Source organism: Ahaetulla prasina, chromosome 13, assembly GCF_028640845.1.
Source record: "Ahaetulla prasina isolate Xishuangbanna chromosome 13, ASM2864084v1, whole genome shotgun sequence".
NCBI lineage: Eukaryota > Metazoa > Chordata > Lepidosauria > Squamata > Colubridae > Ahaetulla > Ahaetulla prasina.
The window spans coordinates 5,794,500-5,866,588 of NC_080551.1; positions in this window are offsets into that span (position 1 = coordinate 5,794,500).

Consider the following 72,089-nt stretch of genomic DNA (forward strand, 5'->3'; position numbering starts at 1 on the left):
TTCATGCCTAAGGCAGGATTAGAACTCACAATCTCCTGGTGATTGGCCCAAAGTCACCCAGCCAGCTTTCATGCCTAAAGTGGGACTAGAACTCCCTGTCTCTTGGTGATTGGCCCAACGTCATGCAACTAGCTTTTATGTCTAAGGCAGGACTAGAACTCACAATCTGCTCATGATTGGCCCAAGGGGACTCAGCTGGCTTTCATGCCTAAAGTGGGACTAGAACCCCTTGTCTTTTCGTGATTGGCCCAACGTCACCCAGCTAGCTTTCACGTCTAAGGCAGGACTAGAACTCACAGTCTCCTGGTTTCGAGTTTGGTGCCTTAACTAGTTAAAATTGGCTCTCTAATGGAACTGATTTGAAATTTGTATCATTTTCTTTTCTGGACTGTAAACAGAAACTGCTAATCTACATTACTCTGGTTTGAGCGCTACAGATGGAGCCTTTAGACTTTTATCCATAGCCTTTGCCTAGAATTCTTTGGGTGCACATAGGTGCATCGCATGTACCATTGATGGCAAAGATTAATGTACCTTGCATTGATACAATATAAAGTTCAGAGCGAATGAAAGAAAGAGTCTACAGAACGACTTTGATAAATTATAGAGTAGCAATTTTCTGACCCAAGCAACAGAGGGCAAAAGACAACATGCCTGATAGATAGAGAAAACTTCAACATCCATATTGTATTAGAGAGGGAAAGTACGTCAGATATTGTGATCTCTCCCACTCTACTCAGGCTGAATCTCAAACGCAACTGGGGAAATAGAACAGACAATATTAGTCCATTGTATAGGAGAGGAAGACTATGAGATAAGTGTTGCAACCTAGACTCTTCACAGTTTGATTCTTCTACTCAATCAAATAGTCAACCAACCTAGGGTGAATGGAACTATTATTTAGTTTAGATTAACAGAGTTGGAAGGGACCTTGTAGGTCATCTAGGCCAACCCCCCTGCCCAAGCAGGAGACCCTACACCATTTCTGACAAATGGCAGTCAAGTCTCTTCTTGAAAGCCTGCAGTGATGAAGCTTCCACAACTTCTGAAGGCAACTTCTGTTCCATTGGTGATTGTTCTCACTGTCAGAAAACTTCTCCTTATTTCCAGATTGAATCTCTCCTTGTTCAGTTTCCATCCATTATTCCTTGTCTGGCCTTTAGGTGCTTTGGAAAACAGCTTGACCTCCCTCCTCTCTGTTGCAGCCCCTCAAATATTGGGAGATACTATCATGTCTCCCCTGGTGCTTCTCTTCACTAGACTAGCCAGGCCCAGTTCCTGCAACTGTTCTTTGTATGTTTTAACCCCCAGTCCCCTCATCATCCAGGTTGCTCTTCTCTGCACTTTTTCTAGAGTCTCAACATCATTTTTATAGTGTGGTGACCAAAACCGGATGCAGTACTCTAGGTATATTTAAAATATGAATGAAGACATTAAAATGACAAAAAACAAAGAGGGCAAAGATGGCAGGAGAGAGACAAGTCTTTCTAATATTGCCACCAAGAAGGAATCTTTCAGGTTTAGAGACTATTCTGGAACTGAAGGAACTGTAGAGTGAATTGAGCTAGGCAAACCATCGCTGTCCACGCACTGCTCCAATTTCCAATCTCTATAAACAACAGAGAACAGAGGTCGAAAGTCTTTTAGTCCAATCCCCTGTTCAAGCAGGAGACCCTGTATCATCGAGGACAAATGGCTGCCCAGTCTCTCCTTGAAAATCTCCAGCGATGGAGCATCCCCCAACTTCCAGTGGAAAGTTGTTCCACTGGTTAATTTTCTCCTTAGTTCTCCTTATTTCTAGGTGGCTTCTGTCTAAGGTAGATTCCCTCTTCTTTACGACAGCCCTGGTGCTGAAAAAAAAACACAAACCTGTGGAATGAGAGTGACTGGTCCAGAACTATCCCATCAGCTCTTGCAGAGAAGGGGCCCCCACCCGAGGGGAGAAATCCAGCATGCTCTGACAGGTTCTGGAGAACTAGTAGTGGAAATTTTGAGCAGTTCGGAGAACCAGCAGAGAAAATTTTGAGTAGTTCAGAGAACTGGCAAATACCACCTCTGGCTGGCTCCAGAGGGGGCTGGGAATGGAGATTTTGCAATATCCTTCCTCTGGAGTGGGGTGGGAATGGAGATTTTGCAGTATCCTTTCCCTGGAGTGGGGTGGGAATGGAGATTTTGCAGTACCCTTCCCCTGGTGTGAGGTGAAAATGAAGATTTTGTAGTATTCTTCCCCTAGAGTGGGGTGGGAATGGAGATTTTGCAGTATCCTTTCCCTGGAGTGGGGCGGGAATGGAGATTTTGCAGTATCCTTCCCCTGGAGTGGAGTAGGAATGGAGATTTTGCAATATCCTTCCCCTGGAGTGGGGTGGGAATGGAGATTTTGCAGTATCCTTCCCCTGGAGTGGGGTGGGAATGGAGATTTTGCAATATCCTTTCCCTGGAGTGGGGCAGGAATGGAGATTTTGCAGTATCCTTCCCCTGGAATGGGGTGGGAATGGAGATTTTGCAGTATCCTTTCCCCTGGAGTGGGGTGGGAATGGAGATTTTGCAGTATCCTTCCCCTGGAGTGGGGTGGGAATGGAGATTTTGCAGTATCCTTCCCCTGGTGTGGGGTGGAAATGGAGATTTTGTAGTATCCTTCCCCTGGAGTGGGTTGGAATGGAGATTTTGCAGTATCCTTTCCCTGGAGTGGGGCGGGAATGTATTCTTCCCCTGGAGTGGGGCGGGAATGGAGATTTTGCAATATCCTTTCCCTGGAGTGGGGCAGGAATGGAGATTTTGCAGTATCCTTCCCCTGGAGTGGGGCGGGAATGGAGATTTTGCAGTATCCTTCCCCTGGAGTGGGGTGGGAATGGAGATTTTGCAGTATCCTTCCCCTGGAGTGGGGTGGGAATGGAGATTTTGCAGTATCCTTCCCCTGGTGTGGGGTGGAAATGGAGATTTTGTAGTATCCTTCCCCTGGAGTGGGTTGGAATGGAGATTTTGCAGTATCCTTTCCCTGGAGTGGGGCGGGAATGTATTCTTCCCCTGGAGTGGGGTGGGAATGGAGATTTTGCAGTATCCTTCCCCTGGAGTGGGGCGGGAATGGAGATTTTGCAGTATCCTTCCCCTGGAGTGGGGTGGGAATGGAGATTTTGCAATATCCTTCCCCTGCCGTGCCCACCAAGCCACGCCCACCAAGGCACACCACGCCCACAGAACCGGTAGTAAAAAAAAAAGGGATTTCACCACTGCCCCACCCCCATCCTAGCTTAACATTTTGACCCCCCCCTCCCCCACATCAGCCTGACTTTCACACAGTGAGCCTTAATAGAACCGCTGATAGCATCAGCAGTAGCCTGGGAACGGAGCAATTGGAAGCCCGCTGGGTGCTACACAGACCACCAAGGGCAAGCAAAACAACTCTGAGAATAAATTTGCAAACGTTCACAGCATGGAAAGGGCTTGGAAATACGCGAGACCGGCGAAAGAACAAACTCCAAGGCCTGATGCTCTCAGATGACAAGAGTGTTGTGCCCCCCCCCCGATCTCTAATATAGGCATTTCAAGCTTGTTTGATTTATTTCGCCCCCCCCCCTTCCCTAGTTTATGGTTTTGGGTTTGCTACAGAAGATAATAGCCAAAGCCAAGGGGAGGCGGTGATCTTGACAGATCAGGCACACTGCTGTAAGGCAGGGGGATTTATTAGGAGATCAGGCCCAGCCAAGGCAGGAAACTTATTAAGAGGAACAGAAAGACGGGAGCTGGAGCCTCCTCGCCCCCAAAGCGGAGACAGCAACAGAAGGCATCGAGCTGTTGCTACTGGACAGAGATACGGAGCTTGGCTCCCTTATGTTCTTATTATTAGGGCTCAGCATGACTAAAAAATATCACATCAAACAGAAGAAAATCCTTGCCAGCAAGGGGTAAGAGAGGAGGCTGGCCACCGTTGGAAGTGGAACTTATTGTTCTCCTATGTAGGGCAGCAGAGAACAGAAATCTAGGAGCAAAGGGCACCTTAAGCAGCTGACGCAGCCCTTCAGCACAACAACAGCATGGTGGGAAGGAGCAGAAGTATTGAACGCAGGCAAGATAAAGAGCGTAGCAGACAAGGCTGGGTGATGGGAAAACATTTTTTTTTAAAAATAAATTTTTATGAATTCTTCTTTTATTTTTTATTTTATTTATGATTCAAATTTTTATACCGCCCTATCTCCCGAAGGACTCAGGGCGGTTTACAGCCTTATAAAAACATAGAAAACATAAGAATAAATACAAGTTAAAACAACATTTTAAAAAACTTATTACATTAGGCCAAATTTAAAAATATCGTTAAAATAATACAAAACCCCATTTAAAACTAATTTTAAAACTAAACCCTAGGCCAGCCCCGCACAAATAAATAGATGTGTCTTAAGCTCGCGGCGGAAGGTTCGAAGGTCAGGAAGTTGGCGCAGTCCTGGGGGGAGCTCGTTCTAGAAGGTGGGGCTCCCCACAGAGAAAGCCCTTCCCCTGGGTGTCGCCAGTCAGCACTGCCTGGCGGACGGCACCCTAAGGAGTCCCTCTCTGTGGGAACGTATCGGTGGGAGGCAATCGGTGGCAGCAGGCGGTCCCGTAGATAACCTGGCCCTATGCCATGGAGCGCTTTAAAGATGGTAACCAAAACCTTGAAGCGCACCCGATAGGCCACAGGTAGCCAGTGCAGTCTGCACAGGAGAGGTGTCACATGGGAGCCACGAGGGTCTCCCTCTATTACCCGCGCAGCTGCATTCTGAACCAACTGAAGCCTCTGGATGCTCTTCAAGGGGAGCCCCATGTAGAGACCATTGCAGTAATCCAAGCGAGATGTGACGAGCGCATGAGAGACCGTGCATAGGGCACCCCGGTCTAGGAAGGGGCGCAACTGGCGAACCAGGCGAACCTGGTAAAAAGCTCTCCTGGAGACGGCCGTCAAATGATCTTCAAAAGACAGCCGTCCATCCAGGAGGACGCCCAAGTTGCGCACCCTTTCCATCGGGGCCAATAACTCGCCCCCAACAGTCAGCTGCAGCTGCAACTTACTGTACCGGGGTGCTGGCATCCACAACCTCTCCGTCTTGGAGGGATTGAGTTTGAGCCTGTTTCTCCCCATCCAGACCCATATGGCTTCCAGGCACCGGGACAGCACTTCGATAGCTTCATTGGGGTGGCCCGGGGTGGAAAAGTACAGCTGAGTATCATCAGCGTACAGATGATACCTCACCCCAAAGCCACTGATGATCTCACCCAGTGGCTTCATATAGATGTTGAACAGGAGGGGCGAGAGAATCAACCCCTGTGGCACCCCACAAGTGAGGTGCCTTGGGGATGACCTCTGCCCCTCTGTCAACACCATCTGCGACCGATCAGAGAGATAGGAGGAGAACCACTGATAGACGGTGCCTCCCACTCCCAATCCCTCCAACCGGTGCAGCAGGATACCATGGTTGATGGTATCAAAAGCCGCTGAGAGGTCTAATAGGACCAAGGCAGAGGAGCAACCCCTATCCCTGGCCCTCCAGAGATCATCAACCAACGCGACCAAAGCCGTCTCCGTGCTATAACTGGGCCGAAAGCTGGACTGGAACGGGTCCAGATAGACAGTTTCATCCAGGTACCGGGGTAATTGACATGCCACCACACTCTCTACAACCTTCGCCACAAAGTGAAGGTTGGAGACTGGACGATAATTTCCTAAAACAGCCGGATCCAGGGAAGGCTTCTTAAGGAGGGGTCTCACCACCGCCTCTTTCAAGGCGGCAGGGATGACCCCCTCCAACAAAGAAGCATTTATAATTCCCCGGATCCAGCCTCGTGTCACCTCCTGTGTGGCCAGCACCAACCAGGAGGGGCACGGATCCAGTAAACATGTGGTGGTAGATTCTTGGCGGATCTAATATGGCTCAATGCTTTGGTCCTCGCAAACGTTCCCTAACTGGGTGCAATTAACATGCCTGTTAAAAACAACCTTTAGAACCAGAGCCATCCCAAAGACAGTTTCATAGTGGACTGTGATTCAAAGGATGGTGTTTTTGGGAAGCTGAAAGCTGGAGAGGTTTTGGCCAAGTGGAAGGGGGAGAGAGGCAAGGGGAAGGAAAGGAAAGGCTAGGCAGAAGTGGGTTTCAGCAGGTTCTGACCAGTTCTGGAGAACCGGTAGCGGAAATTTTGAGTAGTTTGGAGAACTGGTAGTAAAAATTCTGACTGGCTCCACCCCCATCTATTCTCTGCCTCCCAAGTCCCAGCTGATCGGGAGGAAATGGGGATTTTGCAGTATCCTTCCCCTGCCACGCCCACCAAGCCACGCTCACAGAACCGGTAGTAAAAAAATTTGAAACCCACCACTGAGGGTGGGGGTCTGCAAAATTTTGAAAATTGACAAATTGGAATTAATGATAGACAGCGCTTTCCTTCGTTTAAAAAAAAAAGTTACAAGGGGTTGACCAGTTCCGTGTGTGTGTGTGTCTGTGCACGCGCATTACTTGGAACCGTGACATATGGGGTCCTGGGTGCTCTCTGAGCGTGCTTGTTTCCTTGCAGACGTTTCATTACCCTAACTAGGTAACATCATCAGTGCAATGCATAACTAGCACTTGTGCTGTTAACTAGTTAGGGTAATCAAACGACTTCAAGAAAACAAGCACGCTCAGAGAGCACCAAAGGCCTCTCACTTCATCCCCGAGCTACAAATGTTCTCCATTATTGGTACATGAATATATATATATATATATATATATATATATATGTAGGTCTTTGGTTATTCGGGTTTTCTCCTGCGTAAAATTGGAAGTGTCTTGGAAGCCAGAAGCCAGACCGCAGCTGCAACATTAGCCATTTCAAACCCCTCCAATCCATACATACAGCAGACCGACACCCACTATGAAGATGTAGCACGACCACAAACACGAAGCCAAACAACAGCAATGCAACTCACCAGCTCAAATCCCCCTGCAACTCACATTAATCTGAACACAACCAAGCCCCCACCCAAACAGGACACACCCCCAGCCAATCAGAGCACAAAAAAACCCCATCCAATCAGAGCACAGCCAAGCTCCCACCCAATCAGTTCAAACCCCCACTAGCAGTTAAAAAGGAAGAAACAGCTGCAATCACACATTGCTCCCAGAAGCACGAAGCTGAAGCCTGAAGATGATGACTGAGACTTCGTCGAAACGTCGCCAAGACACTTCCAATTTTACGTGGGAGAAAACCCGAATAACCAAAGACCTACATACAAACACCCGCAAAAACCTCGGAAAACAAACAAATATATATATATATATATATATGCACCAGTGGTGGGATTCAAATAATTTAACAACTGGTTCTCTGCCCTAATGACTGGCTGGGTGGGCGTGGCCATGGTGGGCGTGGTCAGGCAGCACTTGGCCTCCTGTGCCCCCTGGGAGTGAAAGCGGGTTGCGGGGAGGGGGGAGCTGCACCCTCCTGCCCTCCATTTTGGGCCTAGAAAGCCTCTCTGCACTTACCTGGGAGCCAAAATCGGGTGCGTGGGGACTCCTGGAAGGGGCAGGGTGGGAACTGGTGGAGCCAGTCAGCAATTTAACTCCTGGTTCAACCAAACTTGCCCAAAAGGGTTGAATCCCACCATTGATATGCACTTGTACATATACATTTTAGTACAACTTTATACTGCACTTGTAAGACCACACGTGGAGTCCTGCATCCAATTCTGGCTACCACAATATAAATAAGATACTGAGGCCCTAGAAAGACTGCAGAGAAGACGATGATAATAGGTCTGGAGGATAAACTATATGATGAACGATTGATAGCTACCATGTCCGACCTACCGAAGAGAAGGATGATAGCAGTGTTCCAGTACTTGAGGAAAGTCTTCCGATCTCAGAGAAGAGGTGGTTGACCTGTTCTCCAAAATACCCAACGGCAGGACAAAAAGCAATGGATGGAAGCTCCTCAAAGACAGATAGATACAGACTGGAACTATGGAGTAACTTGCTGACAGAACAATTAATAATTAAATGGATCAGCTCATCTCCAGAAGTTGTGAGTGCTCCATCACTGAAGGTTTTTAAGAAGAGCCTGGACAACCATTTGTTCAGAAGGTATAGAGCAGGGGTCTCCAACCTTGGCAACTTTAAGACTTCAACTCCCAGAGTCGAATTCTGGGAGTTGAAGTTCACAAGTCTTAAAGTTGCCAAGGTTGGAGACCCCTGGTATAGAGTCTCTTGCATGAACAGGGGGTTGGAGTAGAAGACCTCAAAGGTTACTTCCAACTCTGTTATTCTGTATTCTATATGTACATGTATTCATTTTTAAAGCAATATTAGTCTTTTTGAGAGTCTCTTTTCTAACACTTCCTATAATAGCCTTGGCTTTGTTTTTGTTTCATGTTGACCAACGAGCTGTTGCCTTTTGGGGAGGGGAGAAAGAACGGTTGAGGGAAATGTGCAATAAAATACACGTCAACAGGGAGGGGTTATGATACTTCCATAGCAGGCTTCTATTCATTTCTTACGCCAAGAGGACTCAGAATGATACTTTGTCAGAAGGATACTTTAATCAGCCCACCAAGAGACTCTTGGATTTCACAATCAAGGCCACCACTATTTTGTAAAGTAGTGTTGATACCACTTAGTCGTTCGGTTTCAAAGTATGAGTGGAAGGTCAATGCGTTTCATTGCTTTGTTTCATCTGAAGGACAGTACATCAGGATTTTGATTATATTACAGGAATTGTCTTCGTGCGATACTAGATTCCTGATTGTGCAACAATACCAGGCACAAGAGCACTGGAGGGCGCTCAGATTATCCTTCAACTGAAACTACTCGACAATCACAAGAGAGGCTTGCAAAGGAAAGGAGGTGCACAATGAGAAACAACAGAGTGGAAAACTGGGAGGAGGCACTAGCGTGTATTCGTAGCTTGTGCTAGATTGAAGAGTTCATAAATGCATCAAAGAGGTGTATGGACTGAGTTAAAGATGATAAGACGATGCTTCTTGGAACAATCAATATTCCATGTTCAATGTGAAGAAGCCAATGGTGAAATCCAATTCTTTTTACTACTGGTTCTGTGGGCGTGGCTTGGTGGGTGTGGTGTGGCTTGGTGGGCGTAGCTTGGTGGGTGTGGCAAAGGAAGGATATTGCAAAATCTCCATTCCCACTCCACTCCAGGGGAAGGATACTGCAAATCCCCAATACCTCCCCACTCCTGGAGGAAGGATACTGCAAAATCTCCATTCCCTCCCCACTCCTGGAGGAAGGATACTGCAAAATCTCCATTCCCTCCCCACTCCAGGGGAAGGATACTGCAAAATCTCCATTCCCACCACACTCCTGGGGGAAGGATATTGCAAAATCTCCATTCCCACCCCACTCTGGGACCAGCCAGAGGTGGTATTTGCCGATTCTCTGAACTACTCAAAATTTCCACTACCGGTTCTCCAGAACCAGTCAGAACCTGCTGGATTTCACCCCTGGAAAAAACCCAATCCACTATGTAAAAACACCTAGTAAAATCATTTATGACCAATCACCTAGGTGAAATCTGGCTCAATAGCACTAAAAGTGAGAAGGATCTTGGAGTTCTAGTGCAAGGGTCTCCAACCTGGGCAACTTTAAGCCTGGAGGACTTCAACTCCCAGAATCTGGGAGTTCTGGGAGTTGAAGTCCTCCAGGCTTAAAGTTGCCCAGGTTGGAGACCCCTGTTCTAGTGGACAATCACTTAAATATGAGCCAGGAGTGTGCTGAACCTCCCCCCCCCAAAAAAAAAAGCCAATGCACTCCTAGGCTGCATAAACAAAGGGATAGAATCAAGATTACATGAAGAATTAGTACCACTTTACAAAGCCTTGGTAAGACCACACTTGGAATAATGCATCCAATTTTGGTCTCCACAATATATATAAAAAAATGTTGAAATTCTGGAAAGAGTGCAGAGAAGAGCAACAAAGATGATTAGGGGGCTGGAGGCTAAAACATAAGAAAAACATTTACAGAAATTGTATATGTCTAGTCTAATGAAAAGAAAGACTAGAAGAGACACGATAGCAGAGTTCCAATATTTAAAAGGCTCCTACAAAGACGGGGGCGAGAGGCGAGCAAACTATTTTCCAAAGTACCCAAAGGTGAAAAACAATGGATGGAAACTAACTAAGCAGAGAGGCAACGTAGAACTAAGGGGAACGGTGAGAGCAATTAACCAGTGGAAAAGTTTGCATTCAGAAATTGTGGGTATTCCATCACTGGAGCCTTTCAAATAGAGACTGGGCAACCATTTATGTACAGGGTCTTCTGTGCAAACAGGAGATTGGACTATAAGACCACCAAGGTCCCTTCAAACTCTCTTATTATATCAATGGTGTGTGATGTGTCATTTTATGGGGTAAGAATATTGAAATGTGTTATCTTAGTTCAGTTGACTCAGCTTTCCTTACTGCCGTTTTAGATTAATGGTTGCGTTAGTCTGAACTCATTGTCCATGAGTCATATTCCAGAGCTTTAAGGAAGGCCTACACACAATGATTTTGGACCCTCCCAACAGCTTGATTGACTTCTTAAGCAGCAATTTACTATCTTCCAACCACCTCCTACTGTCTTTCAAAAAGTCACATGGTCAAGCAGGAGACCCTATTCTGTTTTAGACAAATGGTTGTCTAGACTCTCCTTGGCAACTTCTAGTGATGGAGCACCCACAACTTCTGAAGGCAAACCGTTTCACTGGTTAATTGTTTTCATGGTCAGGAAATTTCTCCTTAGTTCTAGCTTGGATCTCTCCTTGATTATCTATCTATCTGTCTGTCTGTCTGTCTGTCTGTCTGTCTATCTATCTATCTATCTATCTATCTATCTATCTATCTATCTATCTATCTATCTATCTATCTATCTATCTATCCATCCATCCATCCATCCATCCATTCATCCATCCATCCATCCATCCATCCATCCATCACATCCTGGACATAAACTGTTCCAACTCCTACCATCAAAACGATGCTATAGAGCACTGCACAGCAGAACAACTAGACACAAGAACAGTTTTTTCCCAAATACCATCATGCTGCTAAACAAATAACTCCCTCAACACTGTCAAACTAGTTACTAAGTCTGCATTACTATTAATCTTCTCACCGTTCCTATCACCCATCTCCTCCCACTTATGACTGTAACTTTGCTGCTTGTATCCTTACGATTTATACTGATATTGATTGTTTCCTGATTGCTTATTTGTACCCTATGACTATCATTAAGTGTTGTATCTTAGAATTCTTGATGAACGTATCTTTTCTTTTATGTACACTGAGAGCATATGCACCAAGACAAATTCCTTGTGTATCCAATCACACTTGGCCAATAAAAAAATCTGTTCTGTTCTGTTCTGTTCTATTCTATTCACTCTGAGTATTTGAAAAAGAAAGAACTGAAAAATGCACAACAATTTTGAAGGAGGAAAAAATAGTTATCGATTCTGTCCAGAGTCAGAGAAGGGTGATGGGAAGAAGAACATGCTGTATGTAGAGGCAATGCAGTGAAGTATGAGGATTGGGAAGAAGCTGGCTGATGCCATAAGAAATGTGCATTTTCCACCTCCCTGCCTTCCCTCTGTGCCACTTAATAAACAAGAAAACAAAGAACCAGGCAATCTGACTGATGTTACCTACCGAGATAATGAGCACAGCTGTCTAATTATCACTTTGAAAGATCTTTTAGTTCTGGAGCTTCAGGAGTGATTAGACCTATAAAACCGACAAGTAATGTAAACACAGGAAACGATGAAAGTCTAGGGAAACCCACAAGAGCTATGCTCATTTTTCTGGGGGGGGGAGGTTGGAATATGAGAGAGAGAGAGAGAGGGAGAGAGAGAGAGAGAGAGAGAGAGAGAAGAAAGATCACAAACACAGTCCCGAGTGAGAGTCATTGAGTTTCTAGTGGGTCCTAGAAATCTGAAACTCCAGCATCAGTTACCAACTGAGAACGGATCTCAGGGCGCAGCAGGAATGAAACGTGAGTCAACAGAGCGATGAGACAGAGGAATAGAAGAAATGCTAAGCCACTTTATTTAGTGGATTTCTACCCTGTCCCTCTTACCTAAGTATACAGAATAATAGAGTTGGAATGGGCCTTGGAGGTCTTCTAGTCCAACCCCCTTCTCAAGCAGGAGACCCTATACCCGTGATGATGAACCTGTGGCACCTGTGCCCAAAGTGGCACAAGGAGTGATGTCACCTGGCACGCACTGTATCGCCTGTTCATCTTCTGGGTTTCTGGCGTGTATGTGCGGGTGATGATCAGCTGGCCTTCATGAGTGCAGCAGCGCCGGAAACTGAAAGAGCTGGTTGTCCATTTTCCTGCGTGATCATGTGTGCCAACCAGCTGATTGCTGCGCGTGCATGCACACCGGAAACATTAGAACATTAGCTGGCTGGCTCGCATGCACGCGCCGGAAACCGTAAATTCATTGTCAGGCATGCACATGTCCCCTGGGCAGCTCCTATTCTGGGTTGTGGCCCAGACGAGCACACGTACGCGGTGCCGAAAAGGTTCGCCATCATTGCCCTATACCATTGCTGCTCAGTCTCTCTTCTTGAAAACCTCCAATGATGGAGCCCAAGCAGGCTTGGTCATGCATGGTGCTAATACTGAAAAAGAACTTTAAAAAAAAAACAGTTTGTGGAATAAGTGATTATAGGTGTATCAAAGTGGCTCAGTGGGTAAGACGCTGAGCTTGTTGATCGGAAGGTCGGCAGTTCAGCGGTTCGAATCCCTAGGGCCGCGTAACGGGGTGAGTTCCCATTACTTGTCCCAGCTTCTGCCAACCTAGCAGTTCGAAAGCATGTAAAAAATGCAAATAGAAAAATAGGGACCACCTTTGGTGGGAAGATAACAGCGTTCCGTGCGCCTTTGGCGTTGAGTCGTGCCGGCCACATGACCATGGAGACGTCTTCGGACAGTGCTGGCTCTTCGGCTTTGAAACATAGATGAGCACCACCCCCTAGAGTTGGGAACGGCTAGCACGTATGTGCGAGGGGAACCTTTACCTTTACTTTTTAGGTGTATCAAACTGGGACATTCATACAACATGAGAACAGAGTATGACAAGACGATGCTAATGTCAGGAAACATGTTTACTGAGCTTTCTTTCCTTAGTGTTCTTTCCTTGGCCATGAGAATTGATGGGCTGGAGAAGTATAGAGGGGATTAATCCTTAATAGGAAGACAATGACACACAAGACAAAACCTTTAAAACAGTCATATTTCTGTGGCAGCAAAGGTCAGACGTTAAAACACCATTCTTTTCAGTGGTTCTGTATGCTTGTGAAAGTTGGGCCTTGGGAAAGAGCAAGAGAGAGAGAGAGGGAGGGAGAGAGAAGATACCTCTGAACTATGGATTTGGAAATAATGACTAAGGCTACCATGGATTGTATGAAGGACCAATAAATCAATCAGGGACCAAATAAAGACCGACTGGTCCCTAGAGGCATCGATCGGCAAACAAAAACTCACACTATTTGGGCACCTAATGTGAGTGGATGATAGTTTAGGGGGGAAAAAATCTGCTTAGCAAGATTGTGGGAAGTAGAAGTTGGGAGAGTTAAAGGACAAGTTATTTGAATGGAATGAAAGGTATAAATATGCACTGTGATGGCACAGTGGTTAGAGTGCAGTGCTGCAAGCTACTTCTGCTGCCTGCCGGCTGCCTGCAATTTGGCAGTTCGAATCTCACCAGGCTCAAGATTGACTCAGCCTTCCATCCTTCCAGGGTCAGTAAAATGAGGACCCAGATTGTTAGGGCAAGAGGCTGACTCTGTAAACCCCTTAGAGTGGGCTGCAAAGCACTGTGAAGTGGTATATAAGTCTAAGTACTATTGAGAAAGCAGAGAGGGAGGGAGGAAGGGAGGGAAGGAGGAAGGAAGGAAGGAAGGAAGGAGCTGTGATGGCTCAGTGGTTAGAATGCAGTATTGCAGGCTAATTCTGCTAACTGCCAGGAGTTCGACCCTGACCAGCTCAAGATTGACTCAGCCTTCCATCCTTCCGTGGTGGATAAAATGAGGACTCAGATTGTTGGGGCAAGAGGCTGACTCTGTAAACCCCTTAGAGTGGGCTGTAAAAGCACTGTGAAGCGGTATATAAGTCTAAGTACTATTGAGAAAGCAGGGAGGGAGGGAGGGAGGGAGGGAGGGAGGAAGGAAGGAAGGAAGGAAGGAAGGAAGGAGCTGTGATGGCTCAGTGGTTAGAATGCAGTATTGCAGGCTAATTCTGCTAACTGCCAGGAGTTCGACCCTGACCAGCTCAAGGCTGACTCAGCCTTCCATCCTTCCGAGGTGGATAAAATGAGGACCCAGATTGGGGGCAAGAGGCTGACTCTGTAAACCCCTTAGAGTGGGCTGTAAAGCACTGTGAAGTGGTATATAAGTCTAAATGCTATTGCTATTAGAGGTATTATGTTTTTCTAAATAATATATAAATACATAAATAAATAAAGGATTGCATAATTTGGAAGAAGGTTATTACAACAGACAGGTCAAGATGGTGGATATCTGTCCACTCAATCATCAGAAGCTGAGCCCAGCTCGATGTTATTTACCTATCTACAATATAAAAAAGATGTTGAGATTCTGGAAAGAGTGCAGATAATAGCAACAAGAATGATTAGGGGTCTGGAAGCTAAAACATGAAGAATTGGGCATGTCTAGTCTAACGAAAAGAAGGACTAGGGGTGACCTGATAGCACTGTTCCAAAATTTGACAGGCTTCTACAAAGACGAGGGTGGGGGGATCAACTATTTCCAAAAGCATCTGAAGGCAGGACAAGAAGCAATGGATGGAAATTAATCAAGGTGGCTCAGTGGCTAAGACGCTGAGCTTGTCGATCAGAAAAGGTCGGCGGTTCGAATCCCTAGTATAGATCTCCTGCGTGGGCAGGGGGTTGGACTACATGATCTCCAAGATCCCTTCCAACTCTGTTACTGTTTAAGGAGAGAAGCAATCTAGAACTAAAGAGAAATTTCCTAGCAGGGAGAACTATCAACCAGTGGAACAGAAGTTGCCTTCAGAAGTTGTGGGTGCTCCATCGCTGGAAGCTTTCAAGAAGAGACTGGACAGCCACTTGTCTGAAATGCCATAGGATCTCCTGCTTGAGCAGGAGTTGGACTAGAAAACCTCCAAGGTTCCTTCTATGTTCTAAGCTTCTATGTTCTATATCTAACCTTGATAACTACTATAAAATATTTGACATCAGTGATCCTTTGCTCCTAAATTGAGCATCAGGCAGAAGAAGATAAGATCCATAGTGATTCCTCCTAACCAAAGGATGTGCTTGGATGAAAGTTGTATTTAAACATGCATCTTCCCTGGAGATATTACATGGAAATAAGATGGAACAAAAGTTTTATGACTAAGCATGGTGAAATTAAGGTCAGTCAGAAATAGATACTGTTGTCAGTTTGCTTAGTTTTTCCATTGAGTTAAATAAGCCAAAGAAGGTGCTAGATCAGTATCACTGGATGCATTTCAATAAATATATTTATGTTTCCAATTAAAATGGTTGTTTGGGAAAATAGTTTGTTTCTTTATTTATATTTCATCTTTCTAGACCGTTCATCTCACTCAGGGAGGGACCATTACTGGAACTGGGACAAGGAAATACTGGAGCTGGAACTGGGAAGGGAGGATGGTTTAGAGAGGACTCATTTCTTCTTTGACACTGGGTACTGAGTTACACCTTGGGACACTGACGAGACTTTATTCAATTTCAACTGTTCTTCTAGAATTAGAAAGAGTAACAGAGTTGAAAGGGACCTTGGAAGTTTTTTAGTCCATCCCCCTGCTTAGGCAGGAAACCTTACACCACTTCAGACAAATGGTTATCCAACATCTTCTTAAAAACTTCCAGTGTTGGAGCATTCACAACTTCTGCAGGCAAGTTGTTCCACTGGTTAATTGTTCTCACTATCAGGAAATTCCTCCTTAATTCTAGATTGCTTCTGTCTTTGCTTGGTTTCCATCCATTGCTTCTTGTCCTGCCTTCAGGGGCTTTGGAGAATAGCTTGACTCCCTCTTCTTTGTGGCAGCCTCTGAGATATTGGAACACTGCTATCATGTCTCTCCTAGTCCTTCTTTTCATTAAACTAGACAAACCCAGTTCTTGCAACCATTCTTCATATGTTTTAGCCTCCAGTCCCCTAATCATCTTTGTTTCTCTTCTCTGCACTCTTTCCAGAGTCTAAGGGTATTTTTTACATCATGGTGACCAAAACTGGATGCAGTATTCCAAGTGTGGCCTTACCAAGGAGACCTGTACTAGGGATTTGAACCGCCGAACTGCCGACCTTTTTGATCAACAAGCTCAGTGTCTTTAGCCACTGAGCCACCTAGCCAGGCATTCTGGATTCCAAGAAAAGAGGACAAGCAAACCAGAATAGCATACAAACTAACCAACTGGGCTACCCCATTCTACCTACTGCTTATGCTCATGTGTAGCCTATTCAAGAGAAAGATTGTGGGGTGGGGCTGGTGGACGGAACATAATGACTGTCTTTCAGTACTCAAGGAGCTGTCCCAGAGAAGAAGGGATTGATTTATTCTCCAAGGTCAAGAAGCAATGGGCAGAATCCTGTTAAAGAGACATCCAACCTAGAAGTCATGAGAAATTTTCTGACAGTGAGAACAATTAATCAATTGAACAGCTGGCCTCCCAGAGTTGTGGGTGCAACATCGCTGGAAGTTTTCAAGAATAGACTGAAAAGCGATTTGACTGGGATGGTATAATGACTCTTGGACAGGTCTCTTTGGGTTAGACTAGAAAACCTCTAAAGTCTCTTCCAGGCCTATGATTCTGTTCTATATTTTAATCCTGACTTGTCAGCTCCAAGCAATCAGATCCATGCGTATAGGATTCAAGCTGATTACTTTATTGTATTCTGTCTATAATACAAGAATCTTCCCAGGCTGTTTGCCTTCTCTTGGGAACATACAGATAAGGTTCCATGGAACTTGGGGTGGGGGGAGGAGGGAGGAGATCAGTCCCAGGTCTCTTGCAGCTGTGGAATGACTCAAGACTAATTGCCCATTTGATTCCTCCTTCTTTCCTGGCACAACATGAGTCTACGCGAGTAAAATCCTTGAAAGATTGAACTCAGGCCCAAACTTCCAGTTCTCAGCTTAACAGACTGCTCTAACTTTATTGGATTCTTTTGATCTTATTGGACATTTCCTGTTCTTAAAAATGGCCTGTTTCCACCACAGATTATTTGGATGCAAGTGTAGGAGAAAGGTAGACAGAGCTTGGGGTTGGAGTCAAGCGAGGAATCAGCCTGGAGTCATCATGTTCCCATAAACAGTCTAAGTCCAATTTCTCTTGCATTCTGTTGATTCTTATCCAGTGCCAATGTAGTGCTGACTGTTAGTTGGTTAGATTGTTGTGTAAAGGCTCGAGCAATAAATCATAAATCAACCAGAACTAAACATGGCATGGCTTGTCTAGTGAAGAGAAGGACCAGCAGGGACATGATAGCAGTCTACCAATATTGGAGAGGATGACCCAGATAGGAGAGAGCCAACCTATTTTCCAAAGCACCTGAAGGCCAGACAAGGAATAATGGTTGGAAACTGAACAAGGAGAAATTCAACCTGGAAATAAGGAGGAATTTTCTGACAGTGAAAACAATCAACCAGTGGAAAGGAAGCTGCCTTCAGAAGTTGTGGGAACTTCATCACTGGAGGCTTTCAAAGAGAGACTGGACTGCCATCTGTCAGAAATGGTGTAGGGTCTCCTGCTTGGGCAGGGGGTTGGACTAGATGACCTACAAGGTCTATTCCAATTCTGCTGATCTGTAAAATGTGATCCTGACATTTCATGCCTGACAGTATGGTCACCAACGTCTTTTCTGAATGTTGCTTGGAATGTTGCTCTGAGATATTTCAGAAACGGGACATGTCAACCTTAAATGGTCGCCAACCTCCAAGTGGTAAAAGAAAAGTCGCTTTGCACTTTAAAGATAACAACAACAATGTTGTATATTTTGCACATTTTTTTTCTTGGTGTACATGCTCCTATCTTTCCCTAACACATGCATTTTCTGTCTCTAGTGTTCTTATCTAAGAAACATTTCTTTGCGCTACTAATTTTAACAAGGGGGGGCCAAGCATTTTTTTAAGGGTTGAAAACTGCACTGCTCCCCTGAGTGAAAACATCAGATGCTTGGGAAGTGTGACAATTGAAGAAACAGGAAGGCAGCTGTGTTGAACTGAATGATCAACTGAATGGTTGAGCACGATGAGAATTATAGAACGATAGAATTTTCGTTAGCCCGAGACTGCAGAAAGCTATATTATAAAAAAAGGAGAAGAAGAAGAAGAAGAAGGAAAACACAGCTGGATCCCTTTGAAGTGTGGTGCTCATTAATATATTTTTCATGGAACTCAACGAATTCAAAATGGAATTCCTGGAGCTTCGGACAATGTGCATTCTCTCAGATGCGTTGAAACGGTTCAGCACGCTAAAAGAAAGGTCGGAAAACAGCAGCGTCTTGCATGGGTGCCCCTTAATTCAGAACTACAGGCAATCTTCGATTTATGACTGCAATTGGGACCAGAATTTCCATTACCAAGCAAGGAGGCTATTAAGTGAGTCATGCCTGATTTTATGACTTTTTTTTTTTTTGCCATGGTTGTTTAGTGAATCACTGAGGTTGTAAGTGAATCATGTGGCCATTAAGCAAAACCGGCTTTCCCTTTGACTTTTCAGATTTCAGATTAACAGAGTTGGAAGGGACCTTATAGGTCATCTAGCCCAACCCTCTACCCACCCAAGCAGGAGACCCTACACCATTTCTGACAGATAGCAGCCCAGTATCTTCTTGAAAGCTTCTAGGGATGAAGCTCCCACAACTTCTAAAGGCAACTTCTGTTCCATGGGTTGATTGTTCTCACTGTCAGGAAATTTCTCCTTATTTCCTGGTTGAATCTCTCCTTGGTCAGTTTCCATCCATTATTCTTTGTCTGGCCTTCAGGTGCTTTGGAAAGTAGCTTGACCCCCTCCTCTCTATGGCAACCCCTCAAATATTGGAAGACTGTTATCATGTCTCCCCTGGTCCTTCTCCGCACTAGACTAGCCAGGCCCAGTTCCTGCAACCGTTTATTGTATGTTTTAGTCTCCAGTCCCCTCATCATCCTGGTTGTTCTTCTCTGCACTTTTTCAACCCATTTCCATCTCAATTCTTTTACTCTCTTGATGGCATCATATACTTCCATTTGGAAGTATATCCTACACCATTCTGGACAAATATTGGAAGACTGCTATCATGTCTCCCCTGGTCCTTCTCTTCACTAGACTAGCCAGGCCCAGTTTCTGTAACTGTTCTTTATGTTTTAGTCTCCAGACCTTTAATAATCTTAGATAAATTCAGATTTACAGATTTGGAAGGGACCTTGTAGGTCATCTAGCCCATCCGCCCCTCAAGCAGGAGACCCTACACCATTTCTGACAGATGGCAGCCCTGTATCTTCTTGAAAGCTTCCAGTGATGAAGCTCCCACAACTTCCAAAGGTGACTTCTGTTCCATGGGTTGATTGTTCTCACTGTCAGAAAATTTCTCCTTATTTCTAATATTGAATCTCTCCTTCATCAGCTTCCATCCATTATTCCTTGTCTGGCCTTCAGGTGCTTTGGAAAATAGCTTGACCTCCTTCTCTCTGTGGCAGCCCCTCAAATATTGGAAGATGGCTATCATGTCTCTCCTGGTCCTTCTCTTCACTGGAAAGGTCTTAACTGGGGATCACATGACCCAGAAATATTGCAACCATTGTAAATACATGCCAAGGGCCCGTGACGATGGGCATAATGCAAAGGTTGTAAGTATGAATACCAGTTGTAACTGATTTTCTTCATTGACATTGTAACTTTGAATGGTCACCAAACAACTGGATGTCTGGAATGCTTAGCTTAGTTAACCATCTTAATAGGAAAGACATCAGAAATCTTTTAAAAACTTTCCGCAAGAAAAATCTCCAGACCATTTCTTAGGCAACACCACCTCTCGTCTCTAATGGCATTTTACAAATTTTCCTTCCTGTCAAGCGTTCTCTCCCTCCCATTTTTTTTTCAAATCCCAAATGGAAGCAACTAGAAAATGTTATTTTAAGCCGGCATGGTTGGGCAACCTTTCGAAGGTAGGTGTCCATCCGGAAGGGGGAGGCCGGACGCCCTGCTGAGATAATGTCCCTCTTCAGTTTGTCAAAAACTATTGTAAGAAGCACTCAAGGCATGGCGTTATTGCAACAGGACAGGTGGACGCCCCAGGGTGCCCAAGTACTTAAACTACAATCTTGTAAAGTGGAAGAAGGGTGGCAAAGATGGACATCAGTTTACCAAAGAATGCTAGGGGGGGAAAAAACCCCGCAGAAGTAAACGGTAATAGCTATAATTTTACGCAAGCACATGCCAACTCTTTCAGTTCTGTATACTTAATGACTGATATTATTATCATGGTTGGTTGTACAGTCAGACAGATGTTTAGACTGGATTTGGCATTTTTATCCATCTATCGAGTCTTTCCCAATGACCTGGGATAGGCAAATTTGGTCATTAGTAGTAGTATTATTACTAGGTCTGAAAACATTAAAAATAAGTGGTAAAAATTTAGATAGGTGTGTGCTACCTGCTCTAAAATATGTCAGCGAGACATGGACACTAACTGCACAATCGATGCAAGAGCTACAGGTGGTGCAAAGAGTAATGGAAAGATACATGCTCGGCATCACAAGATAGAAAGACCCACACATGGATTAGAGAACAAACGGAAGTATATGATGCCATCAAGAGAGTAAAAGAATTGAGATGGAAATGGGTTGAAAAAGTGCACAGAAGAACAACCAGGATGATGAGGGGACTGGAGACTAAAACATACAATAAACGGTTGCAAGAACTGGGCCTGGCTAGTCTAGTGAAGAGAAGGACCAGGGGAGACATGAGAGCAGTCTTCCAATATTTGAGGGGTTGCCATAGAAAGGAGGGGGTCAAGCTACTTTCCAAAGCACCTGAAGGCCAGATAAGGAATAATGGATGGAAACCGACCAAGGAGAAATTCAACCTGGAAATAAGGATAAATTTTCTGACAGTGAGAACAATCAACCAGTGGAACACTTGCCTTCAGAAGTTGTGGGAGCTTTATCACTGGAGGCTTTCAAGACTGCCATTTGTCAGAAATGGTGTAGGGTCTCCTGCTTGGGTGGGTGGGGGTTGAACTAGATGACCTACAAGGTCCCTTCCAACTCTGCTAATCTGTGAGTTTACATCTGTAAGTAATAGCAAAAAGAGCTTATGGTAGGTAGACCAAGGTAGTCACAGAATGGATCCCACTTGATCTAAAGTATCCATGAAAGAGACGTAAAATAAGATGGATCAACAACTACCCATTATTACAGCCTACTTCCATGGGGAAAAAATCGCTATGTTCCAAGCGTCTGAAGTTAGAGTAGAACACCTGCTGATTTCCCAATTTAATGCAGACTTATTTACATCCTATTTACCAAACCAATTCACTCTGATATATATTTTCTCTGAATTCTTCCTAGGTGGTTTTTGTAACAGTCCATACTAAACCATTTCCACGGTGTGGAAAAATGCAGAGATCACACATTTTGGTTTAAACAGCGTAAGGAAAAGCATAATGATTATGGAGAAATTGCAGCCAAAAAATCCATAAACAAGATATGAGAAATCACATTTAAAAGATAAGTATCTTCTTTAAAGCCAGTTGATGGGAAAAAGCAACAAGGCAAGTTTGAAAATGGAGAAATATGAAAGTGCATGAAACTGGACAGGAAATATTTACCTGTCTGTATGACTTCACTTTTATCTATCTTGCTTAGTTTGGTAACATTTACGTTTGTCAAAGGTAACGGTATAAGGCTCACAGAGAGGTGAAATTTAACTCAATAAAATAGTAGCTGAATCTGTACTGAAAGTTTTGGAGATGTAAGGATTTTCAGTAGGGGTGGCCTCATGCAAAATAGGTAAATCGCCCAATTCCTGATTTATGTTTTTTAGGTCAATGAGCTGTTTGACCATTAATCTGGATTTACAGAATTAGAAAATAACAGAGTTGGAAGGGACCTTGAAGATCCTCTAGTCCAACCCCCTGATCGAGAAGGTGATCCTGCACCACTCTGGACAAATGGCTGTCCAGTCTCTTCTTGAAAACCTCCAGTGATGGAGCACCCACAACTTCTGGTCATTCCACTGATTAATTGTTCACATGGACAGGAAATTTTTCCTTAATTCTAGGTTGGATCTTTGGAGAATAGGTTGTCCCCTTCTTCTGTGGATGATGATGACGATAATGATGATGACATTCTCCATTAAGTTGTGTCTGACTCTTAGCAATTCTGTGGAGCAGGTCTCCATGTCTTCTGATCTTGCACTACTTCTTTGAGTTGTTCTGTGCTGTGGTTGGTGCCAGCTTTGATGGTGGGACATCTTCTTTGGGACAATCTCTCAAACATTGGAAGACTGCTATTATGTCACCACCACTCCTTCTCTTTGCTAGACTAGACAACTCCAGTTCCCATAACCATTCATGATCTAGGTTAGCATCCATACCCCCCAGTCATCTTTATTGCACGTCTCTGCACTCTTTCTAGAGTCTCAACATCTTTCTTGTACTTTGGTGACCAGAACTGGATACCGTATTTCAAGTGGCGGTCCTACCAGTGCAGTATAAAGTGGACTTTGAGATGCTTCTACCCTAAAAGTGAGAGGAACTAAGCAGCCAATTTATGATGATCATATTCAATGAAGACTGCAGAAACCACAAACATGGACATCACCAGAGACCTGGTCACCTGGGACCATGACTTCCCTATACATTAAGAAACGTCTTCAAAACTCCCGAATTCAGAATGCAGGAGGAGTGTACAAGCTGATTAACTTTAAACAATAGGCAGAAGAAAAGGTATATGTGCTACAAACCACAATTTTGTAAAAACAAACAAATATTAGTTATATCTTCAGGGATTATAGCCCTTCCCAAAAATAGTTAATGGAGATGGGCGGTGTGAGAGAAGCCCAACATCTGTGAAATGTGTACATTTAAAACCTCCGATAGTGAAATGTTTCTGACTGCTCCTGCCTCTCAGTTGTGAGTTTGTTGATCTGGCTGGTTGAAGGATCAGATAAAAATGTCAGGGAGAGGAAATCACATTAGCAAGTTAAACAGTAGCAATAATTTTAAAGGCTGTTTTCTCCTTTGGGATTAATTTTATATTCTAATGCAGCCAGTAGCTGGTCAGGGGGAAAGAAATGACACTTGCCTGTGAAAGGATATGAAAACACATCTGGAGAGAGTTGGATGAAGAAAAGAATTCAGTTGCAAATAGCCATTGGGAGAAGTCTTTCGCTTCATGTGAAAATCTCTGTTCTACCAGTTGCAAGGAGTACTCAGATTATGACCACAACTGGACAGGAATTTTTGTTCTAAGCAAGGTAGTTGCTAAGTGAATCGTGCCCAACTTCATGTTCCTTTTTTTTTTTTTGGCCAAGGTTGTTAAGCGAATCAATGCAGCTGTTAAGTGAATCACATGGTCTTTCAGCGATCTGGCTGAGAAAATGGCAACGGTGATCAAGGGACCTCAAGATGCTGCAATGGTTGTACTAAATACACGCCATTTGCTAAACACCTATTTTTGATCATGTGATGGGTGGAAGGCACAACAATCATAAGTGCAAGAACCAGTTGTAAGTCACTTTTTTCAGCACTGTTGTAACTTTGAACAGTTGTCAGATGAAACCGGTTAGTTTGGATTCTCCTTCTCCCATGCCCTTCTAACTTCTCTTCTTCCTTTCTTTTATTTATTCCTTCTCCTCCTTCTCCTTTCTCTTATCTCCTTCTCTTGTTTCCTTCTCCTTTCTCCTTCTCCATCCATGCCCCCTTCTCCTTTCTCTTCCCCACTTCTTTCATGTATTCTCCTAAAACAAAACAAAACAAAACAAAACAAAACAAAACAAAACAAAACTCAGCCCACCCAACTAAGGTTAGGTTCGATTTCAGCACCATGGAAAGCCCCCAGTGAAGACTCCTAATAGCAATAGCACTTAGACTTATATACCACTTCACAGTGCTTTACAGCCCTCTCTAAGAGGTTTATAGAGTCAGCCTCTTCTCCCCACAAAAATCTGGGTCCTCATTTTACTCATCTTGGAAGGATGCGGAGGCTGAGTCAGCCTTGAGCCTGGTGAGATTCGAACTGCCAAATTGTGGGCAGCAGAAGTAGCCTGCAGTACTGCACTCTAACCACTGTGCCACTGAGGCCAGGATTTTTCAAATGATGTTCCATGAAAACTAAGGCAAAAAAGCATAATGCAGTTGGGGGCATCCATAATACTTTTTCTAAAGTTTAGGGGGAAAGATAAGACTTATTGGGTGATACTTGCAAACACTGCCCTCTCCAGAAAGCGTTTATCCTTATGATGGTTTCATTGAGTCTGAGAGGCAAGGAAGTAGCAAAAGACAAAATGATGGCCAAGATTTTTACCTAGAAAAAAAAGCCTTCACCGTGCAGCATTCTGGGGACAAAAGGGGCCACAATTTGTGCATGCACGGAATACCTTCTGCAAAGCCGTTTTGCCTTAGCTGTGCCTGAGCAAGGTCAAAAAGGAGATTCGGTTTGGGACAGCGGTGTCTCTTGAGCAAAGATTCTGGAATCATTATCATTATTATTAATTAACAGATTCTCTGGTGTGAGAAGGTTTGTCCTAACCTAACTTTGAGCTCCACCTGTTCTGTAAATGCAGATTAGTGTGGCCCATATGTGGAAATGATCTCCTTGTTGTTGCTGTTAGTTGCGAAGTTGTGTCTGACCCATCACGATCCCATGGACAATGCTCCTCCAGGCCTTCCTATCCTCTACCATCCTCTGGAGTCCATTTAAGCTCATGCCTACTGCTTCATCCAGCAGTGATTCCAACATCCAGCAGTGACTGCATCCAGCCACCTCGTTCTCTGCCATCCCCTTCTTCTTTTGGCCTCCATCTTTCCCAGCATTAGGCTCTTCTCCAGTGAGTCCTTCCTTCTCATTGGGTGGCCAAAGTATTTGAGTTTCACCTTCAGGATCTGGCCTTCTAAAGAGCAGTCAGGGTTGATCTCCTCTAGGACTGACCGGTTGGATCGCCTTGCAGTCCAAGGGACTTGCAGGAGTCTTCTCCAGCACCAGAGTTCAAAGGCCTCAATTCTTTGGTGCTCAGCCTTTCTTATGGTCCAACTTTCACAGCCACCCATTGCAACTGGGAAAACCAAAGCCTTGACTATACACACTTTTGTTGGCAGGGTCATGTCTCTGCTTTTTAGTATGCAGTCCAGATTTGCCATAGCTTTCCTCCTCAGGAGCAAGCATATTTTAATTTCTTGGCTGCAGTCCCCGTTTGTGGTGATCTTGGAGCCCAGGAAAATAAAATCTGTCACTACCTCCATTTCTTCCCCATATTTTCCTTTTCTTTCTTTTTCTTCCACTTCTCCTTGGCTTAGTTTGATTTGATTATCCTTCCTGAAAGTGACTTTCAGCACTTACAATGGAAAGGATGGTACAGGAAGACCTTGACTTATGACCACGATATGACATCAATGTACTGATGATAACAATCAGCATCAATTATTCCTACTTGTTTCCTCCTCCTCCTCCTGCAATCAATGATGTTTTAAAGTCCCTCACATAGAATACTGGATCCTGTTTTGGTCATCATATTATTAAAAAAAATGTCATATGAAGAACAGCTGCAGGGATTGGGCATGTCTAGTCTAGTGAAAAGGAAGACTAGGGGTGAGATGATAGCAGTTTTCCAATATTTGAGGGACTGCCACATGAATTGGAATAGACATGGCAACACGTCAGCCAATGGGGACCTTTTGGAAACTCAGACAGTTTGGAGCCTGGGCGTGGCTTAGTTTGACTGTTATGTATAAAAGAGTTGGTTTGTCCTTGCATTATTGCTTCTGTGATAATATAGATTCTGTGCTTCTGGATTCTGAGTTCTGGTTCTGGCTTCTGCTGCATGGGTATTGTATACCTGCATCATGCTTTATATTACTGTATATAAAGAAGTTGCTTTTATACATGAATTCGACTGAATTCTTTACTTGTGTGCTGGTTGGATTGATGGAAACTCTGATGGAAACTAATCAAGCAGAGAAGAAACCTAGAACTAAGGAGAAATTTCCTGACCGTGAGAACAATTAACCAGTGGAACAGCTTGCCTTCAGAAGTTGTGGATGAGACTGGACAGCCATCTGTCTGGAATGGTAATAGGGTCTCCTGCTTGAGCAGGGGATTGGACTAGAAAACCTCCAAGTCCCTTCCAACTCTGTTATTCTCTTATTCCTTATTCTGAAAAAGCCCAGCTGATTCTAGCAGTTAAACCACCTAAAAAGATCCCATCTGTTACAAGGCTGGCCCCGGTTTACATGAGAAAACAGTGACCCCTCGTTAATACCATTCTGACATTCTGCTTATTGTTTTTACTTGTTTTATTTCCTTCCACTTGGAAACAGAAGCAATAAATTTCCTGGGAAATGAAACTCACTTATCAGATTTCCCAAGCATCAAGTTTCATATTCGGAAAGTAAAGAAATCATTCTAACCGGGTCCAATATTGCTATAAACCAATATACACAAACCTGGATCAGAGATTAAAGCTTTGCGTAGGGTTTTCTCATGTTTTCCAGCGCCAGACAGGAAGAGACTGTGGAGGTTTTGTTTTGAAGAGCGATCAGTTTATCTTCGCCATTTCTAGTCTTCAAATAAAATAAAGCAAAATAAATGCTACTCTCATATCCATTGCATTCAGATAGGCAGGAATTATACAGAATATTGAACGGGGCAATATCCTATCCACTCCCAAGAGGATTGATTTGACAAAGATGAAACCCTTTGAAGCCAGAAAGTACAATAAGGTAGTAAAGTTTGTAAAAGTATTAAAGAAAAAGGATTTTGATACTTTTTCAAAAAGTATTAAAAAAAGTACTTAAAAAGTATTAATCCAGGGGAGCAGGATTTAAAGAGCAATCCAGGAAAGAACTAGCAACGGTAAGTGATTCCTGTCTTTGAGCAGAATGTTGGAGTAAAAAGCCCTTTCCAGCCCTATGGGCACAAAAATTGAAGTTGTGGGTGTTCCATCACTGGAGGTTTTAAAAAAGTGATAGGACTGCCATTTATCCACAATGGTATGAGATCTCCTGCTTCAATAGCGGGTTGGATTAAAAGAGCTCCAAGGTCCCTTCCAATTCTTCTCTTCTCTTCTCTTCTCTTCTCTTCTCTTCTCTTCTCTTCTCTTCTCTTCTCTTCTCTTCTCTTCTCTTCTCGTCTCGTCTCGTCTCTTCCCTTCCCTTCCCTTCCCTTCCCTTCCCTTCCCTTCCCTCCCTTCCCTTCCCTTCCCCTCCCCTCCCCTCCCTTCCCCCCATCCCATCCCATCCCATCTCATCCTATCTTACTGGGATGGAATAAGGACTCCTTCCTTGGACAAGGGATTGGATTAGAAGACCTCCAAGATCGCTTCCTTCTCTTCTCTTCTCTTCTCTTCTCTTCTCTTCTCTTCTCTTCTCTTCCCTTCCCTTCCCTTCCCTTCCCTTCCCTTCCCTTCCCTTCCCCTCCCTTCCCTTCCCTTCCCTTCCCCTCCCCTCCCTTCCCCCCTCCCATCCCATCCTATCTTACTGGGATAGAATAAAGACTTCTTCCTTGGACAAGGGATTGAATTAGAAGACATCCAAGGTCCCTTCCAATTTTTCTCTTCTCTTCTCTTCTCTTCTCTTCCCTTCCCCTCCCCTCCCTTCCCCCCATCCCATCCCATCCCATCCTATCTTACTGGGATAGAATAAGGACTCCTTCCTTGGACAAGAGATTGGATTAGAAGACCTCCAAGGTCCCTTCCAGCCCTAGGGTTCTAAGGTTCTGTCACTGCTGAATAGCAATGGAGGAAGGTCAATGAATTGGAATATCTGACAAAAGTATTGGGTGTCAGGTTAGAAATTGTAAGCAGGATCCTTCTTTACTATAGCGTTTTGCTACAAGCTTTGTTTGCTTCATGATAATGTTCCTTTCCCCCCATCTTTTACATCGGGAATTTCAAAGCATGCTTTTTTTTACTCGAACCAGCCTAAGGCATTTTACTGCCTGAGGTGAAAAATATATCACCTACTATTTCAAATATAAAACAAGGCTGGGGATCCTGTGTGGATCGGCTGTGATTCACTGCAATGGGGTGCTTTGTCCTCACAGAGATGAATGCCTCCCCTTTGATAAAGGAAACAGACACAACCAAGTGATTAATCCAGCTTCATCAGATACTTTGATATCGGGGTCTTCTAAATATATCCAAAGCATTTTCTTAACACAATTTTGCATTATAAAATATTTCAAAATCAGGCAATACAGTGCCATAAATAATGGTGTCTGCTCAGAGTAAGTACAACAGCAGCAACAACAACAACAACAGCAACAACAATAATGGAATCATCAACTGGACTTTGGCTGAACTAGAAAACTTGGACCGGAAAATGCGCAAACTTTTGAATATGTACCACGCTTTACATCCACGAAGTGACATCAACAGGTTGTACCTGCCAAGAAAAATAGGGGGCAGGGGATTATTGCAAATCCATCAAACTCTAGAAGAAGAAAAACGAAGTTTGAAGGATTATGTGAACCAAAGTACAGAAAAATTGCTGCAGGCTGTGAAAACAGAGAACGTTATAAAAACAACAGAAACGAAGGCAGAATAAGGAAAAACAGCTGGATGACAGATTAAATAGATGGAAAACCAAAGCTTTGCATGGACAGCATTTAAAAAACATTGAAGGAAAATGTGATGACAACTTTACATGGGCATGGCTTAAGATGGGAACCATCAAGAAAGAAGCGGAAGGTTTAATACTCACTGCTCAAGAACAAGCACTACAAACTAATGCCATGAAAGCAAAGATATAAAAATCCACCGACAATCTAAACTGCCGACTTTGCAACAACAAAGTCGAAACTGTTTCACATTTAATATGTGAATGCAGCAAAATCGCACAAACTGATTACAAAGCTAGACACGACTGAGTTGCTAAATTAATCCACTGGTCATTATGTAAAAAATGCGACTTGCCTGTATCCAAAAAGTCATGGGAACATAAAGTGGAAAAAGTTATAGAAAATGAGAAGGTGAAGATCTTGTAGGACAAGTGACAATCCATCAAATACAGATGGATTGTCACTTGAAACACAACACGCCAGATATCACAGTTATGGAAAACTGAAGCATACAATTTATTGACATCGTGGTACCAGGAGATGCCAGAGTCAAAGAAAAAGAATTGGAAAAAATCATGAAATATCGCGACCTGGCCATCGAAACTACATGGCTATGGATGAAATATGTAACAGTGATACCCATTGTCATCGGGGCACTTGGTACCATGTCCAAGGATTTTATAAGATACATCAACAAATTGCAATAACACAATTGCAATGGTGTTATTCTTGCAAAAACACCAGCGGAACTGCAAAAAACTGTGTTACTTGGAACATCGTACATCTTAAGAAGGCACTTGGTTGATATCTAGGACACTGGCAGCAACCCCTATCAACCATTAGCACCAGTCAATGGTATTTGTGATGCATTTTTGAATGTTCAATTGACTGAGTTTCATGTTTAATGAATAAAGTAAATAATAATAATAATAATAATAATAATAATAATAATAATAATAATAATAATAATAATACCACCTAGGCAAGCACTTAAAAATGATTGGCGCTGACAAGATCACCATTGGTCAGCTGCAGAAGGCCACCTTACTGGGATCTGCTTGCATAATTTGCCGATACATCACACAGTCCTAAACGCTTGGGAAGTGTTCGACTAGTGATCTGTGATACGAAATCCAGCATAGTTATCTCGTTTGCTGTGAGTACTGTTATTTTGTGTAAATAAAATAATAATAATAATAATAATAATAATAATAATAATAATAATTTATTTATTTATTTATTTATTTTTCGTATTTTTATACCGCCCTATCTCCCTAGGGACTCAGGGCGGTTTACAGGCAGATAAAAAAATACCATATAAATACAAAATAAAACATCAATTAAAAAACTTATTCCAAATAGCCGAATAATTAAAAATAACAGTATACATAATAAAACCCATTAAAACCAGTTTAAATTTAAAATCTAAAATTTTAATAATAATAATAATGCTATTGCATTGGAAGATCTGCAAGAAATACTATTTGCCTGCAAGCAAGAACTGATGGGATCATAAAATAGAGAAAGTAATAGAAAATGAAGATGCTAAAGAGGTCTGGGCCTTTAGACTTCAAGTGGAAGGGCACCCATTGCATAACAATCCAGGCTTAATAATTGTTAATAAGAAAGAGAAAAAAAGTTTGGATAGTGGACATGGCAGTACCTGAAGGCAGCAGAATAGAAGAGAAGGAACTGGAGAACGTAACAAAATTCAAAGACTTGCAAAGAGAAGTAGAACGACTATGGCAAAAGCAAGCAAAGATAGGACCAATGGGGATAGGCGCCTTGCCTTGCATATAATCCCAAAACAACTGGATCTTCACTTGAACATTGTCGGCATTGACAAATTCACCCTCAGTCAATTGCAAAAGGCAGCTCTGCACAGAACAGCTTTCATCCTTCAACGATACCTGTAAAAACACTCACATCTGCCTATCCCAGGTCCTTGGGAAAAACTGAATAGGTGCTGAAAATGCCAAATCCAGTCTGAACAACTGGCTGGCCGTGTGACAAACCATAATAATAAAACTATTGGGTATATACATATAGGACTGCAACACCCAAGAGTAATCAAGAGAATCTGCTACAGTTATGTCGATCATGAAAATTGCACTGGATTGAGAGGGACATCTTTTTGAACAGATTTATAAAGGACAGTGATATCCTTTTGAACAGAAACGTGTGTGACGCATGAGTTTTTTTGGGGGGAAGTGATGTCACACATCATTGCATCGTTGGATATATATTCGCATGATGACATCATGATGCAATTGTGGCTACTGCCGGGGAATTAGGATCCATGTGTTGTGACCCACGCCCAAGTAGGTAGTAAGACACTCAGTCCATGAAAAAACAAACTTCATTCGAACAGCTGAGAATTACTTCATTCCCAGCATCGTTCAACTCAAATTAAAACAAATGCCTCCCAACACAAATTCCTCAGTCCTATCGCAAACCTTGATCCAATTAGACAAACTGCCAAAAATCTTTCTTGGCAAACGTTCAGAAGTCACAAAAATAAATGCAAGATGTAGATGAAGCAGAAGACAGAGCAGAAGACGCAGCTACCAGTGTTGTTTTCCGGCAAAACCTAAATGCCGTTGCTGGTCTGTTTTAAGCCTTATGGGAGGGGCCAATCATCTCTTGGCCCTACTCCTGAGTTGTCCTTTTTGCTTGAGCTGCTCTTGCCTTCTGGCAGCTCTTCTCATGCGTGCATTAGGAACAGGCTCCTCCTGTTCCTCTGCCTCACTACTGTCAGTCTCTGGAGGCTCTGAAGTCCGCACATCACTCCCCGATGGCCCTGGCCTCACCTCAGCCTCTTCACTGTCCAACTCCGTTGCCAGCTCTGTAGGCTGCTGACACACCACAACACCATGCAACTTCAGTGAAACAACCAAATCGCCTGTAATAGCTATCTTACAAGGAGGGAATGATTGGCCTTCAGGAAAAAGCAGAAACCATCGAGTGAAGCCTTGATTAGAGACGCGCAGATCACTTTTATTGAGCAGGTTGCTTCAAAGATGCAGAGGAGAGCCACAAAGATGATGAGGGGACTGGAGGCTTAAAAGATATGAAGAACGGTTGCAGGAACTGGGAATGTCTAATCTAATGAAAAGAAGGCACTAGGGATGACATGATAGCAGTCTTCCAATACTTGAGGGGCTGCCAGAGAGAAGAGGGGCCAGCCTATTCTTCAAAGCATTTGAGGGCAGAGCAAGAAGCAATGGATGGAAAGTAATCAAGGCAAGATCCAATGCAGAACAGATGGCTTGTAACAAGGGATAAAAAAAAAAGTGCAAGCACCTTAAAAGTTTTCTGAAGAGTAGCCATCCAGGAGTAGGGTAGCAGCCTCTTGACAGCAGAATAGAATAGAATAGAATAGAATAGAATAGAATAGAATAGAATAGAATAGAATAGAATAGAATAGAATTTTTTATTGGCCAAGTGTGATTGGACACACAAGGAATTTGTCTTGGTGCATATGCTCTCAGTGTACATAAAAGAAAAGATATCTTCATCAAGGTACATCATTTACAACACAAATGATGGTCAATATATCAATATAAATCATAAGGATTGCCAGCAACAAAGTTACAGTCATACAGTCATAAGTGGAAAGAGATTGGTGATGGGAACGATGAGAAGATTAATAGTAGTGCAGATTTAGTAAATAGTTTGACAGTGTTGAGAGAATTATTTGTTTAGCAGAGTGATGGCCTTCAGGAAAAAACTGTTCATGTGTCTAGTTGTTCTGGTGTGCAATGCTCTATAGCGTTGTTTTGAGGGTAGGAGTTGAAACAGTTTATGTTTCATAATATGTTTTAATAGCAGTTATTAAAACATAATATGTTTTAATAGCAGTTAGACTTATTAAAATTGGGAGTATTAAGCTTGATTGCCATTGAGTGTGCAATGGATATTTAAGTAGATCCAACCTAGAACTAAGGAGAAATTTCCTGACCGTGAGAACAATTTTTATTTTTTATTTATTTATTTGTCAAGTACGTATTAGATAATGTATATAAGCATGAATTGAATACATAAAATGAATACAATTAAAGGGAACATTAGGACAGAGATGGTAGGCACGCTGGTGCTCTTATGCATACCTCTTACAGATCTCTTAGGAATGGGATGAGGTCAACAGTAGCCAGTCTAAGGTTAAAATTTTGGGGTTTTTGGGATGAAACCACAGAGTCCAGTAGTGCATTCCAGGCATTGACTACTCTGTTGCTGAAGTCGTATTTTCTGCAACAAGTTTGGTGCGGTTTACCTTAAGTTTGTATCTATAGTGTGCTTGTGTATTGTTGTGGTTGAAGCTGAAGTAGTCATTAATAGGTAGGACTTTGTAGCAGATGATTTTATGAGCTATGCTTAGGTCAGACTGAGAGTGGCATAGTTCTAAATTTTCTAAGGCCAAAATTTCAAGTGGTGGCATAAAATATTTTGGTGGAATGGCTTCTCTCCAGAAGTTGTGGGTGCTCCATCACTGGAGAGTTTTAAGGAGCGATTGGACAGCCAGAATGGCATACAGTCTCCTGCTTGAACAGGGGGTTGGACTAGAAGATCTCCAAAGCCCCTTCCATCTCTGTTATTCTGTAATTTAGTTAAAGGTTGACATTGTCGCTTGCTGCAGGATTCCAAGGACAAACCGAAGCGCATCAAAGTTTCTTCTTCCTTTCTCTGAAGAGACATTCAGCGTTTCCTGATTGTTTGTTAATTTTTAAAGCATTTTCTTTCTTTTCTTAATGCACACTACTCTCCTCACTCCCACAGCTCTTAAATTACCCAAATAAAGCATTGCTAACTAAGCACTCAAAGGAATATATCCAAGGGAGGGAAAGGAAGGAAGCCAATTTTTTCCCCATTTGGGTACCACCAGGAGGCACTGTCGTCTGTCTTTTGAAGTTAGCATTTGGGGTGGAGGGGAAAGAGAGAGAGAGAGAGTAAGAGAGAATGAGTTGTAGGCTGGGATTTACTGCCAGAAATTCTCCAAAAAGCCAGAGGATTAGAAGTGCCTATTCAATGCCAGCGTTCCTATGGTGTCATTCCTTATTTAATGGCTGTCAGTAAGGGGGAGAAGACAACGCAGTGGGTAATTAAAACCAAATTGCGAACTGAAGATGTCTGCACAAGAATGATATTGCCATTAATACCGATTTAACATGCACCTGGGTAAGGTGAGAGAGCAATGCTACAGGAAAGAAGAAGAAGAAAAAAAAAATCAAAGGCTCAGGGCTTGTCTAATTCCAAGATATATTTTCAGCCAATCTGTTTTTAAAAAAACACACACAACAACACCACTCAAGCAATAAAATCATCGCAATCCTGAAATGAATATGTTACGTATGTTGACAGAAGACAGGAAAACCTCCAATCCAGCGTCTTTCATCAAAAAGAAATCTGGGGCCCCTCTTAGATGAACAGAAGAAAGGTTTTCTCGTGATGGTTGCCTACATCTTAGTTTTAAGATGCGCCTCGAATCTTACGCAACGATGCGGAACAGAGAAATATCTTTGTTCGTAATTAAAAAAAAACAAAAAACCACGAGAGAATAAAGTTGTCGGGTTTTTTTAATCCAAAAGGAAAAAAGTGGGGAGGGAGAGGGAGACATGCAGATGTATTACAGGTGTGATTGTATCTGCGTTAAAATTTCACACCTGACATTTAATAGAGACCGGCCGTACAATTCATTTTGAAAGAAAAAACCTTGTAATGATGGAAGTAGAGAAGCCGAAGATTAAACACGGAGGCTGCAACTATTACGCTATATTGTAATGGCAGGGAAGGAAAAGGCATTTCGATTTTAAACACTAAAAAGACAAAACCCCAGCTTTAATGTTGACAAGGAGCGGGTTTCTTGATGATTAAAAGAGCAAATGGATGGAAAAGTCAAAAATCTCCTAATTATAAAAACCAACCGATCACCCTTTTTAAAAGGAACAATACTTTTGCGCCGAACACGGGAGGAATTAAATATACACATACACATATTATTTATATATTGTGACTGGTATTTCTTTTTATGTCTCATCTCACTTTCTCTCTCTGTGTCTCTCTCTCTCTCTCTCTGGTTTAACTTAACTGAAATATATGCCTTTCAGAAAGGGTTATCAGGCTGTCAAGGCCCTGAAAAAAAAAATAATTACCAGAGACCAATAGAAGATTAACAACCACTTTATAGAGAAGCCAAAATCAAAGAGTGAGAGACCAAGAGAGATTTAAAAAAGAGTAAGACAACAGAAAAGGCAATGTCTGGGCCTGAAAGGGAAGAGGAAGGAAGGAAGGAAGGAAGGAAGGAAGGAAGGAAGGAAGGAAGGAAGGAAGGAAGGAAGGAAGGAAGGAAGGAAAGGTAGGAAGGAAAGAGAGGTAAGAAAGGAAGGAGGAGAAAGGAAGGAAGGAAAAGATGTCTTATTTGTACACTGCCCAGAGGCACTATGTGAGGGAAATGGGCAGTTTCTGAATGTGATATCTACATATAAATAAATAAATAAATATGTTTTTTCTCAGTAAATCTGAGACTTATGAACCAAGTACGAATGTCAATGTCAATGACCTTTATGGGCAAATCAAGATACAAACAAATACTCTCTGACTCGTGTTGTTATTTTTTGCTCTAGTTTTTACAAGTTATAAAGAGTGGAACTTTAGTACCAATATTCCAGAAGGAAAATCCAGAATGGTTTAATCCTTTGATTCTATGCCAGAATATAGTTCTAATTTTCACACACATACACACACACACACACACACACACACACACACACACACACACACACAGATGTCTCATATTCAGTGGGTTTGCACTCGGATAGATATGGGATTACAGCTGAAGGTCCTTCTGAAAGCCAAAGCAAAGCAGTAGGGGAACTCTACTGCCCTATTGAGAAGATATCTCATTTATAGATGTATCGCCTCCGTTATAGATGTACCACTTCTGCTTATTTCAATCTCCCTTGAGATTTCACAGTTCTGCAGACAGAGTTGAGGCCAGTAAATCCATAACTGATCAGCCACACAATGTTGCCAGCCTTTTTGCTCCAACAACTTTCCAATATCCCATAAAATCAAGAGTTTAACAATTACTCCTCTTGTCCATTTTATGAGTCACGGGACCAGAGAGGAACACAGCCCTAGATTAATAAAGTTGTGACATGCAGACAAAGGCAACTGTATATCATCTCCAGAATAGAATAGAATAGAATAGAATAGAATAGAATAGAATAGAATAGAATAGAATAGAATTTTTTATTTGACACAAGGAATTTGTCTTTGGTGCATACACTCTCAGTGTACGTAAAAGAAAAGATACATTCATCAAGAATCATAAAGTACAACACTTAATGATAGTCATAGGGTACAAATAAGCAATCAGGAAACAATCAGTATCAATATAAATCGTAAGGATACAAGCAACAAAGTTACAGTCATACAGTCATAAGTGGAAGGAGATGGGTGATGAAAAGATTAATAGTAGTACAGACTTAGTAAATAGTTTGACAGTGTTGAGAGAATTATTTGTTTAGCAGAGTGATGTCGTTTCTTGTATCTAGTTGTTCTGGTGTGCAGTGCTCTGTAGCGTTGTTTTGAGAGTAGGAGTTGGAACAGTTTATATCCAGGATGTGAGGGGTCTATAAATATTTTCACAGCCCTCTTTTTGACTCGTGCAGTATACAGGTCCTCAATGGAAGGCAGGTTGGTAGCCATTGTTTTTTCTGCAGTTCTAATTATCCTCTGAAATTATTAATTAATTATTAATGATGTTATTATTAATTTCCTCAACTTGCAACAGTTCATTTAGCGACCGTTTGAAGTGACAACATCACTTTAAAAAGTGACTTATGTCCATTTTTCACACTTAACGACCATTGTTGCTTCCTCACAGTCACGTGATCAAAATTCAAACACTTTGCAGCAATGCCAAAAACCAGGGGTTGAAATGCAAAAAATTTTGTTAGCGGTTCTGTGGGCGTGGCTTGGTGGGGGTGGCTTGGTGGCGGTCATGTGACTGGGTGGGCATGGCCAACCTTTTTTTTTTTTTTACTTTTTAAAGCATTTTTTACTACCTATTCACCGGTAGTAAAAAAATGCTTTAAAAAAGTACAAAAAAAGGTTCCGACAATCACAGCTGTGCCGCATGATTGTCACAACCTTGTTGTTTGTTTTTTTTTTACTTTTTAAAGCATTTTTTTATTACCGGTTCACCCAAACCGGTTGTTTTTATCACTACCGGTTCGCCCGAACTGTAGCGAACCAGTAGCATTTCACCTCTGCCAATAATTCTTTTGCCTATTATTATTTCTTCTTTCCCCTGCTGCTTACCAGGCTGCAGGTCTTTACGGCTGCACGCCGAGAGTTAGGCAGTCCTCATCAAATCGTTTTAATGAATGTGGCAGGGGCAGAAATATGGATTTGCATCAAGATGGGAAAGGAGAAGGCATCTCAGCTGACCTGCGTCATTGAGGCTTTCCTACCTCTCCTCTGCCGCCCAGGGGTTAGAAAGAGCTCAAGCTGATATCTGTCAAAGGGGCTTTGATGTCGTAGGGCAGATGCAACGGAGGGCTGTAGCCAGTTTTCACTGGTAGCTTCCAGACAGGAAACCTTTTATACTTGCAAACTCCGCGTTCGACCTTGTTTGTCCAGCATGCTCTACAGCCTCTTCTTCTGCCTGCTTCAAGACCAAGCGAGGTATGAGCGGCATTAGATGAGACGCAGAGGTCATCCTTAACTTACATCATTGTTACCAGAATTTCTGTGGTTGCTAAATAAGCCATGCCCAATTTCCCCCCTACCCTATGGTTATTAGCAAATCACTGCCATTGTTATGGGAACAGTGTGATCAATTTAGCAAATCCGGCTCCCTTCATTGACCTTATGTCAGGGGTAAAATGCTCCCGGTTCGGACCAGATCGCCCAATCCAGTAGCGATGGTGGCGGTTGGTTTGGAGAACCGGTAGCAAAAATCCCTGCCCCCTGCATGCCCAGCTGAGCCGCGCAATCATCAGAGGCTTTTTAAAAACTTTTAAAAGCATTTTTTCGGCCAAAGAAAAAAATGCTTTTAAATGTAAAAAAAAAAACCTCTGATGATCGTGCGGCTCAGCTGGGATTGTCAGAACCTTTTCAAAGCATTTTTTCTACAAGCTCTTCAGCCGAAGAAGTTGTAGAAAAAATGCTTTTAAAAGTAAAAAAAAAAAAGTTGGCCATGCCCACTCAGTCACATTAACTCCCCCCCACCAAGCCATGCCCGCAGAACCAGTAGTAACAAATTTTATATTTCACCCCTGCCTTATGTCAAGCGCCAGGAAAATCAGAAGATCCAGGCAGTTGAGATGGGCATCAAGTTTTATTGCAAGCTTAAGCTCTCTACAAGAATCCAAACTACTAATGGTCCAAGCACATTTGGTGTTAGATAAGAATCAAAAGAATTCAAGAGGGGCTGGACTTAGATCTCCAATAGGCGTGAAGGGACTCGTGACTGATGACATGTTTGAACCCTCCCTCAAGCTCCGTCTGGTCATCTCCTACAGGAATGGTCAGATAAGAGACAACATCATCTGGATAATGAGTGAGGCAAGAGTCTCAGAAGAGACATTCCCTAATGGGAGGCGCAAGAAATCAGGAATTGGGATTGTTCAAATGTGTACAAATTTGTTGCATAGCAATAGCACTTAGACTTCTATACCGCTTCACACTGCTTTACAGCCCTCTCTAAGTGGTTTACAGAGTCAGCCTCTTGTCCCCCAACAATCCGGGTCCTCCTTTTACCCACCTCGGATGGATGGAAAGCTGAGTCAACCTTGAGCCTGGTGAGATTCGAACTGCCAAATTGCAGGCAGCTGGCAATCAGCAGAAGTTGCCTGCAGTACTGCACTCTAATCATTGCGCCACCGCGGCTATGATTTCTTTCTACAAGAATCTGAACTACTAACCGTCTAAGTGTCAGGCCTGGAAGCCATCTTTCGCACTGGGCCTTCAAGCCTGCCACATCTACTAATGTGGGAAACTGGGAGGAAGGATTGCATGGAGCAGGGGTGATATACATTTGGCATTAGATAAGAATCAGAAGAATTCAAGATGGGCTGGACTTAGATCTCCTGTTAGTATGAAGGTTCTGGTAACTGATGATTTGTTTAACCCTTTCCTTGGTCTCAGCCTGGTCAACCCCTACAGTGATGGTTGTCCACTAGGACTCCGAGTTCCCTCTCACAGTTACTGCTATTAAACCTGGTTTCACCCAGTCTATCTGTGTGCTTTTGGTTTTTCTTGCCTAAGTGTAAGGCTTTACTTTTCTCTACATTGAATTTTATTTTCTTAGATAGGGCCCATTTTGTTAGATAGGATGATTGTAAGGCAAGGATTACTGTATTTTTCGGAGTATAAGACGCTCTGGACTATAAGATGTGCCTACATTTTGGGGGGAGGAAAACAAGAAAAAAATGTGCCTTTTACCTCCCAGTATCCATCCGGTATTCATCTAGCCCATTCACCGAAGCCCATTTGCTGCTGCCTTTTAGCCAGGACCTATTCGCTGCCACCCGTTTGCCGCCAACACCGCCCATTCACCGTGGCCCATTTTCTGCAGCCTGTTTACCACCGTCGTGGCCCGTTCAGCACGGCCCATTTGCTGCGGCCTGTTTGTCGCCGTGGTGGCCCATTTGCCACCACCCGTTTTCTGCCACCCGTTTGCTACCGCTGCAACTCATTTGGCACGATCTATTTGCCGCTGCCCATTTGCCGCCGCCGATTGCCGCTGTCTGGGACTGATCGAAAGTGTGACACGCTGAGGTTGAAAACAGTCAAAGGGGAGGAAGGTGGGGACGGAGGGCAGACAGGGCTTCGGCAACATTCGGTGTATAAGGCGCACCACAATTTTCACTCACTCTTAAGTGTGTGGGGGGAGTACAACTTATATTCCGAAAAGTATGGTACTTATAAAACAGAGCCCACCCAGTGAGAGATGCTATTTTTTTTTTTTTGGTAGGGATCTGAGACCACATCACCATGTCCTTCTTCTGCAGCCGTTTTCCTAGTTTTATGCTCTTCGCTTGGAAACATTTAAGCATTTCTGCTCAAATTCTTTCAGCAAATATGACAGGTGCGGAAGGGTGGACCAAAAGGCCATTTCTGTTTCTGCACCTGCCCTCTTCACTGTTTTTCTCTTTTAAGAATTGGCATTTAAGATTTGTGGAGAAGTTTTGTTTTTTTTAATGGCATTCCTTGCTCTGTTTTATTGTATTCGCCTATAGACACTTGAATCTGATGAATTTGTAAGCACCCCCAATAAATAAGTACGTAAAGAAACCTAAACAATAAACTCTGGCTTTTTGTTAAGGGTTAAATCTAATAATGCTTCCTGCTGGTCTTCAAGAATGTTTCATAAAAAACAAAATTATTGCTCTTGTTTATTAGCAGCATTGTTTGTGGAAGCAGGCATGCCCTGTGAGTTTTCTGGAAAATGAAAGAACATGTTATATTAGTCAGAGGGGCCTCAGATAATATATCAGAATAGATCATGGATTTGTGCAGTTTAAATCCGCTGGTGGGCTCTGGATTTTTGAGAAATCGTTGGCAATTTTAAATCAATTCCTTCTGTCAAGGTTGTCAGGATTCCACTCTGTTCTGTGATGAATTTCCCTCATGTTTGTTCCTTCATGGTTTATTTCTTCCCTGTCTACTATGCTCACAAATATTCCCTACAGTCCTTTATTATTGCTTTTACGCTTGCTTGTTCGGCTAGAAAACAAACAGATTCTACTGTCTTGTCAACCAATTTCTGTCTTTCTTAATTTCCATGCAACGCTGCTACATTAAGGAACCACTCGTTCCTTCAATATATTGCCTGGATCTAGACTGATCATTACTTTCATGCGATGCAGCCAGCTGGGTGACTCTGGGCCAATCACCAGAAGACAGTGAGTTCTAGCCCTGCCTTAAGCACGAAAGCCAGCTGGATGATTTTGGGCCAATCACCAGGAGATGGTGAGTTCTAGCCCCGCCTTAGGCACGAAAGCCAGCTGGGTGACTTTGGGCCAATCACCAGGAGACGGTGAGTTCAAGTCCCTCCTTAGGCATGAAAACCAACTGGGTGATCTTGGGCTAGGCACTCTCTCTCTCAGCCCAGTCCACCTCACAGGGCTGTTGTTGTCGGGGAAAAAGGAGTAGGAAAAACATGCTGAACATGTTTTGCTGCCTTATTTGTCAAAATAATAAAAATGGGAAATAAATAAATAAATGAAGGCGGGATCCAACCTGAGCCGGGACCAGAGGTTTCGTCTTCTGAGTTTTCAGATTTGTGCTGGAGCCCATGTTTAGGGAATATCTCTCTAGCACAGGGATCTCCAGCCTTGGTCCCTTTAAGATGTGTGGACTTCAACTCCCAGAGTCCCTCAGCCAGCAAAGATGACTGAGGAACTCTGGGAGTTGAAGTCCACATGTCTTAAAGGGACCAAGGTTGGAGACCCCTGCTCTAGCAAATAAATGGATATTATGGGAGTCGGTGAAGGGGAATAGCTACAATTAATCCCTGTTCTTACTATCTTCTCCATGTCAGGTACTAATTGCCATACCATTCGGGTACCTTTCTCTGTCTGTGTTTGCCATCATGATTTCTTTTTGCTAGAATTCCTGTTGCTTTGTTCTGTTTGCTCTGTTGCTTTCGAGCCGCATTTGCTGTTTGGATGAGGGTTCCCATGAACGGTTCCACTCCAAACTTTTCACTGACCATTTTTTTTGTTATCTGGGTCATTTCGAGCAACTTGGCACAGTCAGCCACAGGGACCCCCACGCCTACTTCCTACCTCCAAAACTTTAATAAAGTAGAAGCCTCAATCCTTGGAGGGAGGTATGGTTTGCGTTGCTTTCTTGGGAAAATTGTTTTTCCTCTTGTTTTAGCTGCTGTAGGGTAGGTTGCTTTTACAGCTGATTGTTTTTATTCCCCGTCTTAAACATGGATCAGGATTCTTTTGGAAACATGGACTGTGAAGAATTAGGGGATGCGGTGGCTCAGTGGCTAAGGTGCTGAGCTTGTTGATCGAAAGGTTGGCAGTTCAGCGGTTCGAATCCCTAGTGTTGTGTAACGGGGTGAGCTCCCGTGACTTGTTCCAGCTTCTGCCAACCTAGCAGTTCGAAAGCACATTAAAAAAATGCAAGTAGAAAAATAGGGACCATCTTTGGTGGGAAAGTAACAGTGTTCCGTATGCCTTTGGCGTTGAGTCATGTCGGCCATAGGACCATTGAGACATCTTCAGACAGCTCTGGCTCTTCGGCTTTGAAACGGAGATGAGCACCGCCCCCTAGAGTCGGGAACGACTAGCGCATATGTGCGAGGGGAACCTTTACCTTTTACTGTGAAGAATAACAAATAACAAGGCCAATCCTTCTCATTCCTGTTATTCTTTAGTCAAACCAAACTGAGGGAAACAGTCTGCAATCCGTAAGAGGACTTGCTATCTGTAGTGATGGTGCTATTTTTTTTTTTTTCAGAATCCCCCTTAACTCTAGCAATCCAGGTTTACAAAATTGGATAAATAAATGAAGGATGCCTCCATGTACAGAAGCAGCAGGCTGCTAAGCACCGATTGCTTGAGGTTTGGGAAACATGTGGCTTTTTCAGGACCTGTGCAATCCTTGGCTGCAAGCCGCTAAGAAGGTCACTCTAAGAAGCCAGAAGGCTGGGTTCAACTTCTGCTCTCTAGCATAACAAGATGACTTCTGTTATGAGACAGAGTGAGAGAGAGAAAGAGAGGGAGGGAAGGAGAGAGGGAGGGAGAGAGGATTCTCATGTTGTTATTCTAGCAAGCTGAGAGAGGTAGAGAGAGAGAAAAAAATAGAAAGAAAGAGAAGAGAGAGAGAGAAAGAAAGACAGAAAGTAAATTTCATGTTGCACTAACAAGATAAGAGAGAGAGATGACTCTTGTTCTAGCAAGCTGAGAGAGAGAAAAAGAAAAAGAAGATAGAGAGAGAGAGAGAGAGAAAGAAAGTTTCATATTGAGCTAGCAAGGAGAGAGAGAGGGAGAAGAAGGGAGAGGGAGATGGAGAGGGAGGGAGAGAGGGAGAGAGAAAGAGGGAGAGAGAGAGAAAGAAAGAAAGAAAGTTTCTTGTTGAGCTAGCAAGGAGAGAGGGAGAAGAAGGGAGAGGGAGAGGGAGAGGGAGGGAGAGAGAGGGAGGGAGGGAGAGGGAGAGTGAGAAAGAAAGAGAGAGAAAGAGAAAGTTTCATATTGAGCTAGCAAGAAGAGAGAGAGAGAGGAAGGGGAGAGCGAGAGGGAGAGGGAGAGGGAGGGAGGGAGAGGGAGAGAGAAAGAAAGAGAAAGAAAGAAAGTTTCATGTTGAGCTAACAAGCAGAGAGAAAGGGGGGAGGGGGAAGAGAGAAAGTCTGCTGTTCAAATCAGTGAGAAAAGAGTATAGATTTAGTTCAAAGAGATATTGTCAGTTCTGGCAGGCCTAAAATTAGACCAACCAGGTAGGGCTTTTGCGCTTCCCTTGGGCCCACCTGTCAGCTAGCTGGAAACAAGACTTGTATATTTCAATAGCCTGCCAGCACACATGGTTCGTGCAGATGATGCAGACAGGATGAGTGGAGAGGAGTCCCCAATGACACAGACCGGTTGTGTTTGTCCAGGTTCACTCGCTTTAATTTAATTTAATTCCCCCTTAAAATGTGATTTCCGTTGCATGGAATCAAAGGCAGAGATGAGTTGAGGGTTGGAGTCGTCTTTCCAAATTTGGGGCACATTTAGAGCATTGCCCGAATTTGGGTGGATATTATTCAACAAGAATAATGGAAAAATAATAATAATGAAAAAGAGCCAGGTGATGTTTAATAAATTTACCAAAGAAAGGAAATCTGGGGAAGAACTAGATGTAGTAGACCACTCTATGTACCTTGGCCAATGGATCTCAATGGAAGGTGATACAATAAAGGAAGTTGAACGGTGTGTTAAATGTGGTTGGCAGTGTTGTGCCTCGCTCGCCCCCCCTCTCTGCAGCCTGGCCCTTCTCATCTCCTGCCAGACACTGATAGTACAGGAGAATGTCCTGGCATGCCTCCAGCCTCCAGCCCCCAGTCCTAGCACCATGCCCGGACAGTCCGAGCAAGACGAATGGCCTGACATGCCTCCAGACCCCAGTCCTGGCACCATGCCCAGATAAACGGAGCAACTAAACCCCTCCCCCACAGCATGTGAGCCTGAGGAATATGAAGCCAGTCATGAGCTGGTATTACCGACAGCTGGAGGCTGGAGAGATCCATGCTTTCGGAGAATGGAGAGGCGACATCAGCAAAAGGAAGGGAGGGGCAGGCCTGGATAAGTGCTGAGTCATGGAGCCACACCCCATGGCCTATATAAAGGATCTGCTTTCTGGCATTCTCTGAGTCAGGCAAAGTCTAATCTGGATTGCTGAAGTCACACCTTGGATTCCTGCCTGCCCTGAGGACTCTGAGGCTGAGCTGCAGAGGCACGCTTGATATGGACTTCCCTGACCCGGCCGTCAGCGGAGGAGTGGGACACGACAGGCAGGCATTCGGCAAGCTAAGCACAATTTTCAAGAACAACCTCCCCCCGTGCCTGAAGAGAAAAGTTTTCGATCAGTTGTGTTGCCTGTTTTAAAATATGTCGGTGAAGCATGGACACTAACCTCACAACCAATACAAAAGCTACGAGTGGTGCAAAGATCCATGGAAAGATACAATTCTCAGCATCACAAGACAAGAAAGACCCACACATGGATTTGAGAACAAATGAAAGTATACGATATCCTCAAGAGAGTCAAAGAACTGAAATGGAAACGGGCTGGTCACATAGTGAGAAGAACCCGAGGGCAGGTGGACCAAGGCAGTCATAAAATGGATCCCACTTGATCAAAAGCAGACGTGGCATTCAGCCGGTTCTGACAAACCGGTAGCAGAAGTTTTGAGTAGTTCGGAAAACCGGCAAACACCATCTCTGGCTGGCCCCGCCCCCAATCTATTCGCTGCCTCTGGAGTCCCAGCTGATCGAGTCCCAGCTAACGGTCGGGTCTTCTTTTGTTGCCCTGCACATGAGAACGGAGCTGGAAAGCAGGTTAGTGGAGTGGGGAGGAAATGGAGATTTTACAGTATCCTTCCCCTGGAGTGGTGTGGGAATGGAGATTTTGCAGTATCCAGGCCACACCCACCAAGCCATGGCCACAAAACCGGTAGTAAAAGTTTTTGAATTCCACCACAGATCAAAAGCCTCCATAAAAGAGACCTAAAGCGAGATGGATTGATGACAACAGCAAGTATTGGGGCCCAATTGGCAAAAGAAAAATCAGGACTGTATAGGTTGGGAACATACATCCTTCATCGTGCAAGGGTGGAGGCAATGGGTAAAATGATGATGATGATGATGATGATTCAACAAAATAATCTGCTATCTTTCCCGAACGTAGAATGGTCTGTTCTGGCCAGCACATAAGGTTGTAGAGGGTGTTTTTTTTAATTGGCTGGATTATTTGCATTTATAATCCACTTTCCAGGAGCATCAATAGATCACAATGGAGACATATTCAGATCAGGTCAAAGGGCCAGATCAGTGACGTCATCAGGATGAGATACTAAAATCAAAGTCCAGTCCAGTACTGGGAAGCTCTTATGCAGAACAAAACATACATATTTATCTTATGATGTCTTATCCCCTCTCTTTCTTCACTGAGTGTGCTTCTCTCTTTCTTTATGCTGCTGACCATCCAGAGGTCAGAAGTGGAAGAGGCAGAACTGGAGAAGAAAAACGCAAAAGGCCTGGTGGGAAGAGATACTCCATAGGTACACTAGGGTGTATATAGTTCTCCAGAGCAGGGGTCTCCAACCTTGGCAACTTTAAGACTTGTGGACTTCAACTCCCAGAATTGAAGAGGTTGTAGAAGAAATGCTTTTAAAAGTAAAAAAAAGAAGAAGTTGGCCACGCCCACCCAGTCACATTACCTCCCCCCAAGCCACGCCCACAGAACCGGTAATAACAAATTTTACATTTCCCCACTGGTGCGCAACCCTCCCAAGCTCTGTTTTTACTGGCAGAGGTACCATGGGCCAGACCTTCGCTGTTTCCAAGGCAGCCCCATGGGCCTGATCTAAGCACCCATGGGCTGGATCAAGCCCGTGAGCCTTGAGTTTGACACCCCTGCCCTATACCATTCAGGACAAATGAGAACTTTTAACAGTTACCTATAGACACCCTTGAGAACCTGATTCCTTACAACTGCTATTATGTAAGGCCAGTGTAAGGCCGGTGGTGTCAGGGCCTGTCAGGGTTCCAAGTAACAGATCCAATGAAGGAAAACTCCGAGGCTTGAGTTTCCCCCAAGTTCCTTTTTATTGAAGATGTCATACTGGCACATCTGGGGAAACCCGAATCTGAAAGTTTCCAGGTTTTCCCCACCCAAAGAAAAGTTCAAGTCCCTGTCCAGCACCCTCATGTCCATCTCATGGTCGAATCATAGCACCATCCCAACTGGAGATGCCTCCCAGGTCGAACCTCCCAGGAGCAGGGCAAGATGGCCTTGACTCTCTGAGAAAGGAATGTTGTTATGAGTATATATATATATATATATATATATATATATATATATATATATATATATATATATATATATATATATATATATATATATATATATATATATATATATATATATATATATATATATATATATCACCCCTGCTCCATACAATTTCCCCTTCCCAGTTCCCCACAGTAGTAAACGTGGCAGGTCTGAAGGCCCAATACAAAAGATGGCTTCCAGGCCTGACCGGCTGCTACCGCCCCCCCGCCCCCCGGTCAGAAAAGCATGTCCTGAAACGAGAGTAGCATAGTGGTTATTCATTCATCATACTAACCACCTCTCCCTCCCTCAGGAGGACCCTATGGCTTATCAGGAAATTTATCATGGAATTGCTTTACTAGTGTATCTGCTTTGACATTCAAACCTGTCAGGAAGGCCGGACAGGTGGATATAGAAAGTATTGAGGCCATTTGTGTGAAGTCCTAACTAAAGCATCCTCAAAGAAGACTACATAACATCTGCTGATCCACACATTCCAGAACAACATTATAACTTCCTCTTTCTTGAGGATTAGGAGCAAGAATCCTTACCATGTGAATGCATCCCACACTGTAACTCCTACAAATATTTGCAATGTACGGGAAGTCTCCGATTTCCTTATAGTGGGTTGCATTTGATATTTGGACACCAGTTTTCATGGAAAGGACTCGATAGCCAAGAAGATGGCTTGGTGAGGAGATCTGTGAAGATGGGACATTGGACAGCTCTCATTCCAGTCAAATGAGTTGAGAATCTTCTGAAGAGTTCTGACAAATTCTTCTTCTCTCTTCTGTGCTTTCCAATTCTTCCTCCTCAATTCTTCATGATTTTTTTGGGGGTGGGGGGGGGTAAAGAAAACGTAAGGTGTTAGACCACCAGAGGTGTTATTCGAATACATAAATAATATTGGTGCAGTTCTTTGAAGATGAAAGGTGTTATGTGGCTGCTTGAGTGTTATCCCAGTTTCAGAGCTCTGAAATATTTGATGTGATTATGTGTGCACATAATATTTAATGGTAATTCAATATGCAAATTCAAAACGTTATTTACATTTCTTCCAGGCAAGCTTAATTTCTAGTTATCGGAGAAAGAGAGAAATCTTTTGCACAAATAAGGTACTGCTTATTCAAAAGGTCCCTTAAGGCTACTCGGGACCATAAGCTCCCAGGAGTTTCTTCCGTTCTCTTCTTCCTTTTTTTCTTAAGCTGTCCATAAGATGACAGGCGGATCTCGTTGGTGGTGTTACTATGGATTACTGATGAAACAATGAAGCATAATATGTCCATCAAAATTAGACCTCTGGTAAAGGATTGAGGGGTTTAATAATTTTTTAAAAAAAAGATATATGAAAAAAAGACCCCATCCAGAATCTTCGCCAGTCTTAGACACTTAAATCAATCCACATTTTGACTTGTCAGTCAATTTCAGACAGAATTAAATTCTTGAACAGTTTTGTTATTATATAGGAATGTGACTGACTTTTTTTTCTTTTTCTTTTGCTGGGATGACCAATATTGGAAAGAACAGGGTGGTAATTTAAGCTCTTAAGCTCTGTAAAATATAACTCGCACTGGCTATGTTGGCTGGAAAATAACAAAGGAGTTCGGGTGGGTTCCACAAATTGAAGGGCACAGAAGACTGTTCTTTCTCTAGCATGGATTTTCAAGCCTTCCCCATCTCAGAAATAAATGGCAAGAGTGATCAAATGGTCTGGTGTCCTTTGATTAGAAACAGGAAATGGTGGGTTAGGTTTAAGCCAGAGAGATAGAATTTTTAGAAATGGCACTTAAATAGGATGGTGACTATTGGGCCTGTTGATGTTTGTAGTAGGATTGAGTTAATTAGGTACCTTAACTCATGTGTGTGCTTAGAATGTAGAAAGGAGGAGGAGGAGGAGGAGGAGAAGAGGAGGAGAAGAAGGAGAAGGAGAAGGAGAAGGAGAAGGAGAAGGAGAAAGATAAAAGAGAAGGAGAAGGAGAAAGAGAAAGAGGAGAAGAAGATGAAGGAGAAGGAGAAGGAGAAGGAGAAGAAGAAGAAGAAGAAGAAGAAGAAGAAGAAGAAGAAGAAGAAGAAGAAGAAGAAGAAGAAGAAGAAGAAGAAGAAAGATAAAAGAGGAGGAGGAGAAAGAGGAGAAGAAGAAGGAGAAGGAGAAGGAGAAGAAGGAGAAAGATAACAGAGGAGGAGGAGGAGATAATGATATTTTTGATTAGAACATGATTTGAGAATTTATGTATCATAAATATTAGGGAATGAATTGTGGGCAGAATGGATGTCTTCCTGCATCTCACTTTTTTTCTACGTAAAAAAGAGGAAATAAATTGCAACATCAACCACTGCTGAATTTTGGAAGTGTGACTGGGGCTCTTGGTCAATAAGCCAGTGGTGGGATTCAAAGAATTTAACAACCAGTTCTCTGCCCTAATGATTTCTTCCAACAACCAGTTCACCAAACTGCTCAGAAGTGGTGCGAACTGGCTGAATCCCACCACTGCAATAAGCCCTAGTTCACTCATATTGCAAGCTAACATAATGAAATCAGAGTTGTTCCTACGGAGTTTTATGGGAAAGGATTTAGAAAAGCAGCATGGGAAAATATTATATATGCTAACTACTGTAGATAGATAATGCTATCTTTGATCAGGTTTAGAACATGATTTGAGAATGTGTGTGTCATGAATATTGTGGGCAATATTGTGGGCAGAATGAATGTCTTCTGCATCTCATCTTTTTTTCCAAATAAAAAAGAGGAAATAAATTGCACCATGAACCACTGGAGGATTTACTGCTGAGTTTTGGAGATGTGTCTGGGGATGTCAGTCGATAAGCCATAGTTCACTCATACCTGCTTCTTTGCCAGAAAATAGGCCATCAACATTTCTGTAAATTTCTACTGCAGGGGATGGCAACTTTAGCTGGCTCCAAATACTTTCCTACCGTCCAAATCTTGCAAGACCTCATGAGAAAGGAACTATTTTAGGGGAGATTTCTGAGAACCTTGTTCTATCTTCTGCCAATTTGGAAGGCTTCTCTGCACCATCATTATTAGCTGACAATCAGGAGCGGGTTTCAAAACCTGTCGCTACCAGTTTGCACATGAGTGGAGCCTCCCGCTGCTGCCGCTACCGGTTCACCTGATCTGGGACGAACTGGTAGCAACCCACCACTGCTGACAAAGCTCCTAAGCCTTCAGTTATGTACCTTAACTCATATGTGTGCTTAGACTGTAGAATCGTAGGGCTGGAAGAGGACTCTAGTCGAACCTCCTGCTCAAGGCAGGAGACTTGATACCATCCTAGTCAAATGGTTGTCCACTAACAGCCAGTCTATTTTTTGAAAACCTCCAGTGATAGAACACCCAGAATTCCATGAAGTAAGCTATTCTATTGATTAATTGCTCTCACTGTCAGGACATTTCTCCTTCTGGATTGGATCTATCTTTAACAAGCTTTCAACCATTCCTTCTTGTCCCGCCCTTTCGTGGTTTGAGAATAAGCCCTCTTCTGTGTGGAAGACCGTCAAGTACTGGAAGAAACCTGCCATGACCCTCCTAAGCCTTTCAGTAGGCTAGAACCGTGATGGTGAACCTATGGCACACATGCCACAGGTGGCACGCAAAGCCCTCTCTCTGGACACCTGAGCCGTTGCCCTAGCTCAGCTGTGCTGCGCATGTGCACACGCACCTCCCACCGGCCAGCTGGTTTTCGAGACTCTGCCATGCATGCACGGGGAGTGAGGCACATGCGGGAGATGCGTGCGCATGCACGGCACAGCTGAGCTGGGGTGATGGCTTGCATGCCCACAGAGAGGGCTCCGCAGGCCACCTGTGCCATAGGTTCACCATGCTCATGCGCCTCCTGCTGGCCAGCTGGTTTTCGGGTTTCTTCTGCACATGCGCGGGGGTGGGATGCATGCGGGAGATGTGTGCGCATGGGCAGGGGGGTGGGGCGCACGCATATGGGTTGTATGCACATGCACGAGGGAGTGAGGGGTGCATGCAGGGGGTCACACACATAACTGTGGGGGGTCACACATGCATGCGTGGGGGCTGGGGAGCGTGGGAGGAGTCATATAGGCACGTGCGGGGCGCACTCAGTGCTGAAAAAGTTAGCCATCACTGGGCTAGACATACCTAGCTCCATCAACTGTTCATTTTTAAGATGTTCAATTCACTGTATAGAAATTTTGGTCATCTGGACTAGTGTATCACCATTAAGAATTCACCATTCTGTGTCCAGTTCAATGCATTTAGTAGAATTAATGAAAGGGACCGTAATCTCTGAACCCACTGAAGCCAAATGGAATGTGATGTGCCTTAATTAGACTTATTTTAAGCCCAACTAATTTGTCTTAATAGGACACATCCTACTGTTATACTAAAAGCTCCCCTAAAATAACTTTTATCTGTGTTGAACTTACTGGCAACAAGACCACTAAGAAAGTCCCTATTGTAACCGAGGGAGATAATTATTTCTCTTTCCCATAATCTGTCAGACGGTAATAGCATTTGAAGATAGTATTGGGAGTTAGGAGAGTTATTGTGGTTAAGACATCAGGCTAGAAACCAGGAGACTGTGAGTTCTAGTTCTGCTTTACACCCAAAGCCAACTGGATTGATCTTGGCCATAACATACGGTAAAATCAGTCATTCTCTCTTACCTCTAGGAACCACCCAATGGCAAAACCATTCTGAAATCTTGCCAGGAAAACTGCAGGAATTTGACCAGTCGGTTTGCAAGACTCAACATCAACTCAAAGTGATGGAGTTTATAATTTCTAACTTGAGAAGTATAGAAGAATGACAGTAACTTTCCCTTATATCCAATCTAAGTGAACATGACCTTGTAGATGACCCTCACTCTATCAAGGACCTTGGAGTACTCAGATCAAATGATCTAAGTGCCAAAGCCCACTGTAACAACATTGCCAAAAAGGCATTAAGAGTTGTAAACCTAATCTTCTGTAGTTTATTCTCTGGTAAGATTACACTACTATCCAGAGCATACAAAACATTTGTTAGACCGATTCTTGAATACAGCTCATCTGTCTGGAACCCACATTGCATATCGGACATTAATACAATTGAGCGCATCCAGAAATATTTCACAAGAAGAGTTCTCCACTCCTCTGATAACAACAAAATACCTTATGCCACCAGACTTGAAATCCTGGGTTTAGAAAATTTAGAACTACTCCACCTTCAGTATGACCTGAGCATAGCTCATAAAATCATCTGCTACAATGTCCTTCCCGTCAATGACTACTTCAGCTTCAACTAAAATAATACACGAGCACACAATAGATACAAACTTAAAGTGAACCTCTTCAAACTCGATTGCAGAAAATATGACTTCAGTAACAGAGTTGTTAATGCCTGGAATGCACTACCAGACTCTGTTGTTTCATCCCAAAATCCCCAAAACTTTAACCTAAGACTGTCTACTGTTGACCTCACTGCATTCCTAAGAGGTCTGTAAGGGGCGTGCATAAGAGCACCAGCATGCCTACTGTTCCTGTCCTAATGTTCCCTTCAATTGTATTCATTTTATGTATTCAATTCATGCTTATACTTATATATATTATTTAATATGTACTCGACAAAATAAATAAATAAATAAAAATAAATAAATCTGTGAAATATATTACTGGTAGTTTCCAAAATACTTTCCCAAGCTTGTATTTTGTAAATGATGGTGAAACTAGAGGATGTGATGGTTTAAGTCAAGTTGAATTCTGCCTGACCTCTCCAAAGGTACCTGCCTTTATTTTTATTTATTTCAATCAGAATAAGGTTATGCAGCGGTAGCCTAGCACTTCAAATGATGACAGCTTCCATTTGGGCACTCAACTTGAAGACATCCCCAATATTCTCAGACAATACTGAATATCAGAAGAGTTGAAATCCATGGATATAGATTCTATCGCAAATATTAAAATCGATTGGGAGAGATTCTGTAACATTTCAAAGAGGAATATTTGGAGGTCATCTGAAGAACCCGTGGATTAAATTTAGCAATTTGGGCTCCTAAAATCAGATCCTCATTCAATTTGCTTTGGTTTTTAGCTGGAATCAAAATGAAATTCATAACTTATATTTCGTACTACTATTTTATTTCCTGTGTTGTAGCCAACTGTCGTCGTTGCCTTCTTCTAGAGAAGTTGAGATTATGACTTGAATATATAGAGATAAGAAATCAAATAAAATCTTCCAGTTCCTCCTCTTTTCTCCAACAAGTTAAAACATCAACCCTTCCCATACAAGCAAATGCAAATGGGAGGGGAAGAAGTAGGCATTAATTTTCTACTAGGTGTAAGCACTGACATATAAAATGTACTTGCTGTGTGCAGCATCCCGGTTTCCAGCCACCTACTCTCGCTTCAAATACTGGATCCCAATTTGAACACCGAAGTTCTTGACCATTTGCGTAGACTACGCCTGCCTGTCATTCAAAGGAAGTCAGAAACTTCCCTCATTACACTTGTCGTGTTCCATGGCACAAAGACATAAGGGAAGTTGTCAACCTGTCCTGCTGTTTATTGTCAGAAAACCTCATAAACACTCTCTCTCCATAAATGGTATCAGCCCAATTAAAGAGCTCTTTACTCCCCCTGATATTTTGAGCCAGAAAATATTGATTTATCCACCTATGGACTGAGCGTAGAAGCATCTCTTAATGAGAAACAACACTGAGCCCTCCTGAACTTTGATCTATAACCCTATAATATACTCTCTCTGTTTTCTGTTAAGTGGTCAAGTGACTCATCAGCAGAGATGGAAGGACATGCTGATTCTTTAATGTTGACACTCAGCTACTCAAAAGGAATCACAAATCTTCATTTTAATGGGAGGTGAAGAGAGAGCTTGCTTTTATGCTGGGCTTTCAGCTTGTTTGACAAGACTTCTCTTAATAAGTGAACCATTGTTGGGGTACACTGTCCATCAAATGCCATAACCGTTTAAGCAGGAGCACCGCTAAACTAAACACAATCAAGATCGCCTTGTGTAATATTGTATCTCAGTGACAAATGGCAGAGATTTAATAGGATCTGACACATTTTCCATTTCTTTCTCTCTCTCTCTCCCTTCCTCTCCCTCTCCCTCTCCCTCTCTCTCTCCTTTTTAAAGGAACAGGGTAGTCAGAAAGTTCACAGCGATGTATCTGAAGGTACGGCCTTATTGAATTAAGAAGAAAGCTGGTATAACCTGCTACTTCTTCTATTATTTATTTATTTATTTATTTATTATCTAGATTTTTATACCGCCCTTCTCCCGAAGGACTCAGGGCGGTTTACAACCAAATAAAATAATGATACAAAAATTAAAACCAGCTATAAAAGACTAATTTAAATTGGCCGATAATTCTAAAAATCCAAAAACCCCTTTAAAAACTATTTAAAACTATTAGGCCAGTCCTGCGTGATGAAATAAAAAAGTCTTCAGCTCATGCCGGAAGGTCTGGAGGTCAGGAAGCTGGCGCATCCCTGGAGGTAGCTCGTTCCAGAGGGTTGGAGCCCCCACAGAGAAGGCCCTTTCCCTGGGGGTCATTAGCCGACATTGTCTGGCCGACGGCACCCTGAGGAGACCCTCTGTGAGAGCGCACTGGTCGATGGGAGGCCACCGGTAGCAGCAGGCGGTCCCGTAAGTATCCCGGTCCTAAGCCATGGAGCGCTTTAAAAACAGTCACTAACACCTCAACATTTTAAAATATTTTAACAGGAGCTTCCAGCTAGCTGGAATTGCTTCCGCTTCAAATAATCCCATTTTAAGAAATAGATAAATATTAGGAGATTGATAAAGGGGATTTGGAAAACATTTTATAGCAAGAGTTGAGAAGTGTTGGGGAATAGGGCTGAACTGTTCCCAGGAAGCATAAAATCTACTCCTACTTGCTGGCTCCCCGTCTTGAGCCCCATTGCACTACCAGCCCTACAAAGGCAGAAAGCCTTAGTGAAGGAGTACAACAAAATTATGAAAAACCCACTTCTTCCAGGGCACGCTGATCTTCCTCATCTACCAATTGGCAGGAGGCCCTCTCTGGCACTCACTCAACAGCTGTCTAACAACTTTGACATCAACACACAGTGGAAAGCCAAATGGGCTGCTGATTGCCCAGATACAGGCAGTTACATAGATGACCCTACACAAAAGGTGCCAGGTTTTAACCTACCTCATCAGTATTGGTCAACTCTGAAAGGGATCCACACCCAACATGGTGTCTGCCAGGACTTACTGTTTAAGTGGGGTCTTGTTCTGTCCCCCCCCCTTCGCCTCTGTCCGAGTGATGGCTTAATTAGCCGGCACTATCAGCTCTGGCAACAGAATAGCGAGTGTCTGCCAAGTGTCTCTGTTATCTCCCTCGATGCCGAGGAGTCACCCAGGAACAAACTTCAACTCTTAGTTAATCAGTTGATTTGCCTGCTATGAAGAGGCACAGCAGCTCTTGTTGCTTTTATATCCTGTGGGGTGTGGCTCCATGACTCAGCACTTCCTAGGCCTGCCCTACCTGTGCTTCTGTTGTTCCCTCCTCTCCTGCCTACAAAACCTAGGGTCCAACCAAGCCTGATTGCCATCAGCTGGGTCTGGATGTGTGGCCTGGGGGGGGGAAGAGTCAGGGGATGGAGGCCTTGTTATCTCTTCCACTTGGCCTGCCTCTGGCTCCTGGAGCTGAACCAGGGAAGCCGATGCTCCTGAGGTAAGTCCTGATGGCCCTTCCCCCTCACTTTCCAAGTCACTTTCTGGCAGGAGGCCCAGCTCCAAGTCACTTTCTGGCAGGAGGCCTGGCTTGGGGGGCGCAGACACAACAGGTCTTGTCTTTACCCCTCAGTGTGACTGTGATGCTCCACAACAAAATATCCACCATATTGTGTCTGAATGTCCATCAAGAGCTTACACCATTCCCACAAATAACTGTCCACCAGAGTTTCAAAGCCAACAACTTTTGATTTTCATGCTTTGGAGTTTTTTTAGTGTTATAAATGCCACCATTTGCAGGACTAGTGAGAATTGCTTGGATCTCTTGAATCACTTGGAACTGATATTTTGCAAAGGTTTCTTTCCAAGTGCATCATCCATGTGCCTTACGATTGACAAATTTAAATGGCAGTGCTGCATCGCCATATGCTGTATCTCAGAGAGCTTTAAAGATCAAGCATAGAGGCTTTATTGAGTTCTAGATGTAGATTTATCATGTCAATCATTCCAGGCAGGAGTTAGCAAACTACCAGAAGGTTTAGATTTGGAAAATGAGAGCAATGTTACAATAGGAAGACAACGTAGAAGTATAAATTACTTTGCACAAGATAGGATTACATGATTGGTTATAATTGATCCATCACCGCCTAAGGTAAGAATCATGCCAAGCTATTGATCAGGGGATTCCATCTTCCAGAACGGAGTCAATTCAAATCTCTGGATGTGTGTGTGAGTGTGTGTGTTTGTGTGTGTATTTGTTTTCTGAGGTTTTCACGGGTGTTTGTATGTAGGTCTTTGGTTATTCAGGTTTTCTCCCACGTAAAATTGGAAGTGTCCTGGTGACGTTTCGACGAAGTCTCATTCATCATCTTCAGGCTTCAGCTTCGTGCTTCTTGCTCCCAGAAGCACGAAGCTGAAGCCTGAAGATGACGAATGAGACTTCGTCGAAACGTCACCAAGACACTTCCAATTTTATGCAGGAGAAAACCCGAATAACCAAAGACCTACATGTATATATATATATATACAGCAGCAGACTGACACCCACTATGAAGATGTAGCACCACCACAAAGCCAAACAACAGCTATGCAGCTCACCAGCTCAAATCCCCCTGCAACACAGACTAAATTGAGCACAACCAAGCCCCCTCCCAAACAGGACACACCCCCAGCCAATCAGAGCACAAAAAAACCTCCATCCAATCAGAGCACAGCCAAGCTCCCACCCAATCAGTTCAAACCCCCACTAGCAGTTAAAAGGAAGAAACAGTTGCGATCACACATTGCTCCCAGAAGCACGAAGCTGAAGCCTGAAGATGACGAATGAGACTTCGTCGAAACGTCGCCAAGACACTTCCAATTTTACACGGGAGAAAACCCGAACAATCAAAGACATACATACATACATACATACATACATACATACATACATACATACATACATACATATATATATATATATATATGTAGTATGAACTGTTACCTTGTTTTGTTTTTATGGAATACAGAATAACAAAGTTGGAAGGAACCTTGAGGGTCTTCAATTCAACTCTCAGGAGATCCTACATTTTAGACAAATGGTTGTCCTGTCTGTTCTTAAAAAACCTCCAGTGATGAAGCACCCATAACTTCTGAAGGCAAGCTGTTCCCCTGGTTAATAGTTCTCATTGTGAGGAAGTTTATCCTTAATTCCAGGTTGTTTCCTTCATTAGTTTCCATCCATTGTTTCTTGTTCTGCCTTCAGTGCTTTGGAAAATAAGTTGACCCCCTCTTCTTTGTGGCAGCCCTCAAATACAAAGACCTACATACATACATACAAACATACATACATACATACATACATACATACATACATACATACATATATATATATATATATATGTAGTATGAACTGTTACCTTGTTTTGTTTTTATGGAATACAGAATAACAAAGTTGGAAGGAACCTTGAGGGTCTTCAATTCAACTCTCAGGAGATCCTACATTTTAGACAAATGGTTGTCCTGTCTGTTCTTAAAAAACCTCCAGTGATGAAGCACCCATAACTTCTGAAGGCAAGCTGTTCCCCTGGTTAATAGTTCTCATTGCGAGGAAGTTTATCCTTAATTCCAGGTTGTTTCCTTCATTAGTTTCCATCCATTGTTTCTTGTTCTGCCTTCAGGTGCTTTGGAAAATAAGTTGACCCCCTCTTCTTTGTGGCAGCCCCTCAAATACTGGAATAATCCGTTTTCCTCCTTCTACATTGCATACAGATAGCTTAGTTTCTTTCTCAGTAGTCTAGATTCCATACTTTCAACTTCTAAAGTGATCCATAATGCAACTTTCCTATAGCTTTTCACATCTACTTACTAATTATTCCCAACTTCTTCAGGGCTACTGGGATGTAGTTAACAATCACAATTTAGAACAACAACAACAAAACAAAACAAAAAACCTAAACCACCAGAGAATGGGTGGTTAGAACTTGGCTAACATAGGTTCCTTCAAGAGCCCTTTAATTTTTAATCATTTGACTTTTAAAATGAGAATGCTGCCCTTCGAAATTCAGTTTTCCCAGGCAGCTTAAAAGAGAGGAAAATCACAGGCAAACTTCTAGGTCTAGTTATGCAGAGACGTTCTGTTGGCTGTGACATTTGAAATATGCTCAAGGAGGTAGACATTAATACTTTGCATTGGACGATAGTAGATGACATCTCCATAACAGGCCAAAGAAATTACAGCATGGCCAAACGATGGAGATTGGCTGTCCAAAAAGATTAAAGAGAGAAAAAACAGAATATCTTTAAAAATGGGAAAAGAAAAGAAACGAAACCTGTAGCAAGCCTATAGTCTATAATATACGGAGGCATCTGATACAGCCTGTTAGACCAAGAAAGTCTTTGAAAAATATAAAGATCCCAGTTTAAAGCTTTCCTTTCCCCCTCAAAGAATAATGGAAGTTGCCAAGGTCTGTAACTTGCATATCACACAATCTGTACTTTTCCTTTCCTTCCTTTATCATCTCCCTGACATTCTTCCTTCTGCTCTTTCTCTTATTTCAAGGCAGCAAAGACTGCAAAAAAAAAAACACCAAAAAACCCCCCAAAAACCCGGGAAGCAGATGCAAAAGAAGGCTCGAACAGAAAAGTGGTGGCAGGAATAGAATAGAATTGAAATGAAGGAAATAACAAAGACCTGTGAAACAAACGTATTTGGGAGCAATGTCTGTGGAGATTCTCAACCATCCAGGTCTATTTCAAGAGGCAATTGGGCTTTCTGGTTATTCTTTGAAGACGTTTCGCTTCTTATCCAAGAAGCTTCTTCAGCTCCGGCTGGATGGTAGGGAACGGAAGGGTTTATATAACGTAGGAGAACACTACCACTACCTGACTCTGTGGTCTCTTCTCAAAATCCCCAAAGCTTTAACCAAAAACTCTCTACTATTGACCTCACCCCATTCCTAAGAGATCTGTAAGGGGCGTGCATAAGAGCCCAAAATGTGCCTACTGTTCCTGTCCTATTGTTTCCTTTCATTATATCCAATTAATATAGTTATTACATACTTATGCTCATCTATATGCTTATATATTATATAGTTATTTTCATGCTTATATATACTGTTGAGACTAAATAAATAAATAAATAAATAAATAAATAAATAAATAATAAAATAAAAACCCATCAGGACTAGATTCAGCAGTCCATCTGCATTTAAAAGACAAAGGCCGTGGTGGCTCAGGCTGTAAGAAGCCTGTTATTAAAACACAGCTGCCTGCAATTACTGCAGGTTCTAGTTCCACCAGGCCCAAGGTTGACTCAGCCTTCCATCCTTTATAAGGTAGGTAAAATGAGGACCCAGATTGTTGGGGGGGCAATAAGTTGACTTTGTAAATATACAAATAGAATGAGACTATTGCCTTACACAATGTAAGCCGTCGTGAGTCTTCGGAGAAGGGCGGGATATAAATGTAAATAAATTTTTTTTTTTAAAAAAGGCCACTGTTTTGAAGACTGCAAAGTCCACATTTTGGACAGAAAGGAGCGCTGGTTTGAAAGAGGGGTCAAAGAGGCCCATCTATGTCAAAACTGAACAGCTCTCTCCCAACAGAGTTGGAGGGATATGACATCATCTATCTCCAGACTTCAACACAGTCCTTTCAGCATTTCCAATAAGGCTCTACACCCATTTGCACCATTCAGGTGACCCTGAGGACACAGACAAACCTCCAAGTGGCCTCAAGGACCCTCTACAAGAATGCAAATGACCAACTGTCTGCAAGGAATATAAATCCTTCCATTCCCCACCATCCAAGTCAGAGCTGAAGAAGCTACTTGGAGGAAGCTTCTTTGGTCCTCAAAGAAAAACCAGAAGGGCCAGTTGCCTCTTGTAAAAGCACCTTTGGGACAACCATGACCTGTACTGAGAATCTCCATAGATGTGCCAAGTACAAGCTTGATGGACATTACCTTAAAGATGACCCCCACCCTGTTAAAGACCTTGGAGTTTTCATATCAAATGATCTAAGTGCCAAAGCCCACTGCAACTACATAGCAAAAAAGGCTCTAAGAGTTGTAAGCCTAATTTTACGCAGCTTCTTTTCCAAAAACTCTACACTACTAACCAGAGCATACAAAACATTTGCTAGACCTATTTTTGAATACAGCTCGCCTGTCTGGAACCCATACCACATTTCTGACATCAATACAATTGAACGTGTCCAGAAATATTTTATATGAAGAGTTCTCTACACCTCTGAATACAACAAAATACCTTATGCCACCAGACTTGAAATCCTGGGTTTAGAAAACTTAGAACTACGCCACCTTTGACGTGACCTGAGTTTAACTCATAGAATCATCTATTACAATGTCCTTCCTGTTGAAGACTACTTCAGCTTCAATTGCAACAATACATGAACACACAATAGATTTAAGCTTAATGTTAACCGCTCCAATCTTGATTGCAGAAAATAAGACTTCAGTAACAGAGTTGTTAACGCTTGGAATACACTATCTGACTCTGTGGTCTCTTCCCAAAATCCCCAAAGCTTTAACCAAAAACGGTCTACTATTGACCTCACCCCATTCCTAAGAGGTCTGTAAGGGGTGTGCATAAGAGCACAAGCGTGCCTATCGTTCTTGTCCTATTGTTTCCTTTCATTATATCCAATTAATATAGTTATTACATACTCATACTTATATATAAAGGTAAAGGTAAAGGTTCCCTCGCACATACGTGCTAGTCATTGCCAACTCTAGGGGGCAGTGCTCATCTCTGTTTCAAAGCCGAAGAGCCAGCGCTGTCCGAAGACGTCTCCATGGTCATGTGGCCGGCATGACTCAACACCAAAGGCGCATGGAACGCTGTTCCCTTCCCACCAAAGGTGGTCCTTATTTTTTCTACTTGCATTTTTACGTGGTTTCAAAACTGCTAGGTTGGCAGAAGCTGGGACAAGTAACGGGAGCTTACCCCGTTACATGGCAGCATTAGGGATTCGAACCGCTGAGCTGCCGACCTTTCGATCGACAAGCTCAACATCCTAGCCCCTGAGCCACTGCGTCCCTTATACTTATATATACTGTGTGACAAATAAATAAATAAATAAATAAATAAATAAATAAAAATAAAAATAAATAAAAATAAAGAGATTGTAAAATAGCAGAAGTTTGACTGTTGAACTTTGATCCTTCTTCTAAACATGCAGAAGGACTCCAATCTCATGGTCCCAAATAAAAAGGCAATTTCTAAAGCTGGTTTAGACCAGATCAGATCACCGACTCATGAAGATTAGGGGACAACCAAATTTAGCTGAGGACTATAATTGGCTTTTGAGTAATATACTCAGATCTTAGTAGAGTAAACAGGACAAGGATAAAAACTAAGTTTGATTTAACTAAATGTGAACTGAATTTAAATTAGCTTAGTTTGCTATAATATGGATATTTCCCATCTGTTAATAATTTCACATTTGACCACATTAAAAATGACAATTCTATGGCTAATTTTGGAAATTCAACTGCCTACAAATGCTTTTTGTGATGTGAAAGTGAGAGGGAAGGCAGAAACTAAAACAGCCTGAAGCATCTTAAGTTAGAAGTCGGGGTCACAAAGAGAAGTAGTGCAAGAACAGAAATTGTAGTAGCTTTGGAGAAGACGGATATGGGAAATAGCAAGTACTATCCTTTGGGTACTGGTGGCCATATTGTTTGGAGGTCAGGTGGAGTTGAGTTGGCTCTCTGGGATTTTGGGGTCCACTAACCATGATATACAGTAATGGCCAAAATTGTGGAAACCTTTTGGGAAAAGTGCATTTTTGAGTTGGAAGGGATCTTGTAGGTCATCTAGTCCAACCCCACCCGCTGCCCCAAGCAGGAGACCCTATACCATTTCTGACAGATGGCAGTCCAGTCTCTTCTTGAAAGCTTCCAGTGATGAAGCTCCCACAAGTTCTGAAGACAACTTCTGTTCCACTGGTTGATTGTTCTCACTGTCAGAAAATTTATCCTTATTTCCAGGTTGAATCTCTCCTTGTTCAGTTTCCATCCATTATTCCTTGTCTGGCCTTCAGGTGCTTTGGAAAATAGCTTGGCCCCCTCTTCTCTATGCCAACCCCTCAAATATTAGAAGATTGCTATCGTGTCTCCCCTGCTGCTCCTTCTCTTCACTAGACTAGCCATGCCCAGTTCCTGCAACTGTTCTTTGTATGTTTTAGCCTCCAGTCCCCTAATCATCCTGGTTGCTCTTCTCTGCACTCTTTCTAGAGTCTCCACATTTTTTTAGAATAGATTTTTTTTTTTATTGGCCAAGTGTGATTGGACACACAAGGAAATTTGTCTTGGTGCATATGCTCTCAGTGTACATAAAAGAAAAGATACGTTCATCAAGGTACAACATTTACAACACAATTAATGGTCAATATATCAATATAAATCATAAGGATTACCAGCAACAAGTTACAGTCATACAGTCATAAGTGGAAAGAGATTGGTGATGGGAACTATGAAACGATTAATAGTAGTGCAGATTCAGTAAATAGTCTGACAGTGTTGATGGAATTATTTGTTTAGCAGAGTGATGGCCTTTGGAAAAAAACTGTTCTTGTGTCTAGTTGTTCTGGTGTGCAGTGCTCTATAGCGTTGTTTTGAGGGTAGGGGTTGAAACAGTTTATGTGCAGGATGTGAGGGATTTGTAAATATTTTCATGGCCCTCTTCTTTATTCGTGCAGTATACAGATCCTCAATGGAAGGCAGGTTGGTAGCAATTGTTTTTTCTGCAGTTCTGCAGTTTTTATAGTGTGGTGACCAAAACTGGATGCAGTACTCTAGGTGTGGTCTTACTAGGGCTTTATAGAGTGGTATTAGTACACTTGATCTTGATTGTATCCCTCTGTTAATGCAATTTAGGATTGCATTGGATTTTTTGGCTGCCGCTCACACTGCTGGCTCATATTTAGTTGGTTGTCCAGTGGATACATTCATGCACAGGATGGGCATCAAAATGACCAGGATTCTTAACTTTGGATTCTTTAAAAGAGAATTGGACTCAGTGCAATAAATGGTCCCTTCTTTCTAATACTCTATATCAGAGGTCTTCAAATTTGGCAGCTTTAAGACTTATGGACTTCAACTCCCAGAATTCTCCAGCCAGCATAGCATAGCTGTCTGGAGAATTCTGGGAGTTGGAGTCCACAAGTCTTAAAGCTGCCAAGTTTGAAGACTTCCACTCTATATAATACAGAAATACTTGTGCAGGTAGTCCTTGACTTACAACAGTTCATTTAATGACCATTCAAATTTACAATGGCACTGAATGGCATTTTTCACACTTACGACCATTGCAGCAACCCCATGGTGACACGATTTACATTCGGATACTTGACAACTGACTCGCACTTATGACAGTCATAATGTCCCAGGGTCACGTGTTCCCCTTTTGCGACCTTCTGACAAACAAAGTCAACGGGAAAACCAAATTCATTTTACAGCCGTGTTCCTAATTTAACAACGGCAGTGATTCGCTTAACGAATGTGGCAAGAAAAGTCGTAAAATGGGACGAAACTTACTTAAGAAATGTCTCAAGTAGCAAAGGGCCTCTGGTGGCTCAGACTGCTAAGACAGTCTGTTATTAACACAGCTGCTTGCAATTACTGCAGGTTCAAGTCCCACCAGGCCCAAGGTTGACTCAGCCTTCCATCCTTTATAAGGTAGGTAAAATGAGGACCCAGATTGTTAGGGGCAATAAGTTGACTTTGTATATAATATACAAATGGATGAAGACTATTGCTTGACATAATGTAAGCCACCCTGAGTCTTCGGAGAAGGGCGGGATATAAATGCAAATAAAATAAAAAATAAAAAATAAAAGTAAATTTTGGGCTCAATTGCAGCCGTAAGTTGAGGAATACCAGTATGTAGTGTATATTTTGTTAGAAGGTTTTACAAAAGTAAAAAGATAAGCATGAAGCTAGATAACTGTTATATAAAGAAAAGTTAAGAAAATGATAAAACTGCGAAGAACAATAGAAATGGAAGAAGGAGATAATTTAAAAAATGGCTTCGGAACAGTTAGAAATGAGCTTATTATCCATTTTCTTTCTTTAATATTACATTACAGAGTTTCCTTCTATTCCTTATTCAACCCTTTTTAAGCAGCAAATCCAAAAATCACCATTTCAATTTTTTTCCCATTTTCAGAAAACTGTACATAAAATGTTTCCAGTCTTTTATAAAAGTACTTATCATTTTATCCCTGATCAAACAGGTCTCTTTTGCTGTTTCTGCAGTTCTGCCCTCTTCACAATCTAATCTGCCATTGTGGATATTTCAATATTTCTCCACCATTATGCACATTACATGGTCATTTCCAATTTACGATTTTAAGACTCTACTTAGAAGACTAAAGAATCTGAGAGGTCCAGGTTTTCCCTCAGTAAATCAAAACCCCCAAAACCATCCCCTCACTCCTCAGTTGATCACATGCTCCAATCGCCAACCGTCGCATCTCGAGACAGCACTCCGACCACTCCTCCTTCAGATGCAGGATCGGCCTGACCTTGACCGACAGGAAGAATGCTATTATTATGTCTAAAGACTACCCCTCTACTAAATCCCCCCCTCCTACTTTCCCACACGAGAAAGTGGCAGCACGGAAGCTGACAATTGGAAGTTTATGAATCCATTTTAGAAAGATTCATTAAAATATTTTGAGAAGAACTGGACTACTGGTGATAATATCCTAGTATCATGGGGCTGGACGGGACATTTGAGGTCTTCTAGTCCATCCCCTACCCAAGGCAGGAGTCCATATCATCTCAGACAAATGGTTATCCAATCTTGTCTTGAAAACCTCTAGCGATGGAGCACCTACAACTTCTTCAGACACGCTGCTCCACTGATTAATTATTTCACACCATCAGGAAATTCCTCCTTATTCCCAAATTGGATCTCCTTCTGAGACCTTCCACCCATTGCTTCTTGTCCTACCAGACCTACCCTCAGGTGTTATGGAGAATAAATCCCTTTAGCCATTCTTCCTAGGATTCATGTAATTTTCTTGGCAATAAATCACTTTTTCATTTTTGAGCAGTATTTTTAATCTGGTAATGCATTTTATTTTACCTTACTATATTAAAAAAATACACACCAGAACTTTTGGTTTAGGGCAGGGGTCTCCAACCTTGGCAACTTTAAGCCAGGAGGACTTCAACTCAAAGCTGGCTGGGGAATTCTGGGAGTTGAAGTCCTCCAGGCTTAAAGTTGTCAAAGTGGGGACCCCGGGTTTAAGAATTCCCTGCCAAATGAATGCTAAGCTAAAGCTAACCCGAGCTTCACAGCATGGAAGTTTAGGATTCACCATCTATTATCCTGAACTATTACATGTTTTAGAACAATGGAACTCCTTGCTTCCAGAAATTATGAAAACTATAGAACAATTCATTAGTGGATCGACTTGTCGCCAGACGTTATGGGTGCTCCAACACAATGGAGAATTTCAAGAAGAGATTGGACAACTATTTGTCTGAAATGGCACAGGGCAGTGCCGGCAAACCTATGCCAGAAGCAGCACGTGAAACCATCCCGCGAAGAATGCACGGCCTCGCTGGCTCCTATTCCACGTTCCTGTGATCACACGCGCGCCGGTCAGCCGGCCGTCATGCACGCAGGAGTGGCAAAACCCGGAAGAGCGGCGTTCTGTCGCGCATGCACAGGCCGGCACCTAAACTTCCAGGTTGATGTCGCGCACATGTGCGATGGCCAGCTGTTTGTCAGGCATTTATCCATGCCGGTATCTGGGTATTTGGGTGCCGGCTCGCGCATGCGCGATGGACCACCACTCTTCCAGGTATCGGCGCTCCCAAGCATGTGACAGCCAGCGGGCCTGCACATACCTCGTGGGATGGTTTCGTGTGCCAATTCTGGCACGCAGGTTGGCACACGGTGACATCAAAAATTTGCCAACACTGGTATAGGGTTTCCTGCCTGAGCAGGGGGTTGGACTAGAAGTCTTCCAAGGTCCCTTCCAACTCTATTATTCTGTTATTCTGTTCCAGCTTTGTTATAATTTATTGAGAGGCTCAGAGGTCCAGAGGGACCTCAACTATTCTCACATCCGTCTGGGCTTGTGAAGCAGATTCATCTCTATTTGTCTGAGTGAAAGAGCTATCACAGATTTAACACCTGGATTGAGACTTTCATATTATATTTTTCAACAGGGACAGGCTGAGAAACTGACTGATGACAATGTATGAGCGCTGCCTATCAGACATAGGATTGCCACTCAGGTTACATGAATCGGTTATGAGAAATTTTTACTGCTATAGCTAAAAGTTTGATTTCAATACACTCTCAGAATCTTATTTTTAAGGAAGGGCCATAATTTACATAATACGTAAGATATAATAATACATAAGATGGGAGGTGGAACAATTAGCCTCGTGGTGCAACCGGAACAATCTGGAACTGAACACACTCAAAACTGTAGAAATGGTAGACTTTAGGAGAAACCCTTCCATGCTTCCACCTCTCACAATACTAGACAACACAGTATCAACAGTAGAAACCTTCAAATTTCTAGGTTCTATCATATCGCAAGATCTCAAATGGACAGCTAACATCAAAAACATCATCAAAAAAGGACAACAAAGAATGTTCTTTCTGCGTCAACTCAGTAAGCTCAAACTGCCCAAGGAGCTTCTGATTCAGTTCTACAGAGGAATGATTGAGTCTGTCATTTGCTCCTCTCTAACTGTCTGGTTTGGTTCTACCACTCAACAAGACAGACACAGACTTCAGAGGATAATTAGAATTGCAGAAAAAACAATGGTGACCAGCCTGCCTTCCATTGAGGACCTGTATACTGCACAAGTCAAAAAGAGGGCTGTGAAAATATTTACAGACCCCTTGTATCCTGGACATAAACTGTTTCAACTCCTACCCTTAAAAAGACGCTATAGAGCACTGCACACCAGAACAACTAGACACAAGGACAGTTTTTTCCCAAATGCCATCACTCTGCTAAACAAATAATTCCCTCAACACTGTCAAACTATTTACTAAGTCTGCACTACTATTAATCTTTTCATTGTTCCCACCACCCATCTCCTTCCACTTATGACTGTATGACTGTAACTTTGTTGCTGGTATCCTTACGATTTATATTGATATTGTTTCCTGATTGCTAATTTGTACCCTATGACTATCATTAAGTGTTGTACCTTATGATTCTTGATGAACGTATCTTTTCATTTATGTACGCTGAGAGCACAATGCACCAAGACAAATTCCTTGTGTGTCCAATCACACTTGGCCAATAAAAAATTCTATTCTATTCTATACAAAATACATGTAAGAATCAATTTGATGCAGTGCTTAAGGCACCAGGTTAGAAAATGGAAAACCCATGAATTTGAGTCCCGTGAGTCCCATCCTAAGTATGAAGATAGCTGGGTGACCTTAGGCCAGCCCTGTCTCAGCCCTAAGAAGGAGGCAATGGTTAACCACTTCTGAAATCTTTCTGAAAGAAAACCATAGGGACTGGTCCAGGCAGTTGGCATGACCTGACAATGATTGAAGGCAAGAAAAAGCAAGAACAACAATGTAATTGTTTTTTTAGAATAGAATAGAGCTGGAAGGTACTTTTGAGGTCTTCTAGTCCAGCCTACTGCTCAAGCAGGAGACCCTATACCATTTCAGACAAGTGGCTGTCCAGTCTCTTCCACTGATGAAGCACCCACAACTTCTGAACGCAAGCTGTTCCACAGGTTTAATTGCTTTCATTGTTAGGAAGTTTCTCCTTAAGTCCAGGTTGCTTCTGTCTTTGATTAGTTTCCAACCATTGTTTTCTTGTCCTATCCTCTGGTGCTTTGGAGAATAATTTGACCCCCCCCTTGTTTGTGGCAGCCCCTCAAATATTGGAATACTGCTATCATGTCACCCCTATTTCTTCTTTTCTCTAGACTAGTCAAACCCAAATCCTGCAGCCATTCTTCATACGTTTTAGTCAGTGGTGGGATTCAAGTAATTTAACAACCGGTTCTCTGCCCTAATAATTTCTTCCAACAACCAGTTTGCCAAACTGCTCAGAAAGTTAACAACCGGTTCTCCAGAAGTGGTGCGAACTGGCTGAATCCCACCACTGGTTTTAGTCTCCAGGCCTTTGATCATCTTAGTTGCTCTTCTCTGAACTTGTTCCAAAGTTTCAAAACCACACTTTTGGTAGTATAGTTTAGTGACCAAAATCGGTTGCAGTATTCCAAATGTGGTCTTACTAAGGTTTTATAAAGTGGTAATAATATTTCAAGTGATTTTGATTGTTTGCCTCTGTTTATACAACCCGGGATTGTATTTGGTAGTTTCAGATTTCTTGTTTTTGTTTTTCATGGTTTGACAAAACCATTATTATTTACCCTGCAAGTAAATCTTGCATCTCTTTTTGGTCAAGGATATATTTAAGAATCTTAAAGATCTGAAATACTGTCTTGGCATATGTGATAAGCTTTTCTCTCTTCTAATTCTTTGTCTTCTGGCAGTAACTACGATGAAGACAAATATTTATTTCAATGTTCCGTTAAAAAGTAAAGATGTCGCCTAATGAGACAGTGGTTGCCCCCACAGAATATGTGAACCCTCTTATTTATTTCTTTATGTGCTTCTTTGTGTTCTCTTTCTCCCTCTCCTCCTATAGCAATTTAAAGGGTCAACTTTTCCTCATAAAAATGCTGGAAGCTAATCTGAAGACACCATCTATGTTGAGAAAGAAGGAAGTCTAAGTAAGAAAGAATGGTTTATGACTCTTAGCTGGAAGATAAATTTAGCTATAAGTGTTGTGATCTGCCAGCAGCCTGCGGAGCTGGCAACTGAGTCAGACAGCAATGAGGCTGAGGAAGAACATGGGACAGTCCTGGAGGCTGGGGAAGGCCCGGATGAGGGCTCTGCATCAGAGGCTGAGGTGGGGCAGGGCCATCGGGGAGTGATGTGCAGACTCCAGAGCCTCCAGAGGCTGACAGTAGTGAGGCAGGGGAACAGGAGGAGCCTGTTCCTAATGCACACATGAGAAGAGCTGCCAGAAGACAAGAGCAGCTCAAGCAAAGAGGACGACTCGGGAGTAGGGCCAAGAGATGATTGACTCCTCCCATAAGGCTTAAAAGACCAGCAACAGTGTTTGGGCTCTTTGTTGGAAAACAATGTTGATAGCTTTGTCTTGCTGCATTTATGTCTTCTCGGAGTCTTCTGCTTTTGAACCTTTGCCAAGAAAAGTCTTCGGCAGTTTGCCTAATTAGACCAAGGTTGGTGATAAGACTGAGGAATTGTGTTCGGAAGAATTTGCTTTGATTTAGTTTGGACTCTGCTGAGAATGAGTTAATTCTCAGCTGTTCTAATAAAGTTTGTTTGTTTTTAAACTGACTGAGTTTACTACTAACTACTTGGGCCTGGGTCACAACAACAAGGTGGGGTGTTGCAAAGATTTAGATTTGTGAAAGCACAATGAAGTATTGGATTTATCCAGATATATCCCTACATCTGTAGGTCTGAATGAACTGGGTACGGATAGCTAAATTCACAAGCAGTTTTTCCCCCCACATTAATATCTACGAATGTGATGTTTCTTCATCAAGGAAACATGGATACACGGTAAACAGAGGGATGTTTGAGGAATTTAATTCAAACCTCCAGGCAAATAACTCCATTGAAATACACCTGTGGGACAAATTCAGCTCTCTCGTATGTCCACCTTGTTGCCAAGAAAAAGGCAAAGGAGTTCCCACAAACTCAACATAAGACATTTTTTTACCTTCACTTATTTTAAATAAGAAACCTTTCCTTCCTTAAATATCCTTTTTAAAGGCAGAACCGGTTCAGAATTATGTACCAGACTACATATTTCAAGAAGAATATTCATGAAGAGGTTGGTTTGAAAAATATGGAGCTTTATGTTGAAACATAAAAATTATTTGGAGGAATATGCAAAAGTGATTTGGCTCAGAAAGAGATTTGGAAGATCATAAATCAGACCTAAAAATGAATGAATACTGAACAGTTCTTCTATTAGGAGAAGGTGTGACCACACAGAAGGTAACTTTTAATAGACCTTGATATTTTGAAGCTCTTTGTGTCATCAAAAATTTCATTTTTTTGAAATGAATAGATTAACTTTAAGAATAAAAGATAAAGAGAAATCGGTGTATTACAAGACATGGGAAAGATTTTATGTATGGTTAGAAAGGAGACAGAATTAAAAGACAATAAATAGATAAACAATGCTAATAAATGGAAAATAAATGAGAAAAACGGTTATGAAGAAATAGAAACCCAGATATCGCCAGAGTAAATGGAAAAGGGGGATTGGGGGAATGAAGAAGAGAAGATTATAGATACAAATGTACAATTATGAAATGACGGATTGGGTAAAATAGTAAAGAACCAAAAAGAAAGTATATATTATCAGAAGATTGGAGTTGCTCGGATACCAAATAAAGGAAATATCATACAACAAAGAAGAAAGAAAGAAGAGAGGAATAGAAGGTAAGATAAAGGAAGTGAAGAAGAGAGAGGGATGGAGGGAAGGAGAAGGAAAGGAGGATAAGCCAGGGGATAAGAGTAGGAGAGAAGGTGAGAAAGGAGGGAAAGAGAAGAGGAGTGGGGGAGGGGAAAGGGAAGAAGAAGGTATGAGGAAGGAGAGGAGGAGGAAGAAGGTAGGAAAGGAGAAGAAAAAGGGAGGAAAAAGAGAAGGTTTGTTGTAAAACGGAAGGAAAGAAAGGGTAGAAGAGCAACTCCAAATGCAATTAAATTGTTTTATTTTTGTGCTTTCCTTAGAGAGAATATGTGTAATAGAATAGAATAGAATTTTATAGAATAGAATAGAATTTTATTGGCCAAGTGTGATTGGACACACAAGGAATTTGTCTTGGTGCATATGCTCTCAGTGTACATAAAAGAAAAGATACGTTCATCAAGGTACAACATTTACAACACAATTGATGGTCAATATATCAATATAAATCATAAGGATTGCCAGCAACAAGTTATAGTCATACAGTCATAAGTGGAAAGAGATTGGTGATGGGAACTATGAAACGATTAATAGTAGTGCAGATTCAGTAAATAGTCTGACAGTGTTGAGGGAATTATTTGTTTAGCAGAGTGATGGCCTTCGGGAAAAAACTGTTCTTGTGTCTAGTTGTTCTGGTGTGCAGTGCTCTATAGCGTCGTTTTGAGGGTAGGAGTTGAAACAGTTTATGTCCAGGATGCGAGGGATCTGCAAATATTTTCACGGCCCTCTTCTTGATTCGTGCAGTATACAGGTCCTCAATGGAAGGCAGGTTGGTAGCCATTGTTTTTTCTGCAGTTCTAATTATCCTCTGAAGTCTGTGTCTTTCTTGTTGGGTTGCAGAACCGAACCAGACAGTTATAGAGGTGCAAATGACAGACTCAGTGATTCCTCTGTAGAACTGGATCAGCAGCTCCTTGGGCAGTTTGAGCTTACTGAGTTGGCGCAGAAATTATCTATGAATAAGAAAATGTACATCTATAATATGCGTATAAGAAAAAAAAAACTTTTTTCAAAAAAAAACACCATTTTTTTTGCAAGATGGGTTCCTCTATCTATCAAAGAAATATGGCTACACTTTACCTTTTAATTGAAAAGTCTTCTTGAAATTGAAAGGGTTAAAAACAGCCTTACTTGGAGAACAATTTATCCTGGTGCTAAATGCACTGACAAATAACCATTATTCTTTCCAAGTGCACAGATAATCGGGACAGCTTAAACATTTTCGCTGGTATAAGTGAAACCATTAATCTCTTGGATTTCACGATAAGTGGTGACTGCGAAATAATGACTGTGTCAATGCAAGCAAAGAAAAAATGTTAACAATTAAAACAAGTTAGCCATTATCTTTCTGAGTCCTGAATCGCTTTCACATTTCATTAGCAATATTGTAAGTGATATGTACCTTATTAAATAGCTCTTATTATCCAAGAAACCTAATTAGTCAAAAATCTTCCACTCACCAGTTCTAATTTTACAAAGGCTTTAAAATACCCAGGCCTGGGGTAATGTTAGATGATGTGTGATGCTGAATGGAGAAACAGATCCCCAAAGCCAACGAAGCAGACAATGAAGTCAACTGTGTTACAGAGTGAGTGAGAGAGAGGAAGAGAGAGAGGAGAGAGAGAGAGAGAGAGAGGGAGGGAGGATGGTTTTTATGTTGGTCCAGGGGAAAAACAAAATTCTCTACAACAGGGACAAATTATCAGAAGGGAGCAGGAGTAAGTGACCAACTATGCTTTGTTTTTGAATGCTAGGTAGGTATGGCTTAGCCCCTTATGTTCCACCTTTTAGCTTCTCAACATCCTTCCTTTGAATGGCAGGTTCTTCCTTTTGTTTGAAGGAGGACTCTGGAGAACCTGAAATCCTGCATACGTGGTCGTAGCACATTTGTTTGGTCTCGAGATAAGTGTTCTACAGCCATGTGTGCATGGGCAACAGATGTGGATGAACCAGGAACAAGGTGGATGGATTCGATTATAATGGTAACAAGGCCACCATTGAGAAACCGGAAGGACCAGGTTGGGAATACAACATCTTGGAGAAGATCTATCGATAAGTTTGCT